Genomic DNA, 65,382 nt, shown 5'->3' with positions numbered 1-65,382 from the left:
TGTGATGAAATAGTTTATAAAGTTATTTATAGCCCTATATTATATGGTGAAAATATGAGTTTCTTTGTAATGCTCTATTTATATGTATTTTTATCATTTCATGTGACATTCTTCTTTTAATTCAATTTGATTTCAAACAAAATTCAAACTTATACAAAATTTAGCTGTTGAAAAATATAGCCATTGTAAATGTTTTTTATTTATAGGATGGAAATACTTTTTATTTACAGGATGGAAATAATTTTACAAAATTTCATATGTTAACATTTTCACCATATAATCTAGGGCTAGAAATAATTTTAAAAATTAGTACATCACATAATAAGAATATTAGTGAATTTTTTCAGATTTTTAGAAATTTATTTGAGACCCTAACAATGGTTAGAATTTATAAAAATAGCCTTTTTTTAGAATTTTAGTTTAGATTTTACGTAGGTTTTATGGGTGAATCCAATTAAAATGGATTGTACATAGATTATGAAACACGTAAATTTTTTTAAGAATTTTTGGAGCAATATAAGAAAACTATTTTGAATAGAGAATACGAAATTGAAAATTATAGCCATGAACACTACTATTCCATTCGGGGGTGGTAACGGCCATCGTGGCAGCTTACTGCCCTTTAAAGTGCGGTAAGAGCATGAAAGGATGGTAGATGTATATTTTTATAAATCTTTTCATTTGACGTCTATTTATTTAATTTTTTATGTTAGAAAATATAAAAATAAAAAAAACTCCTAATATTTCACTCTCTTCTCTCTCCAACTGAACAAGCAATCTTAAATCTGGCCCAACGTACTGCCCCGACACGATGGTCCCCAGGCTAGCGGGCCTGTCATCCAGGCCGCTTGCTTGAATAGACTAGGCCCTTTTTTTCTCTCTTCCTTCCCTTCGCTTCCCCTTTTCTTTTCTATTCTATTCTATTGGCCCATCTCCGGCATCGGGTGTGCCTGCCTCTACCCCCTCCAATTGTTGCCAGAATTAGGCCCATTCCAATCTCTAACCTTTTTTATAATCCAATCGTCTTTTATTATAAGATGACGCATGCAAGCGCACACGACACACCACCATACACACCATACTTAAATATTTGTGAATATAAATAACCTCCATCACAAGTCTATAAATAACACTGCTAAAATTACAAGCGAGTGTAAATTATAGACACCAGTAGAGTAATCCAATCTCTGACCTTTTTAAGTAATACAACTACTACTAGTAGTGTAGTACTATCCATTCATGCAAAGGGTGCAACTCCTTATAAAAAATGCGCACAAATCCTGTCTAAATTACTTGGCATTTTAGCCTTTTGGTCGACGCACAAAGAATAATGAAAATTACTATATTTGTTTTTTTACACGTTTTGGGCCTATTGGTTGTACATATGTACACACACTTCTCTCCAATATGCTACCAAGTAGGGCAGATGTGACAAATATGCGAGTGTCTAATTTTCATGTGACCTTTTCTTTTCAGACAATTTTCCAACCATTAGATCGACATCAAACAACTGGTATAATTTCACCATTTTAAACTATGTCGTTGTAGTTTTAGGAGGTTGATAGCAAAACTAGAAAAATATTGCTTCGAAATTCTAAAAACCCCTCTATTTGCAAACCAAAACCAAGCATCTAAAACGTTTCTTATTTTGGCTCAGAGTATTTTTGGTTCTCTGCTACACGGACTTTCTTCGCTGCATGTCTCACATGCATATGTTATATGCACAATTTCGTGCCAAATACTGCCATACTAATGGCGAACGATTTGTTTGCCAGAGAATTGGTAGCGATCAACGCTTTGTTGTAGAAAGTTTGATAACGGGTGTTTACAACCAAATAAGCCATTAGTGCCACTAATACCCAATGTAATCACCAAGGCACCGTTACCACCGCAAGGAGTATGCAACTAAGTTGAAATATGCCTTTATTTATTTGTGACGAGTAATTGATAAGATTATAATCTTGGTTTGATAAAATTTGGGTTGATTGAGCATGTCTATATATTACAAATATAATCATAGCTGACCTAAAGTGAAAAGGAAATGTAGTTTATATTTTTGTCTCTCAATCCAATGAAATTATACTCATCGGATGGTTCAGTGCGTAGAAAATTGTACACACCGGACAATCCGATGATCAGAGGCAGTGTACATCGGAGTATTCTTTTTTTGGTGGTAAAAAAAGAATGTTGCACCATATGGTCTGGTGTTAGGGGATGTGAACACCGAACAATTTTTCCAGAGAAGTTAATTTTTGGTGCCAGAGAGAATATGCACACCGGACAGTCCGATGATGAGTTATGTGAGCACCGGAGGCTTCACCGAACCATTTAACAGCGATGTTACAAAATGAGGCCTGATGTAGTTGTACTCACCGGATGATCTGATGATGAACCTTGTACTCATTGGAGGATTTTCTAAGAGCTTTTCAGAGAAGGAATCATTATACTAATCGGATGGTCCGGTATTCAGAGACTGTACACACCGGAACATCTGGTATTCATGTTTTTCTTTGGACTATCTTTTTCAATAGAGATTTGATTTGAACTAACTTGTGATAAGTTTACATGGTGTTTTAGAGATACATATTTGCTTGTCTCATGATGTGCAAGTGATGGATGCAACTTGGCGGACGACGACAGGATGATCGGGGGCAAACAAGATGCTTGGTGCCAGACGATCGAGGAGGTCAGGCAGAGTCGAGGGTGATCCTAGTTGTGCACATGGAGGTCAAGCAAAGCTTGAAAGGAAGGATGAAGATGATATATTGACAATGTCAAGCGAAAGGGATATCGGTGCAAGTGACAAGGTGGTTGGAGAGATCGGGAGCGGGAGAGACTTGCCGGTGGTCAAGATCGCAAAATAGAGTACACGCGTTGATATCGGGATGCTTGTTTGAGGTCAAAACAAGTAGCTATGAGTCATACTTTGAGAAGCGTGCGAGACGGTTTCACAGTTTGGCCTCAAAACTGTGGAGGGGTGAAGTGCATGTGGCATCATCGTGAAGCTAGCGTTGATGCAAAGCTAAGTCGTGAAGGTGTCATGGCCCGTTCGATGAACGGAGTGAAAAATAGACCAAAATACCTTGGTGATAGGTAGGAGGCCATTGTCAGCAAAGGATATTTTGGGAACAAGGAAGCTTGCGGGCTAAGCCACCCCCTAGGTCTATAAATAGAGGGGTAGGGCTGTAGGGAAGGTCTAAACCAGCCATTTAAGAGCCTTGTTATAGGTTTAAGAGGACAGTAGAAGATAGACTTAGCTTTTTGTAATATGTTAGAGCTTTTGTGAGAGGAAAATATTATGTAATCTGTCTAAAATAAGGCTAATCTCTGTGCTTAATGAAGTTTATTTTCTTGCATCTGCTCATGTTCATCTCCTTCTAGTCTTCTTCTTTTGCTTCTCTTACCTCAGGTGTACGTTTTTCTGGCTTTCAAGTTGATTTTAGTTTTTCTGTTTGAGCTGAATGTTTTCACCTTGTTGAGGCTATTCTCCTTGTTGTTAGAGGCATAAAATTCGCACACATATGTGTATAAGTGAGTATTAAATTCTTTTGCCTCTGTTCCATTAACTTGATGGCTTTTCTTTAGGTAGCTCGTGTTGATTCAAAGTTGCAAGCTTTTATACACAAAGACACATGAAATGTTCTTTAATAGAACCTATGGGTCATATAACATTTGTGGAGTCATGTTTTCTCGTAACTTCCCTTCTTAAATAGTCCCTCTAGTGTTTTTGCTTCCGCTAAGGTTTTGAGGTGCGTTGGGTGATAAAGTAGGAGAAGACCATCAATTTTGAAATAAATTTGTTGAGACGCATATTCACCCCCTCTAGTCACCAATCTCGTTCCTACAATGGTATCAAAGCCGGTTTGATCACTTGTTGACTCTAATAGGCTGTGTGATCTGTAGACAACAATGGAAAGAAGTGAGGAGATTTCGTTGCTTGATGGTCGAGAATTTTTGTACTGGAAGGTGTGTATGGAGGCTTATCTTCTAATATAAAGAAGTATAATTTGGGAGATAGTTGATTCCAACTATGAGATGTCTGCTGCTCGGACGACTCAGATTCAAATTGAACAGTGTGAGGCCAACAATAAGACCAAGAAATTTTGTTCACAAGTCTAAGTCAGACTGAGTTTTACAGGGTTTAATACCTCCGTACTGCCTAAGAGATCTGGTCTACTCTGAGTGTCTTTCATGAATGCACTAATCATATTAAGGCTAGACGCCAAAGCACATACAACTAAGAATATCAAATGTTTGTGCAAGGACCCAGTGAATATTTGGATGCTATGTTTGCTAGATTTGATGGAATTATTAGCAACCTTAGATCTACTGATATTTTTCCCTATTATGATCATGAGAGAGCAATCAAGCTTCTCTATGCTCTTGATCGTAGCATATGGAAAATGAAGATCTTAAGCATTGAAGAGTCACCAAGTTATGACACATTGACTTGTGATGAACTCTTCAGCAAGCTCAAGTCCACTGAGATAGCCAAGGTGGCTCGGATAGGTCTCCGAAACCCCCTGTCTCAGAACATGGTGTTAGTTTTCGGATCTAATGGTGCCAATCAGGTTGAAACTAGCTTCTCCTATGCTAACACTTTATCGAGTGGTTTTGCTTTGTCTTCATTGGTTTCTATCACAGAGGATCAGGTGGACGCACTAGATGATGAGGACCTTACGCTCATTGTGAAGAAGTTTACTCGCTTCTACAACACTAGAAAAAAATAGAGGAGATGGGGCTCTCATGCTTGTTTTGAGTGTGGTGATACCACTCACTTCAAGGAGGATTGCCCCAAGCTCAAGAAGAGAGAAGACCGCGACCACGACTACGGCAAGCATAAGCAGAAGAACAAAAATCCCTTCTTCAAGAAAAACCGCAACAAGATGGCCAAGAAGGCAGCCAAGATGGCTTCGAGGGCATTTGTAGCAGCTCTTAGCGACATCGACACCTCTTCAAGCAAGGAGGAGAGCTCGGAGGAGGAGGAGATGCCAGTGAAGGAAAAGAAGAAGAAGAAGAACAAGGACTTCACCGACCTCTGCTTCATGGTGGAAGACAACGACAACAACAGCGATCCCGAGCTTGATTCCTTTGAGGTATCGCCTTCCTATGACCAGCTTTCCATCCAAGTCGATACCTTGAACGATGCTCTCGTTAGCCAGGATAGGTTACTTAAGAAAGTTGTGCGTGAGTTGAAGGAACTTAGGCCTAAGTATGAGTTTGTGTCTACTAAACTTGCATTGCTTAAGTCTAGGCCTGATGTTGAGGAATGTGAGAGTTGTTTGATTATCATGGCTGAACTTGCCGAGCTTCAGAATGTGCATGCTCAAGTCGCCTGTCGGTTTGAGAGTGCTAAGAAAAAGCTCCTTGAGGAGGAGTCTATGTCGACCCTATTAGGTGCTTGCAACAATTGCCATTTTCTTGCAAAGGATATCGAATAGAAAGAAAAACACCTTAAGGAGCTAGAATCTAGATTGGAGAGTGCTGGGTATTCGAAGGACGTGCAACTGAACTGTTCCACCTACATGTACTGGGATGAGCGACATGAATGGGAGTGGAGTACTCTGGACATATACCCACCCCTCTTTTGGTGTACATGAATATTTTCCTTATTCTTACTCACGAGTCTCGAGTGCTCCTCAGCCTCCTTCTAGAGGTGGTGCCCGATGTGGAACTTACTATGATTTATATGGTTTTGGTTCACGTATAGGAGGCTTTGAGTTGCAATGCTTTGGCGGATCATGTTTTCCTATTCGTGGTTCTCGTCTCTAGCGTGTTAGTGTTGCTTTGCGTGCACCTGCTTTTACTGCTTCAGGACAGATGACCCAGTACTGAATTCTCAAGAAGTTTATGACTAACTCTAGTACTGAGCCATTCACCTACTATTCTTCTCTCATGTAGATGGCAGGTGGAGGCTTGGAGAACAAGTGGCTCATTGACTCTGGTTGTTCATGCCATGTGACTGAAGATGCATCATGGTTCTTCAGCCTCACCCTGACGAAGCGGCATGAGTACATCACTTTCGGGGATAATCGGAAAGGAATGGTGAAAGCTAAAGGTATGGTAAAGGTGAATGAGAGTTTTACTCTTAAAGATGTGACTTTGGTGGAGCATCTGAAATATAATCTGCTTTATGTATCTTAGTTGTTGTACGAGGACTTAGAAGTGCATTTCAAATGCGATACTTCTCGAGTTCTTGATTCTTCAAGCGCTTTGATTTGCCGGATTTCTAGAGTTGGGAGAGTTTTTAGAGCTATTTTTTCTAATTTTCTTGGTTTTTCTTGTTGTTTGATTGCTCAACCATCTTTTGAGCTTTGGATGTGTTATAGGAAGATAGGGTATATGAGTTTTGATTTGCTTACTCGTTTGAGTGCCCTAGGCTTGATCCGAGGATTGCCCAAGCTCAAGTTTGAGAAAAACCTTATTTGTGCTCCTTGTCGGTATGGTAAGATGGTTGTTGCCTCTCATCCACCAATAAATTTGGTGATGATTGAACGACTAGGAGACAAAATGGGTTTAACCATCACAAGGTTCTTCTTGTTATTAGGATTTTTCACATTTCGCAGGTCAATTAACACATGGAAATAGCTAAGTTTCTCCTGGACTTTCCTTAGGTTTTCTGAACTGGGTCCTGAATCCGCCCCTGCACAAAGCCGAGACTACCTAGAGATGCCACACCCCTTGCGCACCTACCGCCACTTCCTGCTTCTCATCGTGGCGGCCACCACGGTGGCAACGGCAGTCAAGTTCAACAGCTCGTCAAACTACACACTACTCCCGGACGTTGGCATCATCTATGCTGCGTTCTTGCTTGTCGAAAACTTCCCGTTATCACTACCTGGCTGCCGCGCATGCCGCCCAGCCCGACAGCTCCTGTTCTGGTCGCGCAACCTCACGGGGATCATGGACTGGGCTGCGCTGGCCAACCTGTCCAGCCTCCTAACTGTCGACCTCTCTAGTAACTCCCTCCATGGTGACATCAACGACGCGTTCTAGTGGGCGCTGTCGCCCCATGCCATTGATGTATCTAGCAACCGCCTCGGCGGCATGCTCCAGTTCGACCTGAGCGCACGCCTGGCCTCACTGAACGTGGTCGGCAACCACTTCACCTTTGTCGAGGCAGTGGCTGGGCTGGCCAACCTGGAAGATCTTGACGAGTCAAGAAACATGATCGACATAGGACTGGAGCAATTGCGGATGCTGACATGGGTGCGGCGACTTGACTTGTCCAGGAATGGGATGAGCAAGAGTTTCCCCAATGACCTGCCACCATTCGACGGCCTTGTTTTCTTGAACATATCGTACAACAATTTCTCGGGCGTGGGGCGCTGACACTGTCTGAAAGTTTGGCCGCTCTGCCTTTGTTCAAGCCGGCAATGCATCACTAGTGGTTGAGGACATCCCGTCGGTGCTGGCACTGGTGCCATCAACACCGTCCAAAGGTGGAAAGAAGTACAACAATGCGGTCATCATTGCCATAGTAGTGGCCTTTTTAAGTAATCAAATAATTTTTTATTATAGCAATGATGCACGTGCCCACATAATACACCACCACACACGCACATCACACTTACACACTTGCAAATGTAACCCCTATCACAAGCCTATGAATAACACTGATGTACACATGCACGTGTAAATGGTGGCCACCATTAGAGTATTTCAATCTCTAACCTTTTTATTATCCATTCACGAAAAGGGTGCAATCCCCTATAAAAAACCTAAAAAGGTCCTCAATAGTATTTCTATTTTCATAATATCTTTCTTTTAGATCCCACAGGAAGTTCTAAAAAAGTTGGATTACATGTGATCTAGGTTCTTCTGGCAAGGAGAAAACCATAAGAAAAAAAATATAGGCTAGCATGTTGGGATATTCTTTGCCAACCCTGGGACCAAGGGGGTTTGAGAATCACCAACCTTTTGGTCAAAAATATCTTTCTCCTAAGAAAATGGCTTTTCAAGCTGCTCATGAATAAGTACTTGGCTCCAAAGTGCTCACTCAAGTCCATGAACAGCCAGGAGATTCACACTTTTGGACTGAGCTTATGAATATTAAAAATAATTTCCTCAAATGGGGGTCTAGGAAGCAAACTCGTTTATGGAATTATATTTGTCGAGGAAAATATCCACTAAGCCAACAATTTCCCTTCCTGTACAATGTGGTAAGACATAAACAAGCCACAATCATGGATGTAATGTGAAGCATGCCTGTTAATTTATCCTTCTGCTGATCGATCATTGGGAACAAACTAATTGAATGGCAATAATTAATGTTGCAACTTGTTCATATCCAGCTCTCTAATGATAGGGATATTTACAAATGGGATCAGCATGGGAAAGGGCAATTTATTGTCCAATCTATGTATAAGCAAATGCTAAACCGCCCCATCAACATCCCAACAAGTGGCTTTGATAACTCAAGCTCCCGTTGAAGATTAAAATCTTCTTATGGTACATAGGACGTGGGGTGATTTTGACCAAAAGAAACTAGAAGACTAGCCTCAAGTGCTCTTTTTGTAATCATAATGAAAATATCCAGCATCTTTTCTTTGAATGTTCCTTGGCTAAGACAATATGTTATATAATCAGAATTGCTTTAGAGGTTAAGAAACTGAGGAACATTTCATATATGATGGGTACTTGGTTACGGGAGATAGGAGCTAAGAAAAAAAGAAGAATCTTTGTTGGGATAGCGGTGATATTTTGGGATATTTGTCTTTGTCGTAATGATGTAGTGTTTCACAAAAGAACAATTATGTCATTTATACAGGCACTATTCAAAGGTACTACCGACTAAAGTTCTGGAGACTACTACACAGGGAGGATCAAAGGAAAGAGTTTCTGAAAGTTTGCCATATGAGATGGTGGCAATGGAGCTCTTCGCCAAGTATGAGTGGCCATGTAGTTATAGATTACAAGATTCATGATGCTTTTTTTATCTGGTTTCTTCACCGTGTGATGTTGGCTACATAGGCCAGAATATTGTAAGAATCAACTGTTGACTGTATGCATCTCATGATGCAAAAAGCCGGATGTCTTAACCATTTTTCTAAAAATAAAAAAAACAAAGTGCACAACTCCTCATGTCTGAATTACTTGACATTTTAGCCTTTTAGTCGATGCGCAAAGAATAATGAAAGAGTTAGTATATTTGTTTTTATACGGTTGGGCCAATCGGTTGTACTTGTACATCTCTACACACCTCTGTCCAATATGCTACCAAGTAAGCAGGGATAAAAATGGACGAGAGAAATCCTGTCCTATTCCGCTTTCTATATTTATCTTGATTGTTTTCAGAATTTTATGACTTACCCGAAAACGGGATGAAAACAAGAAACTTAATGCGAAAATGGAGTCAAAACGGTTTTGTTGTTTTCCCGACCGTATTTTTAAAATCCCATTTTTATGCACACGTGGGTATAAGTTCCCGAATTATGACTTTTCTTAGTTTTTGAAGGTATTCATTCGAGGATAGCTAAAAAATGTATATGTATAATATGATAACGAATATTACAAAATTTATTATGAGTACTTACACATAGAACTTTCGAAACTGGTTGATATTCCAATTTTTTAAGAACTTTTCCATCCTCCATAGATAACCTATACAACCCTGGTTGGTTATATTCGACCACCCTATAAGGACCTTCCCACTTTGGAGATAGCTTTTTGCTATTCTTCTGGCTTCGTATGAGTTGCAGAATCAGATCTCTGGGTTTGAGGGATCTTTTGTGGTTGTTCTGGTCGTGGTAGCGTTGAAGAGTTTGCTGGTACCGTGCTCATCTTATGAACACTTTTGTTCTTTTTTTTCCTCAAGAACATTAAGTTTATCATGTCTTCTCTAGATTTCATCCTTGTCGGCGTATAGTTCAACTCGGTGAGATTTGATTTCTAGTTCACAGGGCAGCATTGCTTTGATCCCGTAGACTAGGAAGAAAGGTATTTCACTCGTCGCCCTATTGGACATAATTTGAAGTGCCCAAAGTATGTTAGTAAACTCAGGAGCCTAAGTTCTAGCATAGGCTAATAGGCCGTTCACCCGGTCAAACTTTCCATTGCTTTGTGGATGTGCCACAGACGCAAAGCAGGCTGTAGTGCCAAGTTCTTCATAGTAATTGATGAATATCACGTTGGAGAATTGAGTGCCATTGTCAGTGATGATCCTACTTGTCATGACGCTTTTCATGATGAACTTCTTGGTGGCCGCTGACGTAATTTTTTTGATTGGTTCAGCTTCAATCCACTTGGTGAAGGTATCAATTATGACGAATAGGAATTTGAAGCCTCCGGGCGCTAGTAGGAAATTCTCAGAATATCCAGCCCCCCAAGTCACAAATAGCCACGACAAGGGTATCGTCTGTAGGGATTGAGCGGGTTTATGTATTCTTCTACTGTGAAATTGACAGCTCATGCACTTTTTTACTAACTCGCTCACATCATGGAGAGTCGTAAACCAGTAGAAACCTTGTCCAAATGTCTTTTCGACCAGGGATCAGAAGGAAGTGTGAGCTCCACATACCCTTCCATGGATTTCTTTGAGTATTTCTCTACACTGCTTCTGAGATATGCATTTTATGAGTACTCTGTGAGCTCCTTTTTGATAAAGAATGCCATCCACCAAGGAATACATCTTGGATCGACGGGAATTTTTCTTTGTTAGTGCATCATCCTCAGACACAACTCGATCTTGAAGGTACTTGTGAATTGCGGTCATCCACAAAAATTCGCTTTTGAGCTGAGTCATGAGTTCTCCCTCAACTCTTTTTGGGGCGTCAATTCCTAGCGAGCCCCTGAGTTGGTTATAGGTCTCGTAGACCACCATTGCTTTTGCTGCATCCTCTGATGATTTCTCAGACGGCTTTTCTCTTCAAAAATCCTAGATTGTCCTGGAGATCATAAAGATTCCGTGTGGGTAAGACTATCGGCGATGCAGTTGTTATTCCTTGGGATATACTTGACCTCGAGTCTAGCGAATTTCTTCTCCAGCTTCTTCATCTCTGCAAGGTAGTCCATCATGATCTTATTCGAGGTTTCATACTCCTTGCTAACTTGCTTCACCATCAACTATGAATCCCCTTTCACAAGCAGGCGATGGATGCCAAGAGTAGAAGCTACTCGGAGTCCAGTGAGTAGACCCTCATATTCAGTTACGTTATTTGTGGCAAGAAAATCCATCTACAGAGCGTATTGCAGGCTTTCTCCTGTAGGAGAGATCAATATAATTCCGGTAACCACACCTTAAAGCGTGAGTGATCCGTCGAAGCGCGGTCATCCTGGGTTGTTTTGGTTCTGTCCATTCGGCCACGAAGTTAGCTACTTGTTACTTAATTGCTGTTCAAGGCATGAAACGAACATCGAATTCTTCGAGTTCAACTGACCACTTGGCGAATCAGCCGATTGCATATCTATTGTGCAAGATCTCGCCCAGTGAGAATATTGATGGTATGATGATCTTGTGAGCCTGAAAGTAATGGCATAACTTACGAGAGACTATCAGTACAGCATATAATAGCCTCTGCACTTACGAATAACATTCTTTAGGACCCTGTGTCACTTCATTGATATGGTACATTGGTCGTTAGCTTTTCTCTCATTTGTCTTGCGCTTCTCTTTCCACCACCAATACCCTACTTATAGCATGTGCTCTAGCCGTGATGTATAAAATCTTCATTAGGGTTGGGAGCGACTAGCACGAGGGGGGGGGGGGTGCGGGATATACCTCTTCAAATTGTTGAATGCCTCATTTGCTTCTTTTGACCATTCAAACTTGTCATGCTTGTTGAAGAAGTGAAGATCTCGGTCTCTGAGTCGGGAAATAAACCGATTAAGGGCTGCCATGCATCCAGTTAGTTTCTGAACCTCTCATACTGACTTACGGGGTTGCATCTCTTCAATAGCTTTCATCTTCTTGGGATTGACTTCTATTCCCTAGCAAGACACTAGATATCTGAGTAATTTCTTCTTGTTAACTCTAAATGCGTACTTCTCCAGGTTTAGCATGACTCGATTCTTGCGCAGGTTATTGAACATTTCTTGTAGGCCGGAGATGAGATCTTCCTTCTTTTTGTTTTGACGATGAGATCATCAATGTAGGCTTCTACGTTCCGTCTGATCTGATCACGGAGTGTTATTTGCATTCCTCATTGGTATGTGGCACCGGCATTCTTCAATTTGAAGGGCATTTTAACATAGCAATAGACCCCAAATAGAGTAATAAAGGAGGTCTTCTCCTAATCCTCTGGATGCATGTTAATCTAGTTATAGCCATAATAGGTATCGAGAAGGCTTAGATAGTCACAGGCAGAGGTGGAGCCAACTATCTAATCTATTCGTGGTAGAGAAAAAGCATCCTTAGGGTAGACTTTGTTAAGATCCGTGAAGTCAACACACATTTGTCATTTGCTATTTGACTTTTTGACCATAATAGGGTTTGTAAGCCACTCAGGTGATCCACCTCTCTAATAAAACCTACCTTGGTAAGGCTTTCAATTTCCTCTTTAATGTCTTCTTTCCGATCGGGTGCGAATCATCAGAGTTTATGTGTGATCAGCTTTGTGTCAGGCCAGATAGCTAGTTTATGCTCAATCACCTCCCAAGGGCTCCTGGGCATGTCTGACAGTTTCCAGGCAAACACGTCGACATTTGCCCGAAGGAAGGTGATGAGTGTGTGTTCCTATTTGGGATCTAGGTTGGAGCCAATCCAAAAGGTTTTGTATGGCTCCGTTGGATCTAGAGGAACTGCTTTGACTTTGCCATGAGACTTCATGATGGCCTCCTCAAGTTTTTCATCTCCTTGTCGGGCTGATGCCGTGTGGCCATGCCTAGACTCTGTTTGTCACAGCATAATCCTGCTTTCGTGCAGCCTCAGATGATAATTACTCCCTTGGGTCCTGAGACCTTCATGCATTGATAAAAGTAATGCATGGCTACCATGAACTTGGCAAGAGTCGGTCTTCCTAAGATGGCATTGTATGCCATCTTGAAATCGACCATGTCGAATATAATTTTCTCTGTTCAGAAGCTGTCATGCTTCTCGAAGGTAACGAGTAGCGATATTTGACCCTTGGGAGTGCTTAAAGATCTAGTTACTATGCCATGAAAGGCTTGAGTGTCTAGCTTGATAGCAGACCGAGAGATCTGCATTCCTTCGAGTGGATTAGTGAAGAGGAGGTTCAAGGAACTCCCTTCATCAATAAGGATTTGGGTAACTTTGCAATTGTTTATCGTGGGTTCGACCACTATCAGGAAGTGGTCTGGCCGTACGAAGTTGTCAGGACAGTCTTCTTGGCCAATAGAGATTTCAGTGTTCGACCATTTTACGGCCTGACAATCCTTGTGAATGGCAGTTAAGACTTCTTGGGCCACCGTCTTGTATTGCCTTTTGGACTCGTAGTTTGCGAAGCCATCGAACATGTGGTCGATTGTCCTCTTACCGGGTTGAAAAGAGATCAGGTCCATGTTTTCCTCATTGCAGTCGGAGTTGGAATCACTACATTGGGCTATGACTTGGGTCCTCTTTTCTTTGGCCGCCTTTTTTACCTCAGCCTTGACCAACTTTTTCTAGATGCAGCACTCCTAGATGTTGTTATTATCGGTTTGGTGGAAGTCGCACCAAGGCTTTATGTCTCGCTCATCGAAGCCTGGTGTAAAGATTCTGCCTCGAGAAGGATGAAAATGCTCGTTAGGACAGACATCGAGTAGATCTACAAAAAAAACTTTGTAATATTTATCTTTCTTGCCCTTACCTCCCTTGGTATTCTTATTGCGCTTGCTCTGGACCTTGTCACCGTCGAGCTCGAGTTGAGGACGCTTGATACCTTGAGGCTTCTCCTTGACATAGAGGAGTGCATCCTCGGCCCTACCAGACTTGTCAACAATCTGCATGAGTTCTTTAACCGTTTCGGGCTTGTTTCTAGTGATGTAACACTAGATAAGACCCCTTGAGTGAATGCCTGGATGATATTGTAGTCGAATCTTGCGGATGGTATTCCGGTCTGAAGTAGTGCACGAACTCGCACAAGGTTTCATTTCCCGTCTGCTCGAAATGATGGAGATTGTTTTCTTGCCAGGGTGAACGCACATACCTTGGAAGTTAGCTTAAAATACGTCGCAAAGCTGCTTCGATGAGTAGATTGTCCCTTACGATATGTTGGTCTGTAAGGAGGTAATTCACCATTACCTTCTCGTCCTCACCAGTCACCTGGATGGTTGTGGTATATATTTGGAGAAACTCAACAGGATTTGTACTTCCATTGTATTTCTTTATCGTCTAGGGGTGGAACCTTTTTGGCTAGCTTACATTTTGTTTGTCTAGAGAGAAGGTCAGGCATCCTTTTATGGTGCCTTGCTTAGTTCCAGCATCCCCGAGAGTCTTTCCCACGACGATCGGAGATTGGTCCTGATTTGATTGATGTCAAGATGTTCCCTGATTCGATCAATGAGGGGTAGATGAAGCCTCCTTAAAGGTCCCCTGGTGTCTTTGCCGGTTGTTGATGACCTCATGCAAGTCATTGATCAGATGACCTCTGACTGGAAAGGTTCAGTGGCAGTTGTTTGCGTGATTGTCATCCTGGGAAGCTTTGTTCCGGGGGTTACATCTCTCCGGGTCCGATGCGTGTTGTGACAGGAGATTTCTTGGCTTGCCCTGATTAGTACTATTTCTAGCTAGGGTTAGATGAGAGTTCTTGGCTTGGATGATGATCTCCCTTATTAAGTCAACCACGTAGTTCATCCAATCCTTACCGGCTAGGTAGCCAGATCTGTGGTCGGAGGGCGTATGAGGGTCTTTTGTAGAAGGAGGATCCTCTTAGCAGTTGCAAACTTAAAGCAGTCAACCCCCTGTTGATGTTTAGGAGACAGTAAGATTGGGCTCCTGTTAAGGACCAGGGGTGGTGTGCCTGCTTGAGGCTGACAATTGCTTACCATCGTGGCTGGAGGACCCTAGCCGTTTGCAGGGTTGTCGTCATGATGACCCAGATCATCACCCCCGTCTCCGATAGCAAAAACTTCTTGAGGGTAATCTCTGTTAGAGGAGATGTCCATATCCATCATGGATGCTTCATCGGATTGCTCTAAGTTGGTATCTTGACAATGTCAGAAATTGTGGAGATTGATCTCGACTTGCCATGAATTGGACATTCACAGTTGTCTTGGTAGCCGAGTGGTTTGAATTCAATGCTGTAATCTTTGGCGCATTGATCCATAAATCAACTTACCTTCTCGCTTGAATCATCGCCGAAATCCACCCGATCAATCACCGGTTCATCAGGAAGATAAGTAAATTTGTCATATAACCCCTCATTCAAAAAACCAGATTTTGGTGAATCTTTGAGCGATATCCACATCATCTCGTGTGTAGATTCTTCAACAAATATTTTTATGATCCCCATAGACGGCACCATCTATCAACGATTGGTGAACCGTTGATCTAACAAACTTGTTGAAGAATTGGAGTATTCTTTGAGTAGATGAATCACAAGGGGAACACACAGGGGTTTTTAGATAGGTTTGGACCTCCCGGAGGATAATAACCCTACGTCATATTTGTCTTGTATTGATCCCTATTACAAGGGGAGTGTAGCTGACCTAGATGGATCTAAACCTTGTCGGCAACTTCCTTCCTGACTTCTGTTGGCTTCGTGTCACTTGTCTTGACTTGTTTGGCTTGTCTGTCACGTCCCAATTCCGTGATCATGTTATTAAGCATAATCATGCATCATGAGCATCATGTTTATTTGTTAAGCATATGATGAGTCTTTGTTATGCTAAATGAAGATTTAACTTTTGTTTAGAGTTATGAAAATACCCGATCGTTGAGTTTTTTAGTTTAACCTCCGCTTGCGTGGTGGGTGAATCCATTTAAAATGGGTTCATCTCGTTTGTAATCACAACACAAAAATTCCTATAATTTTTAGAGCATTAGAGCACCTTATTTTGGGATATTAAAATAAGGAGAGAAAGAAAATGTTTTGCAGCTAAAATGAGCTTTCTCTCTTACATGTTTGAGCCACCTAACTGGCCCCACCACCTCACCTCGCTCTTTGGGCTGCAGCAGCACCTTTCTCCCTCCCCCTCACTTCCTCACGTGCTCCCTCTCTCCCAACCGAGCAGCCCAAAGAACAGCAGGGCTGCTGCTCTCCCTCCCTCCCTCAAGCTCTCTCCTTCTCCTAAAAAATCTACCTTCTAGAAGCAAAAGCAAGGTAAGCATGTGTTGCCATGGTGTTCCCCACCTCTCTAGCTTCCCATCCATCCAATTCGTTCTCGCATGCATGAAGGTTTGAGCGTTTTCCAAATTGATTTAGTCACTCATCTCCACTGAATTTTTTCAGCAAACCTTGATTCTCTTCCCCAAGCCATTTTCCCTCTTATTCTTCCCCAACCGATGTTCACCAACCTCCAACAAGACCCGGGGTAAGTCTCCTAGGTTTTCCATGTGAGAAGGCATAAATTTGTTGGCTTTTGGTTATGTTTTGGAGCTGTGTAGGCGTGATTGTGAAGTACCGTTGTTCTTGCTAAAACGGAGCTAGTATGAGAATGTTGGATGAGTAAGAGCTAGCGAATCGAGTTTGTGGAGTGGGTAAATTAGGTCTAGAACCAAAGCTATAGTGTATATACATACATATGTGGAATAGGTTCGGCATGAGAGTTGAATTAGCAAAAAAAAATCGTCGCAAACTCGCATTCTGCTACAGCCCAGAACTTCTAAGTTACAACCTGAAAGTTTCAGGTAATTCTAGCTAAAAATACCCGAGAACCCTACCCGGAAGTTTTAGGTATAGCTCAGAAATTCCGCATTAATTTGAGAAAATTTAATCAAGAACCCTTGCTCAGAACCTCACTCGGAAGTTCTGATGATCCAAAAGTTCCGACCTTAACCCGGAACTTCTGGATTTACTGTTTATCAACCTTTTTTTTTTTTACTTTGCTAATAGCATGTGTATTTCATAGTTAATTTATACGAACTTCAAAAGTCATGAAACAAGTTGCGTCAGCTTCGTGTAAGTGTGAAATACATGTTAGAAATATTTAATTAATTAAATGTGTTTCAGATTAATTAAATTACAGTTAATTAATACTATGTCCTAAAATATTGAAACCACTTGGAAACTTCATGTTATGATTAGTTCTTTCTAGGAAAAATATACTTTAGTATGAAAGTGTTGTTTAAATTGTCGAAGTTATTTTAATCTTGATAGCTAGCTTAATTAAGGTCTTTTTTTAACACACCTTAAATAAATCATTTATACCATAAGCTATGAACTGTAATTCAAGTGATTCTTGTTGCATCATGTTCTTTGCTCAGTACCTCATCTCTCATTATATCTTTATGGCATTTGGTGCATGTATCATAGCATTTCGTTACGTTAATTGTGATGCACCGTTCTTTATTTTAGCGATCGACGAACTACAGAGAAACGAGGGTATTCTTAAGGTGGAACCTGATTGTGATTTTATGTATGAAGCAACTGTGTGTCAAGACAAGCATCTAAGTATACTCTACCTATTATTTTGGATCACATAATGTCTAATTTGATAATTTATGCTTTACATATGTTATGTATGTTAGTTAGTCTTTGTTGGGTTGATGGGTAGATCCTAATTGTTGCATTGCCCTACCTTGATGTTGCTTATCTCTTGATCTATTTTAACCCGAGTTGTCGTTACGTATTTGTCAAACGTAAAATTAAAACGATGTGCTTAGAAGGCTTAGGTCATCAGTAGAAGACAAGCGGTGGCTCAACCATCGTTCGCGAGCTTAGGGAGTTTATTTGTTCACAAAAACAACGATGATGTTGGGATGTATGAGTTGTGAGGATGAGACGAGATGTGGGCGGTGCTAGAGGTAGGTCGGGAGGAAACCAGATGCCATAGACTGCTTGCATCGGTTAAGCACTGTCCATTGTTGTAGTTGGCATTGGCACTTTCTGTATTTACCACATGTCGATATAATGGTAAGATAAGCCGAATACATATTGTAGCTGTGACCTTTTGGCTTGTGGGCCTATAATGTTATGGACATAATAGGCTTGTAGAGGTAACATCATAAAGGTGTTGTGAGCATAATAGGTTTATAGAGGTATCTAGTTTGCTTGAGTAGTAGTTCTAGCTACCTCCACACCTTTAGACGTATCTATAGTGCTCCTGGAGTAGCCCTAGTGGACCTCCGCACATATAGGTGCATGTTCAAATGGTCGGGACTCAATTGGAAAAGGTTATCACAAGTACCCCTTGTGTGTACTTTAGCGGGTAGTTCAAGACAAATGGTCCTCGTGTTGTGTGGATAAAGATGTATCCCCTGCATGCTGTAAGATCAATTCGAATTGCCGTGCTCTCAGTTATGAGTATGTTTCTGTCCATTTGCATCAATCGTAGAGTTTCAATATTGGGATGTTGTAATGGTACATTGGGAATAGATGGTGATGTTGATGACGAGTTGAGATGGTTCCAATGACAGGGGCAAGAGTAGTGCTACATACTCGGGAGATGTCTTTTAGGGTGGTGCTTATGAGCACATAGTACTATCCATATTTTGTCATTCATGTGTTTTTCCGCTGCGTAGTGACTCTAACCCACTAGGAGATGAACATGTCTTTTATCCTCTTAGTGCTTGTTATGTAAATTATTGTAAAATATTAATCACTTAAAGATTTGTAATCTAATTTTATTACTCGCTCTTTATTATGTCTTGACATGGTGAATCATGTTGTAAAGGTATGTATTCCGATCTTAGACATAAAACATATATCAGGACTATCAGAATTGGATTCTTGTTAATCATTATGGTCATGATTGTGTAAATGATCGCTCTAAAGATTAATTAGAATACAATTTGGAGGGTTCCCCACATTGTCCTCTGTAGGACCCTTTGGCTCCGTGTGTATATATATGTGTGTGTATGTGTTGTACGTCCTCTGAACTCCTTCTTTCTAATTTTGGAGATAAATCTTCCCAGTTACAAGATTCCTTGAGTATCATAAGTGGTGTTTACAACTAAATAGGCTATAAGTACCACTAATACCTAATATAATCACCAATGCACCATTAGCACCACACAAGGGTTCTGTTTGGTAGAGTTACAGCTCCAAGAATTTTTGAACCTGGATATCTTTAGCTTCAAGGATTCGTGGAGCTAGAGTTGGAGATATACTGTGTGTGTTTAGTGAACCATCGTATTTATATTTCAAACTAAAAGTTTGCTTAGGAAAAGTGGAATTGAAAGCTACCATAGCATTGAAAAAGTCTTTTGATGACAATATATAATTATTTATTATATATTCTATAAGGGGTATCCACACCACAAGTGTCTTTTACTCGTTCTGGTATGGTTCACAACCTCCATGGAGTAACTAAGACATGCGGATAAATAATGGGTAGGTATCACATCGATCAAGGAAGTTATGTCCATATTTGGTAAGACTCTTCCAGATATCCGAGGGATCTACAATTCAGGAAACATATGCTCGAAGAAGTCTGAGTAGGTTACACTCACCTTACCCCAATTATAAAAGTAGGGGAGGAAGTAGTCCAAGACACGCACATCCAAGCCTAGAGAAGCAAACATCGCAAACCAAGTCACGCCTTCAGGAGATCTGGAGTCACAAAATTCCAGAGCAAACCCATTAAAAATCTACAACATAGATTAACCTCATCCAACTAAAATTTCCAGAAGCAAGAATATAGAGAAATCCACATAGAGCCTTTGAATACGTATCCCTGATTATACATTTATTTTTGAGAATAATTAAGATAAGATATGTCATAGGGCTATTACCTTAATATAGATCTGAACCTGTATAAAATCCATATCTCTCTTTCTGATACTCTCTTGTGACCAACATATATCACTACATTACTTATAAATATTGTATAGATCCGTCGACATCCTTCTTAGGCCTTATTCTATGCTCGAATGCGCAAGACATAAACTCAAGAAGGTAACGTAAGAAACGAAGCCAAGAGGTATTCCATTTATTGGATTCAAGCAAACTGCTCTTTTCTTTTCTTTTTTATAATTTGGAATGGAGGAAATGGGATTCGAAATGACCACACTAAAAACAGATGTTTAAACTACTTTATTCTACTCTACAAATTACGTACTGAAGTGAAACTTACAGCTAGAGCCCTTAAAACAACGCCTAGATCACCTTCTAGTTTCTGCTTCTGACACTCTTCAGTCAAATCACTTATGTAGTCTCTAGTCTCTACTATTCTTTTTCCTGTGTTCACTGCTCTATTCTTTCCATTCCACATTTCAACCAGAGAAGAGAAACACAGGCATCAACTGTTCCTTTGTCTTTTTGTCTCTTTTTCTTTTCCTTTAAATTCACTACTGCCTTCGAGGAAAGGGAAAATGAAAAAGGACAGCACCCTCCCGAAGCACAGCAAAACCACCAGAGAACACGAGCATCACGCGCAGGCACGCACAGAGACGATACTACCCGGAGATGCCACGCCCCTTGCACGCCTGCCGCCACTTCCTGCTTCTCGTCGTGGCCGCCACGGCGGCAGCGGCGGTCGAGTTCAAGGGCTCATCGAACTGCACACTGTTCCCGGACGCCGGCATCGTCCGCGCTGCTTTCTTGCACGTCGGCAACTTCCCCTTGCCGCTACCTGGCAGCCGCGCGTGCCGCCCTGTCCGGCGGCTCCCCTTCCGGTCTCGCAACCTCACGGGCGCCGTGGACTGGGCCGCGCTGGGCAACCTGTCCAGCCTCCTCACCGTCGACCTCTCCGGTAACTCCCTCCAGGGCGGCATCAACGACGCGTTCTGGCGGGCGCCGTCGCTCCGCGCCATCGATGTATCCGGCAACCGCCTCGGCGGCGCTCTCAGGTTCCGCCCGAGCACACGTCTGGCCGCACTGAACGTGTCCGGTAACCGCTTCACCTCCGTCGAGAGCGTGGCGGGGCTCGCCAGCCTGGAAGATCTCGACGTGTCGTGGAACGTGATCGGCGCAGCGCCGGAGGGACTGCCGATGCTGATACGGGTGCGGCGGCTCGATTTGTCCGGGAACGGGATGAGCGGGAGGTTCCCCTACGACCTGCCGCCGCTCGACGGTCTCGTTTTCTTGAACATATCGTACAACAATTTCTCGGGCGTGGTGCGCGCCGACACCGTCCGGAAGTTCGGCCGCTCCGCCTTCGTCCAAGCCGGCAACGCGTCACTAGTGGTTGAGGACATCCCGCCGGCGCCGGCGCCGGTGCCGGTGCCGTCAACGCCGTCCAGAGGCGGAAAGAATCACAGGCGTGTGGTCATCATCGCCATAATCGTGACGTGCGCGTTGGTGACTGCGGCCGCGCTGGTGTTCTTGGCCGGGTGCCTCGCGTGCGGCATGAAACTTCGTCGGAAGACGAGAGCGAATAAGAAGGATAAGGACGGGAAGGCGGCGGTGTGGGAGGACGAGGAGGTGGCCCTTGGGGCTGCGAAGGTGGCGGCCGCCGCGCCGGTGGTGGTGCTCGAGCGGCCGCTGATGGAGCTGACGCTGGCCGACCTGGCCGCGGCCACGTCAGGGTTCGGGCGCGAGTCGCAGCTCGTGGAGACCGGCGGCCGCAGCGGCGCCGCGTACCGGGCCGTGCTCCCTGGGGACCTGCACGTTGTCGTGCGCGTCGTGGAGGGCGCCGTGGCTGGGGTCGGGGAGGACGACGACTACGACGCCACGGCTGCCGGGTTCCGGGAGCTTGCACGGCTCAGGCACCCAAACATTCTTCCGCTCCTTGGCTACTGCATTGCAGGTCAGCTTACACTATGAAAATTTGGGTTTTCCTCTTAGCCACACTGTAACAACTAGCAACAAGGCAATAGTTAAAAACAACAGTGTCAAATTTTGGTCAGGCATGTATATCAATATTTTTTAGCCATCGGATTAAGTTCAAAATGTATGTGACTAATTACATTTTGATCGAATCATACAAAAAATATGATTTGTATTTAAGAAACAAGTAAATCACTTTAACAAATATATTTAGGTCTATTTAGTTGAGCTCTATCTCTAAAAATTCTTAGAGCTAGGTATTCTACTTCTAAGAATTCGGTGGTTGGGCCAACCATTTTATTTTAATTTTAGATTAAAAATAGAAACTTAAATTACTTTATTTTAACCTATAAACTTAAAATTTGATATGAAATTGAGAGCTACAGTCGTGCTAAACAGAATTTTATTGCCAAAAACTGGTTTTTAGTCTAATTGCATTTATTGCTTGCTTAATGTGTAAACTAGCTTCTGGAAACTTTAGAATGGTCTAGCAGTGCTCATTGTGACACTGACAAATATGACTAAAGAAGTACAGAGGCACTCTGGAAAGTGGAAACTAGAAAAACTAACACTAAAGATTAATTGAATAGTCTTTGGTGTCATGAATTTGATATTTGAATTTCTTGCCTATTACAGGAAAACAAAAACTCTTGCTTTTCGAGTACATGGAGAAGGGTGACCTCTATCGGTGGCTCCACGAGCTGCCAGTGGGTAGCATGGACACAGAGGACATGATCATCGACGCGTTGGATGCCACGGAGGCCGATAAGAAATCTCCGGGTGATTGGCCTACTCGGTATCGCATCATACTGGGAATAGCTCGAGGACTCGCATTCTTGCACCAGGGATGGGCAGGGTCGTCAGGTCGACCCTTGGTGCATGGCCATCTGGTCCCGACCAACATCCTCCTCGGCGATGACATGGAGCCTCGGATCTCCGACTTCCTGCACGCCAGCAACGAGACACCGGAGAGCGACATCTATAGCTTCGGCACATTGGTCTTCGAGCTCGTGACGGGCCAGGCGAGGTGGGACGACGCGTCTACAAGCTGGGCACGGGGCGTGGTCCGGAACCGCAAGGGCTTCAACATCGTGGACGCGATGCTGCGAGACGAGGCGGCCGGCACGGAGGCGGAGCGGGAGATGATGGAGTGCCTGCAGGTGGGGTTCCTCTGCACGGCGAGGTCGCCGGAGAAGAGGCCGGCCATGCAGCAGGTGGTGGGGCTGCTCAAGGACATCAGGTCGGCGCCCGCCGGTTAGCCGGTCGTTCGCCACATGATGGTGATGCATTGATGAGAGCACACGCGAGAGGATGTGGTAGCTGGAGAGTAGCAGCATCAGGAGCAGGCTAGCAGCTAGCTTTTTGCACGGCGACTCCCAAATCCAAATCCAAGAAGATTCGTGGCAGATGTGTGGTGATTTTTGGGCAGTAAAATACCGCTTTTGTGCTCTGCTTTTGGAGCTCCCTTTCGTTGGGTTGAGTTGTTTTTGTCTTGTTTTCGTTGAAGGTAGGAGTACACTTTATTGGTTGGTACAACAACTTTGTTGTGGTAGGAGGAATGTTGGAGTGCATGTACGTAATTGACACAAGCTGCGTGGAGTGAGAGTTCGTTTTGATTGCACTAGCATATGCTTCTGACACATTCACACGTCCTAAGCGTTTTAGTCTTGTTTAGCACAACAAAAACTGTTTATAGCTTATATAAAAAACTATTGGTTTTGATCAGGAATTTTTAAGTTGTCAGCACACTAGTTTTTCAGAAAAATATTATTAACTAGTTTATCAGCTTTTGGTTTATTTAATTAGAAACTAACTTTTTAATTTTTCAAAAACTAACAATAAACTAGTCTGTTTATTTCAACTTACAATTTTTGAGAAACAAAACCAGCAATAAGCTGTATTAAACAAAGCCTTTGTTCCGATCAGAATGGAGAGTGACATCTGACACTGTTTTATGTCCTATGGAAAGCAACATGGATCACGGAGTTGGCATTTTTACTGGCAGTTGTAAACCTTACGAAATAAGTAGGAGTTAATAATGCTAATCTGCCTTTAGGGATAAATAAATTAAATACAACCTCTCCAATATAGAGGCGGAGGGCCGAGCCTAGGTCAGTTGGTGATCGGTGTGCATGAACACTGTGTGGGTATCTACGCACTTAGAAATTAAATACAACCTCTGTAACTTATTTACGTAGCTTAGATTTTCTGAAAGAAAATTCACACACTTAGTCACCCTAAAAAACAAACATGTTTTAATTGATGCCGAACGCTTAAAATAGTTTACTGATATAGATTATATTCTAAGACATGGTTTGTGTGAATAGCTTCTAGGTATTCTATCTTTCTTTTTTAAAAAATTACACGCATAGTTTAATTAAAGTCAAACATTTTAAAATAGTTTAGGGCCCTTTGGACGATAGAATTTGTGAAGTAATTTTTGTAGGATTTGGATCGTATAGGAATTTTTCCTTTGTGACATTTTGGAACAAAAGAAAGTGTATATCTTAGAATCCTAGAAAATTCCTATGAAATACCTCAATCTATAGGAACTTTAGAGGAAAACTAACCTGAGCTCCAACCTCTTGGAAACTCTCTCCAAATTCTTGTGTTTTTTTTTCTATGTTGCATCCAAACGTTTTATTGGAAATCTACTATATTTTAAATTCATGTATGAAAGGAGCTATTTCAATCCTAGGTTTATTCTATTACCGCATTTTGAGAATTCTACGTTCTAAAGAGGCCTTTATTGGTGTAGATTCTAATGTATTGTCTATGTGTTACCCTTGCAGTTTAGTTCTCCTAATACTCACAACACACACGTCACGCGGTTGGAAATTGGAATCAGTCGGTCATGTCCAGCCAAATTGCAAGTCCCTTGGTCACACGCTACTTACTAAATGAAATACCGAACTGACCATAACAGCGTAGTGCCTTCAGGCTATTTGAGTGGAGATTAGCATTACCGGTCTAGCATGCACACTGACGTCGCGTTTTCCTGACCTCCTTACTCTTCACCTGTCGGTGTCATGTCGTCATCTGACGGATGGTGTGAATCTCGCAAGACAAAAGACCAAGGCGATCTTCAGTGGTGTAACGAACAATTAATCAACGATCTTTACGCGAGCGATAAGAGAGAATTATTGAACGATCTTTACGCGAGCGATAAGTGAGAATTATTGAACTAGCTAGATGGGACGGGACGGGCATGGCATCGACCCTTGCAGAACATGAACCTGCCAGCAAGGAGGGCGCGCATGCAGCGACACACGGATGAGGGGTCATGCATAACGACGCAGGGATCGATAGCTCTGCTGGTCAATGGATCCATGCGGCGCATTTCGCCATCAGATTCCACGGGCGGAAGGGCACAAACGCAAAGGGACGGGGTCCGACAGACCAAAAGCATTCGATGGCTGACGCGGCCGGCGACCGATCCGCGAAAATACCTGCGGCGAGTTGCGACGTTGCGTGGTTGACGCGGCACGGGCGCGAAGGGTCGATGCAGGCGGGTCTCCGATATGATTGAAATTGGATCTGTATTATTTGATACTTGTATGTAAGTAAATATAGATATAGTAAAAAAATTTGTATTTAATTGATAGATGAATATAAATATAGATATATCGAATTCGTTTCAGATATGAATATAGATATAATCGAATTGTTTCCTCCGAAAAATGGATATAGATATGGATAATATTCGTATTTGAATACGTAGAAATATTTATATGGAATTCGTAGATCTTAGCACAGTTTGCATGATATGGACGCTGGAGTGAGCGGCCCAGCTTGTAGATCTTAGCACTATGTCTAATTAAATACGAATATGGATATATCTGAATTCGTTTATCAGATTTGGATATGGATATATTTGAATATGTTTTTCTTGAAATAGATATAGATATGGATAATATTTGTATTTGAATATGTAGAAATATTTCTATGAAATATAAATGTGAGTAACATAAAATTTTATTCTTTTATCTTGTTCTCTTAATTTTTTCATTCCTATCTATTATTTTAATGTTTGATAATGTACCACGCATACTGTAATGAGAAATATGATCCTTTCATCTCCCATCTAATAGTCCAAATTATATAAAATTGTAATATTACATTAAAAGGTTCACTTTGACTTAAAATAATAGAGGAACAATCCCATAAAAAAGAAGTTCCTTATGTCCAATTATCATTATGCTCATGTCAAATAGATTTATTGTTTCATAATTTATTGTTAAAAGTTATAGGATATTCACATACCACTAAATCCAGTACATATTCGGAAGCGGATTCATATTCAAACGATCCAATTTATATTCGTATTAAAAAATAATCAAATTTATATTTATATTCATATTTGAATATCAATGGAAAAAGTGGACTATTAGTATATTTCCGGGCCAGTTACGTGCAGGCCGCATGTGACAAATGTGAGTGTGACAGGAACGGCAGGGGCTATGCATCTGTACGGTTGCGTTTTGTAGCCATGCGATGCTGGTCCCGTGGTCCAATGTTATTAGTACCGGATGATATATATCCCCACCGTGGATGGTATCCTTAGATTGCGGGCAAGAATAATGTAGGTTTTCTTCTAAGTTTACAATATCATTTTACAAGTCCATACGTGCACGTAGTGTTAAAATACGTGCACCTGTGAAAAGACCATACGTGTACGTAGTGTTAAAATACGCACACCTGTGAAAAAATTGTGAAATAATATGTTCACATGTAAGCTGTAAGAAAACCGAGAGATCCCAATCCAACTTGCTAAGCGTAGAATTGCATTTCCAGCAATGTGAACCTTGGCCTTCTGGCTAAATAAATCGTGTTTAGGTCTTGCTGCTTGGATCAGCGAACACATGCTGAATTTCAGAGGATTATTGGATGGATTGAACTGATTACTTCAAATATGGCTTTAGTTTGTAAGAAAATTTTAGCTAGAGAATATAAGAAGGAAAATGAAAAAATAGCTAGAGAATACAAGAAGGAAAATGATCATGGCATGGATTATTCTTCGAAGATCCATGGTTTATTTAGTCATCGCCAGTGGGTCATCCTTGATACTACTAATATCTCCATGCCCATGGTTTATTCAGCTAGTAATATTGTGTTGGAATCTTAACATATTATCACTGGATGGCAACAATCTGGGACCCAACATGTAGTCACTGTATTCAGTTCAAAGCAGGAACAGAAAGTAGGAAATTACTATATTTTCGAAATGGAGTATATATATTGATCTACAGTACCGATTAAAGGTTGACTCTGTAGAAATGTAAGAGGGCGCCATGCAAGAGAGAAGCAGTCCACCAGGTCGTGCTCCCCGTGCCATCGTTAAGAGGTAATTAAGACGCTCTCCTCATTATGTTTTTTTTTTCGAGTTTTTGTATGCAGGTCTTTAGACAAAGCGAGTGCATAGAAAGGTTACAAGCTAGTGCATAGAAGGTTACAAGAAGCTCTGGCTACAGAGCTGTCGCATTCCTAGCTTGTCCTCTACTCTCCGGCCGCCGGGACAGTCTAACAGCAGCGTCACTGTAACGTGACAACAGTCTTTTGACTCCTGTGTGCATTTTAGATACTGAATCTTGAAGCCTAAAGCAATCTTTGACTGGTTTTCCCTGAGCCGCTCTTGCGATGGTAGGCTTCCCGTCCGCCATCACTCAAGCCCCCTTCTTCTTCCCAGTTCGGCATCCTCGCCGACGATAAAAAGTAGCGGTGAGCCCTCTTACTTTAGATCTACTAGTAGCAGTAATATTTAGATCTAAATAAATTCTGAAGTTTACTCTAAGAGATGGTTTGTGAAGCTTGGGTCGGCGTCACTCCGCTGGCTATTGATTATAGTTCTCCTCATTATCGTTGCTAACCTCGTTGTCGTTGCCAACCCTAGTGGGTCCTCCAATCAACAACATCTCTACCAACGAGGATCTGTTCGCCCTCAGAATTCCTTGAGCCGTGATCTCTCTAATATGGGCTTGTTCGATCTTCTGAAGGTAATATGATAAGTTGATTTGGTGTAATTTTGATGTTGATGATCTATAGGATCCGACTAGGATAAATCAAGAACCTTCACAATCACTACACCGCTATCAACTGTGCCAAGACACAGTTGATCTTACTAAGAAAGTTTTTTCTGCAAGCGAATCGAGAACATAAGCAAATACAGGTAGATGCAATCTGAATATTACTGATTACCAATGAAGTGCTTGAGTTTGAGGTTTTACAAATCGATATACGATAAAACTGTCTAAAACAGAATAATCTAAGCAAAACCCGAGCCTAAACTAAGATGACTATTATATATTTACAGGGGGACGCGAGGAAGTCGACATAGGGTTGTGCAACTGTGGAAAGAGGTGTACATAATCTGGACTCCGACCCCGACACGATTATATGACCCGAGAACGTCCAAAACGGTGATACAATATCTTATTTCTTTGACTCTAACTAAACTATAAGGAATATTTGGTCGAATCCAGATCCATTGGAAATGGTTCGTCATAAGCTTTATAGCAACTCTAAGAACGTCTCAATTGGACTCTGTATACGAGAGTTATGCTCGTTTTTACTGACGTGTTGTCCTGAGACTCCGAACCAAATTTGGAGTCTGACTTGAGCTCGACTTGTTGTTCGAGTCTACTGACACCCGAGTGATTACGTCTATGTGAGCTTGTGATGTCTCTCCCATATTTCTTAGTAATAAAACATCATAATAATTTAGTAGTAATCCATCCAAGAAGGCATGGATCGTAAGGAATGAGTTCACCTAGTGGTTTAATTATCGCGCACGTGCTTTTGTATTTAGCCCTTGTATGATTTGAGGATTATTAGCAGTGTTGCTCGCATCTGAAGGAACTATGTCCTCATCATCCCCCTTCTTGACTTGGAGTAGTGCTCGACTCGAGCTCATCTTTTTCTTCCAAGTATTAGCTCAAATCTGAAATGTTAAATGTGAGACTAATTCCAAAATTGACAGGTAGGTTCAATTTGTATGCATTGTTATTTATTTTCTCAATTATCTTAAATAGACCATCAACTCCAATTATCAACTTTGATTTTCTTAATTCTATAAATCTATCCTTTCTTAGATACAACCAAACTAAATCACCTAGTTTAAATTTTATTTCTTTCCTACCATTACTTCCAGCAATCCTATATATTTCAGTCATGTGCTCCATATTATCTTTAGTTGTTTTATGCAACTTAAGAATAAATTCAGCACTCTTCTTAGTATCCAAATTAAGTCTTTCAGAAATAGACAAATGTAGTAAATCAATAGGAGCACGGGGATTAAGTCCATACATTACTTGAAACGAACTTATCTTGGTGGAGTGTACTAACCTGTTGTAAGATAATTCAATATGCGGTAAACAATCTTCCTATATCTCTAAATTCTTCTTTAAGGTAGCCCGCAGTATGGTCAATAATGTGTGGTTAGCCCGCAGTATGGTCAATAATGTGTGGTTGATGACCTCTATTTGTCTATCAGTTTGGGGATGACATGTAGTAGAGAACAGCAGCTTTGTCTCCAATTTGTCTCAAAGGGATCTTCAAAAGTGGCTTAAAAACTTTGCATCGCGATAAGAGACGATAGTATTAGGAAGTCATGTAGTCGAACGATTTCATAAAAAACAAATCAGCTATGTTTGTAGTATAATCGCTCTTGTGACAAGATATAAAATGTACATTTTAGAAAATCGATCCACAACTACAAATATACTATCCCTCTCTCTCTTTATCCTAGGCAAACCTAACATAAAATCCATAGAAATATCCTCCCATGATAGACTAGGAACAGGAAGAGACATGCAAAGACCATGTGGATTTAAATGAGACTTAGCTTTATTGCAAGTAGTATAGTGTTACACGTAGCGTTTGACATCGCGTCTCATCTTTGGCCAAAAAGAAGTGGGTGACTAGCACATCTTCAGTCTTCTTTGCTCCAAAACATGCCATCAATCCTCCTCCATGTGCCTCCTACAACAAGAAAAGATGAACGAAGCTAGCTCAATAAGGACTTGGCAAGATTAAAGGGCAAGAATCATGTCCAACCTCCTCAAGACAATCGTGCAACTATGGTGAACAAGCTTGCAGAGGGGTCTACTGTGACATGCTTCAAGTGCTATAAAGCATGCCACAAGTCCTTCCAATGCAAGCAAGTCAAGAAGGAGTCCAAGGAGAGGAAGAAAGTAACGAACCTCTGCAACAAGATCTCCAACTTCTACACCAAACCTAACTACAAGACCAAGACCAAGAGCAACCACTACAAACTCAAGAAGAAAAATAATAGCATAGTGGTTGCATAAATGGTTGGGAGAAAGGACCGGGGGTGGAACTAACCTATTTGGGTTTCCAAGAAAGTCATCACTAATATGAAGGGGCTCCAATCAATTTGTGTTCCAAAGAATACTTGAAGTCAACAAGTCGTCTCGGGGATTTGGAGACTTGGCTCATAAGATGAAGTGAAGATTTAAGCAAAGAAGTCAAGTATATAAGATTGAGCATATTAATAAAGATTATGATCATCATGTACCAAAATCTGCATCCAAAGGTAAAAAAAGGCAAATATAATGGAGTTATATGCAAAATCTTTTAATTGTTGTAGCTCATTTTTCTTGTCTAGGTTTGCATATGCATATTTCAATTTATTGCAATGCCTGGTGTAGGTTTTTATATGGAGGTTGCTTGTGTTTCTCTCTTTCTTATGAGCAACCTATATGGTTTATTAGTTGTAAGTTTCTTTTCATAGCATTAGCTTCACAATTGGTATCTTTTATGTGCCATGAACCAATCTATGTGGTATCCTCACCATTGTTATTAATAACAAGTGCATATGTCTCGTAAGTATTCAAAACTTTTATGCACACATTTAGGGGGAGTTTATCATATGAGTTGTGATTTTGAGACTAACATGTGTTATTAGATGTATATTTTGTAATCCCATGAAAAAATCAACTGGTCCCTGGAGGTATGCAATGCTTAAATGCTTTAATTGGTATTATTGTCAATTTAAGCTACCTCCGTGCATGATATGGATTAAACTTCTTTATCTCTACTTATTATCTAGATGTGCATATATTGCTATATTTCTACAAGTGATATTTACAAGTGGGTTTTATTATATGTATGCACACATAAAGGGGGAGTTTAGATTATATCATGTGAGTTTTATGAATTATGATACTTGTTTGTCTTTTTTAATTGATATCAATACCTCATATCCTTACAATTGGTATATCTTTTTAATTGGTATCATTTCACTGGAGCATGATTTATGAAGCTCTCTCCCATGTGCTCTAACGCTCTTTCTCGAGTTTAACATATGTTTGTAGCCCTTTTTGAGATTGTTGACAAAGGGGGAGGAGTTTGATGACCAAAGCAAGAAGCATAATACAAGATGTCTAAGAATACCGAAGTTGACAAAGGGGGAGAAGAAGAAGATACAAGAAGCAACATGAGACACTTAGGTTGATAAAGGGAGAGAAGCTCTTGCATGGGTCGATCAAGGGAGATAGTGGCAATGGAGAAAGGGGGAGTCATAACATAGGGGGACTAAATGGTAAGAACATGCATCCAAGCATTGTGGTATGGCTTTATACTCTTTACAATTAGTATCATTTATTATTTACCACTTGCTTTGGTTGTGTTGTCATCAATGATCAGAAAGGGGGAGATTGTAGTGAAAATGACTCTATTAGGCTATTATTGTGATTTTGGTGATTAATAACAATATAGTCATTGGAACTAACGTGTTTGTCAAGAATATAAGTTAGTAGGTCTCATGGATGCAATACATAAAGAAGCCACCGTAGCCGGGACAAAATTTGATTTAATTAGAGAAGTCTCAGGAAGATTTGCCTCACTGGATAGTCCGGTAAAGAGGAGTTTGTACTCACCGGAGTATTATGTTCAGAGGCAAAGTGAAGGCTGATGACTTCACCGGAAGGTCCGGTGCTCTGTGTGTTGAACTCATCGGAGTATTTCTGACAAAGGGGGAGAAGGCTGAGGACCTCACCAGATAGTCTAGTGATCTGCACTGGGTAACATTGAAGCATTTCTTGCAGAGAAGAATGCAAGTACAGAAGATTGAAGACCAACCCACCGGAAGGTCCGATGCTTGGTTTGTGCACACCAGAGTATAGCACCGGAGCATTTCTTGCAGAGGTGACTATAAGTGTTGAATAATGAAGATCAACTCACCGTATAGTCTTGTGATCACAGAGATAGTTGCACCGGGGCATTTTCAGGGAAAAGAAGAGAAGGTTTAACTCACTCTATGGTCCGTTGTGAATGGAATGAATACCGGATGAATGCACCAGAGCGTTTTACACAGAGAGGCTGCAAAGGCTTGGATGACTCGAGATAACTCACCGGAAGGTCTGATGAAGGATTTGAATGCACACCAGAGTGTATGGTATTCACAGAGGCAATGAGTGGAGTTTCAACGGCTAGTTTCTAAGTTTATACTCACCGGATGATCCGATGTTAACACTACTATTCTCATCTGATCATCTGGTGTTAACAACTTTTTTGAGCCATTGGGAAAATGGCTAGTTGGCAGGTTTGAGGCTATAAATACCCCTCCACTCAGTCATTTGAAGGTGTGGCATGTTGCTAGAGTCTAGAGGAAGCTTATATACACTTAAGAAGACACCCAAGCCACCAAAGTGTTTAATGTGCTTATCCATGACAATTAAGCATAAGATTAGAGAGTGTTTAGTGCTTATAGGCCTAGAGTGAGTTGTAGCTCGGTGCTGCAGCTTGAAGAAGGGATAAAGGAGTGATCCTAGCTTGTACCGAGTGTTACATCAATACCTTAGAGTCTTGGTGTCTCGCTAGCATCTTAGGCCTTGGTGGCTCAAGCTTGTTGACCCTCCGACTTGTTGTGGAGTGGTTGCAAGACACGTGTACAGGGACGTGGAGACCTTTTCCTTGGTGGCTCAAGCTCTGAAGTGATCATGACGGTAAGTGACCCGAAGAGAGGCTAGTGGTGAGACCTTGTCTTGGAGGCTTAGTGGCTCATCGTGCTTGAGACCTTATCTTGGTGCCTTGGTAGCTCAAGAACCATGACCGGAAGAGACTTAGAGATCGTGGACATATCTTTTGTGGAGCTTCAACGTGGATTAGGGATGACATTCATGCCATCTATACCACGGAATAAAAATCCCTTATGCCGAGTTTGTCTCTCTACTTCATTTAGGTTTTCGCATTTACATTCTTGCAATTTACATTACTAGAGTAGGTTGCAATCCTCTTGAGCTGTAGAGTAGACACACTAGATAAACCTCGAGCACATTTAGATAAAAATTGAGATGATTTTATCTTGTGAAGTTTTTGGAGCCAATCTGGTTAGGTTTCTAAGTGTCCTAATTTATACCCCTCTTAGGACGTCACCGTTCCTCATACTTGGTATCAGAGCCGGAGCTCACACCTTTCACAAGGACACGCCATTCAAGTAGCATTTGAGACTCCATCTCATTTTGCTCGGTTAAGCTTCACCGCTTAGTGAGTTGTGACGTCCGGGGTTGGGATGGATATCAATAGTGTTCTACTTTTCGATGGTACAAATTTCACGCGTTGAAAAATTCTAATGTCTTATTATTTGCAAACCAAGGGTCTAGATGTTTGGAGAGTCACTAAGGAAGGTATTAGGCGACGCATCACCAACAAGGAGAGGCAATTATATACAGTAACAAAGAGTATCTTTTTATCATCTTTAAATGTGGATCCATTTAATCATGTTTATTCTCTCACCAATGCACATGATATTTGGACTAATCTCATTGAAATTCATGAAGGCACAAAGAATATGCAATGAGAAATATCATGTGCTAGTTACTAAGCTCAATGGCATCAAACAACTACCCCATGAAAATACTAATGACATGTACTCACATTTGAATATTCTTGTCAATGAGATAAATAGGCTAGGTTTGATGCCAATTGACGATGATCAAGTGGTTAGAAGAATAGTTTAAACTCTTCTTCCAAAGTATAAGTTGATAGTCTCCATTATCTACGACAACAATGACATCAAGAAGATGACTCCAAGTGAAGTGCTCGATAAGATCACCACCCATGAGATGACCATGAACATAGGGGTGGAATCTTCTTCCTCATCCGACGCCAAGAACCTTGCTCTTACAAGCAAGCAAGCACCATACCCATATATGTGGGCGAAGATGAGGAGGCAAGAGCAAGAGTCAAGCTCAAGCGAAGATGATGAAGATGAAGATGAAGAAAGCGATGAAGATGAGCAAAGCACCCCAAGCGATGAAGATGAGCAAAGCACCCCAAGCGATGAAGAGATGGATCCTAAAATCGCCAAGCTCATTTCTCAAGTGGAGAAGAACATTATGAAGATCAATGCCAAGATTGATCACCGAATCTTTATGAAAGACTTGGTCAAAATAATTGATCACATCAAGAAGGAGAAGAACACCAAGAGTAGGAGGGAGACAAGGGGAAGAGCCAAAGCATTTACAAGCATGGGAAGATGCGTGAGTGAAGATGAAGATTCAAGCTCAAGTGATAAGAGCTTCGCCACCCACTCCTCCAAGAGAAGCTCTTCCTCAAGGTCGACATCACGCAACCCATCATCACACAAGTGCCTTATAGCCAAAGGTATGGAAAACAATGTAAGTGATAATGAATCTGATGAGGATTCTCCCTCTTATGATGAACTCCTTAATTTGATCAATGAGCAACAAAGGACCTTAAAGAAACAAGCTAAAGAACTTAAGAAATTCGATGCCCTTAATGATATTCATGCTACCTTTATTTCCAATTATGAAAAATTGTTCAGCAAATTTAATTTGCTAAACAAGGAGTTTGAAGATCTTAAGGCTAAATTTGAGTGCATTGAATTTCAAACTAAGGTCCTTTAGAAACAACCTACCTCACTTTTTAATTTTAATCATAAGGTAGATGCTTCTACTTCTTGTGATGATTTAATTGATTTATCTAGCTCACCTCTTTGCAATGAGATATGTGTAAAGAATGTTGTTGTAGAAACATGTGATGATCTCATTGCATAAGAAAATGACAAGCTCAAGCAAGAAGTGGAGAAGCTCAAGGAGTTGGCAAGATTAAAGAGCAAGAATCATGTCCAACCTCCTGAAGATAACCGTGCAACCATGGCGAACAAGCTTGCGGAGGGGTCCATCGTGACATGCTTCAAGTGCCATCAAGAAGGCCACAAATTCTTCCAATGCAAGCAAGTTAAGTAGGAGACCAAGGAGAAGAAGAAAGTAATGAACCTCTCCAACAAGAACTCCAACTTCTACACCAAGCCCAACTATAAGACCAAGACCAATAGCAACAACTACAAGCTCAAGAAGAAAACAATAGCAAAGTGGTTGCACAGGAGAAAAGACCGGGGGTGGAACCAACCCATTTGGTTGCCCAAGGAAGTCATCACCAATATGAAGGGGCCCCAATCGGTTGGGAAAATGGCTAGTTGGCGGGTTTGATGCTATAAATACCCCCTCCAATTAATCATTTGAAGGTGTGGCATGATGTTGGAGTCTAGAGAAAACTCATATACAATTGAGAAGATATCCAAACCACCAAAGTGCTTAAACTGATTATCGAAGGCAATAAAGCACAAGATTAGAGAGTGTTTAGTGTTCAGTGCTTATATGCCTAGAGTGAGTTGTAGTTGGGTGTTGCAGCTTAAAGAAGGGATCAAAGAGTGATCCTAGCTTATACTGAGTGGTACGTCGGCACCTTGGAGTCTTGGTGTCTCGCTAGCATCTTAGGCCTTGGTGGCTCAAGCTTGTTGACCCTCCGACTTGTTGTGGAGTGGCTGCAAGACATGTGTACAGGGACGTGAAGATCTTTAACTTGGTGGCTCAAGCTCTGAAGTGATCACGACGGCAAGTGATCGAAAGAGAAGCTAGTGGTGAGACCTTGCCTTGGTGGCTTGGTAGCTCATCGTGCTTGAGACCTTATCTTGGTGACTTGGTAGCTTAAGAGCCGTGACCGAAAGAGACTTGGCGACCATGAGCATATCCTTTGTAGTGCTCCAACGTGGATTAGAGGTGTCATTCATGCCATCGATACCATGGGATAACTATCCCTTGTGCCCAATTTGTCTCTCTACCTTATTTATATTTCTGTATTTACATACTTGCAATTTACATTGCTAGAGTAGGTTACAATCCTTTTGAATGGTAGAGTAGACACGCTAGATAAACCTAGAGCATATTTAGATAAAAATTAAGATAGGTTTATCTTGTGAAGTTTTTGTAGCCAATTTGGTTTAGGTTTCTAAGTGTCCTAATTCCTCCCTCTTAGGACGTCACCATTTCTCACTAGAAGTCAACACTAACATCAAGAAATAGGATCATTTCCTAAATGGGCTATCAAGCAAGATGCAAGATAAACTCTCGGCTTGTGAGTTCACCAATTTCAATAAAATGGTAAACACGGCCATCACGATGGAGCACAAAATGAAGAACCACCAAGAGGAGAAGAAGAGCAAGAGAGCTTCGCTTCCTCTGGAAGGCGATAACTAGCGACATTCACACACCAGGTTTCCTCCATCCCGTGCACCGTCTCAGTCCCCTCTGCAGCCTATGTGGATTGTTCGACGTCGTCCTCCTCCTCATCAAGGACAACCGCAAAGGCCTGTCGGAAACCAAGCCAACCCAGGCCATGGTCTAGGTGGCCCATGCTACAATTGTGGTTGTACCGGGCACTTCGCTTGGGAGTGTCACTTCCCCAAGCAAGATGGTATGGTGAATGCCCCGAGACAACCACCACATCAGGCCCCGAAGAACATTCAGATCCCGATGGGCATTCATGCAAATCACGTCACCACCGAAGAGGCTTGTGAGGATGACAACATTCTTTTTGGTATGTTGCTTGTGAACTCTCATGTCGCAACCATACTTTTCGGTTCCGTTGCATTCCAATCTTTTATCAAGAAAGATTACATCAAGCATCATGATCTTCCCACCCACACAACCAATGCCTTGGTTGAATCTTGTATTCCTAGTTTCCTAGGTATGCACGCAATCACCAAAGAGATCACCCTCACCTTTTTTTCTCTCATGAAAATGAGTAGAGTGATTACTTTGTCATGTCAGTGAATTAAGATGAGAAAAGATGATGACATCACTAGTACTCACACAACACCCACTGTTTATCTTGTAGAATCTATTTTGGAGGATTAACTTGTCTAGGTGAATATAACACTAAAAAAACCTGAGACTTTTTCCTAGGTTTGAGAGATGTGTCATTTGCAGTACCGCTATATCATCTAGTTGATACCGTTATCGTTCCAGTCTTGAAACTCCTCCTCGCCTCTTTACAAACCTCACCCGAACCTCGAGACGAGATTCTTTTTTTTTTGGGGGGGGGGGGAGTTTTGTGACAGCCCAAAATCCTTAAACCTTTCATTAAGCATTAATGAGAATCATTAGCATCATGTTTGTTTATTTTGAGCAATTTTTGGTATATAATTTAAATTGAACCTAAATTATTAAAGTTAATATTAAGTGGTACTTTGTAAAGAAACTCACAAATTTGTTATGAAACATAGGCCTGGATGTAATTTTAGAAACTAGTCCAAGCGTAAATAATATTAGTGATTTTCTCCAAATTTTTAGGAATTGTTTTGTAGCCTTAAAAATTGTAGCAAGTTAGAAAAGGTTGCATCTTTCAAGAATTTTAATTCAATTTGGCTCAGGCTTTTCATGTCAAACAAGTTGAAATGGGTTGCACATGATCTATAGTGTCACACAAAATTTGTGCCACAAATTATTGACCTTGGTAAGGCCTGGTTTGGATTAGAGTAAGAAGGGGATGTTTCCTTCATCCGGTCACTGTTCACCACAGCCCCACGGTCATCCTCTCCCTCTCTGTCATCGGTTTTGTTGACCGGCGAGGTCGGCCAACGCACCACGCCAGTGAGTCATGATGGCAAGGCACTTCCAGGGAGTTCAACCACCCTCCTTATCCCCCTCCCCTCCCTCTCTGCTTAGTCTCTCTTCTCTCCCTCACTCGGCTGCTTGAGCAGAGTAGCCACACACCACAGCACAGCACCACCACCACCCAAATCTGCCTCGCTTGCAGCCAGTCCAGCCAGGCCCGAGCCCCGTGGAGCACGGTGGAGTAAGCTAGGACCTTCTTGGTGCGGTTCCTCGCATAAATCCATCTCTTCCCCTCTGGATTTGAGCTCTCCGCGCCATCTTCCTCTTCTCCGGTGGTTTCCTCTACCACCTCACCGTTGAGCCACCTCCCCTACCTATTCACATCGACCGACTGCATGGTGAGCTTCGCTATGCCCTCATGAGTCTTTCACGTCTGTTCGTTTCCTGTGCCTTGATAAAATTGTTAATCTTGATCCTTGTAGCTCGAGTATAACATACCATGGTCCAACTTAAAAGTGATATGAGAATTGCTTAGCCTTTGCATAGGGCACTGGTAAAAGTCGAGCGTTGGATGTCACCGTTGTTCACGAGCTGCATGAATTTCAACTATAGTTACAAAGAAATGATATACTGGGGTGATGAGTTGGAAAAAATGGAGACAAGATGTGACGGGTGCTAGGGGCAGTTCGAGAGGGTAGATCCGGGTGTCATAGACCACTTGCATCATTTAAGTAGTGTCCGTTGGTGCCGTTAGCTTAAGCACTTTCCGTACTTTCACATGTCAATCTAATGATAAGATAAGCCGATTATCGTATGTCGTGCTGACACTTGCCTTGCGTCCCTATGACGCGTAGAAAAAGTATGAGGAGGTGCAGGGTGGTGGGGAGCCAGAGGTGTCTGGGACAAGCTCGCAGTAATCTCGGTGCCATAGGGGCAAGTGCAAGTGAGTAGTTCCGGGTATGAGAAAGGTTGTCTCGGGGGCCAAGAGGATGAACCCGAGTCATGTGGGTAATGATGTACCCCCTGCAGGGTGTAAGAACAATTCAAATTGTCGCGCTCTCAGTTATGAGCATGCTTAAGTTTCATCCGCATTAATTGTAGAGTTTTCAATTCAGTTTGGGAAAAAGGAATGGAAAGTATGTGGGCTTCTGGGAGAAGCACATGTTGATACGTATTTGAGATAAGCAAGTTTACTTTATTAAAGATGTTTATTGTCAGTCAATGCTAGTTGTTCATGTCAGATTACTGGTTAAAGTACTTTTTGCTGAGTCAACTTAACTTTGTGGCAATTCCTTGCTATTAAACTCAAAGCATTATCCTTGAAGTCGGGAATATATATACCCATATTATGTAAGTCTTGTGAGTACCTTAGTACTCAAGGTGCTGCCCTTAAGTTGATGCAGGTAATGAAGAACTAGTTTATGGTTACTTTTATCCCGCTGGTGCTGGAGATGGCCAGGAGTAGAGATCGAATATCTGAGTTAGTCCCGGTGGTGCCTTATGGGCAATGGTGCCACCAGTCTTTTCTTTTATTTATATCTTTCCGCTGTATTATGAAACCTCTGATCTAAGTAGAAACTGGAACTTGGAACAAGGTCTATAATAAAAGTTAAAACTTTTGTACTCTATTCATATCTTGTGATGAAACTATATTGTAAACGGTATATGTTGTTATCTTGGGCTTCGTTAAGCATATATCTAGACTGCCAGGATTACTTCCGTTTTAATCGACTTAATAGTCAATTAAGTCGGGTGTAATTTTGTCAGGTCTGACACATGTCCTCATCACTCTCCGGTTGTCTTGGCTTCCTGAGATACACTACTATAGAAAGGGTCATCCCTACCCCCTTTCACTATTGATTTAGAAATAACCGGCAGTGATAATGTATCATTGATGGTTCATAAGCTGAACCGACAAATCCAACCGTGAACCCTTAAGAACTAAGAGGGATATCAACTATCAGTACCGGTTCAAAAGCTCATCGACATAGCAATAATTGAGCCAATACGGCAGTGATAATCCTTATCTCTGTTAGCTCATATTCCAAACCAGCGATGATAAGGATTATCACTATCGGTTCATATGCTCACCGACAGAACAATTGTGTGAAGACAAACTGGTGGTGTTAATTATTATGACCATCGGTTCGTATTCCAAACTGGCAGTGATGATTCTTCTATAAATCGAGCTCATCTCCCTTAGGCGCATCCCATCTCACTTTACTCCCAGTCTCCAGAAGCCGCTCTCGAGGGGTAGTGGCAGTCGAAGTGGTGCGATGGTCATAGTTGCCACAATGGTTGCCTCTACCCCTTGTGTCCGGCTTCCATGTCCTCCAAGCTCATCACTGTCTCTTGAGCTCAAGCTACCTCGTTACCACCCTCATTTTCCTGAACCACCACACGACTGCCTAAGCCACCTCACGACCGCCGTCTACCGAGCCACCTCCCAACCGCCCGAAGCCACTCCCCAGTGGTAGTGACAGCCGAAGTGGTACGATGGTCATCATCACTACTGCGGCTACCTCTACCCCTTGGGCCCAGCTTCCACATCCTCCGTGCTCATCGCCGTCTTGCCAACTTCACTGTCTCCCATCTCCTATTTCCCAAGCCTATCTCCTCATCTCCTGAGCCTGCCGCCCCATATCCCAAGCCCGTCTCCCTGTCTCCCGAGGCCGTCTCCCCATCTCCCCAACTAAATGAGTGGCAAGTTGAGTAGCTAGATTGTGACAATAGGCAAATCTAAATGAGTGGCAGAAAATACATTTCCTTTAACATGACTCTGTTTAGCCATTCATTTAGATGTACTATTGTCAGTTGGATAGTGCAAGATATAAAATGTATGGCGCAAGGCGGCTGTACCAAGAGCTATTCAACGTTCCCAAATCGAAGATCTCCTGATACAATAGCTTTGAAATATTCGTTCCTATTTGTCTAAGTTTGAGATGTAAAATACTCTACCATGAATATTTTGGTATGGGGTCTCTATCTAAGTTTGAGATCAAACTTAGGCAGAACCCTATACTGAAGAGTTCACGGTAGAGTATTTTGGCACATGTGGATGGATTATCACTGCCAGTTCTCAACTTAAACCAGCAGTGATAGTTGGATTATCACTATCAGTTCTTAGCTTGAACCGACAGTGATACTTACTATCACTGCTTATTCATAAGCCGGCTATGATTACCCATGATTATCATTGCTTCTATTTCACTGCTAGTTCCATAACTGACAGTGATGGTAGTTTTGGATTGGCAGTGAAAGCCTATTCCATAGTAGTGATAGTGTTGCCATCTGATATTTTGGGCACTACTACACATAAACATAGGCTCATCTCACACGACTCAAAAATCTTCATCTCACACGGGTTTTCAGCCATCATAGTTATATCGTCGGAGATAATGGCTGATTATCTCAAAGGAGTAAAAAGCCATGTGAGATTAACGATTATCTTAGACGGTTCGTCACTAGAACCTTCAAAGACAACACGTCTAGGATACTTAGTTCCAGAGCATAAAAATGTTTATAAATTTTGTCCAAAAAAAAATGGCTCCACAGTCATCCACAATTTTTTTCTCCTCATTTGCTTGCCATTTTTGCCAGCGTGACTCAAACTCACAACCTCATGCCTGTGACTCTACCCCTCCTACCAACTAAGCTAGCTTTTATTTGATGCAAGGTTTCTAGAATATTTTCCTTTTAACATGTACGTAATACATTCACTTGGTGCCAAACTTTGAACACAACAAAGAAGTTAAACACAATCAAAATTAAACGCAAGATGAATTTGAATCATACATTCGCTTACAAATTTAAATACAACAATGAATTTAACACACATAAGAGACTTTAATTCAAAACATGATTTTTTTTATTATAGACAAAAGAAGATCTCTACGTGTTAACTACATTTTAGCATATCACCAACATACTCACTATCATACACTATCCTAACCTTCTCTATCATTGTCATTGTCGTTGCTAATGATCTTTTTCATTTTACACAAAAGAAAGTTCAGTACACAAAAACAAAAGATTTGGATTACACAAAATCCGCATCTAGATTGCAAAAGATGCTAAATCTGAATTACTAATTTTGGATTAGCAAACATGAACTGCACACTAATACTAATCTAGCCTACAATGTTTCACCAGCTAACCATTTAGGGCGACAAAGTGGCTGATGACGAAGAAGCCTGGGTTACCATCATCATCGTTGGAGTCAGAGTCATCCACGGTGTCGGCGTGGCCCATGAAGTCGGTGTGGCTCTCGACACTAACATATCCACTGCACCGCCATCCTCCTCCTCTTCATCCTCAGAACTAGCCTCCTCCAAGTCAGAGTTGCTCCTGACCTCCTCCTCTTCCTCGCCACTGTCACTCTCCCCTTCCTCTTCTTCCTTTCCACCGCCACCCTCCTGTAGATCTTCTTTGCCATCACCACCCTCTGTTGGCTCTTCCTCTACCTCCTCCTTGTCCGAGCCTCGCGAAGAAGGAGAGCTCTCCCACCACATGTTGAAGTTGTCACCACCATTTGCCTCCTATGGCTCAATGAAGAGCTTGCAGTTGGTCTCCTCTGATGAGACTTCCATGGCCTCCTCCTCCACTTCTGACACCGGCGAACAACTAAGTGGTGACCATGGTGGGCTTGCATGAGGAGGAGATGGCATAGCAGACACCGGCGATGGCGCCGGAAGAGTAGACATGCAAGGCATGGTGGAGGTACGACATCGATCAGAGCGGTGGATGAGGTCGTGACAATAGAGATTGTGAGAAGAGAGGAGAATGGGGATGAGATTTGGGTTTTTTTTTAGAGAGAGCCAGCGGTTAGTGGGAACATAATGTCTCCCAGCGCAAGAGACAAAGCACATTATATTATCTGGGGTGGTGGGGATGAACCTTGTGAGAGAATTTTTGCCCCTTGGTATCCCCCATGATTCTAGAGTATTCCTCATAGTTTTAGAGTAGGCCCCATCCTGAATATTATATAGGATAGATTCCCACTAGAACCGAGGGAGATACTTGCTATCTCTCACTGTTCCAATCATATAGCTTATCTCACATGGCGTCCAATTGGGACAATGGGAGATACTTTTTGTCACGCGGTTCCAAAGAAAATGTGAGACAAAAAATCTGATGACCCAGAAGAGGACATGATCGTTAGCCTCTTTTCACCCGGTAGTATTCCAAGTATCGAATCAACAGGGAGTTTGCTATTATGTGAATCATACTTAGAGTCGTAGCATAGGGATGGGATGCAATTCAAAAATGAGGTTTTGTTGTGAAAATAAATAAATTGCAGAAATTAGATAACTACAAACATGCAAACTAAATTAAATAGACAATGCAAATAAGGGAGAGGACTCTATGCAAACTAAGGTTCCTAGGTATTTCGCTAATCTAGACATTTCATAGGGCATTTAATTAAGCACTTTTCCTAATTGCTAACATAAGGGTGTAGTATAAATTTAATGTGCTATTTAGGGTTTGACACTCCTTATAGCCCCGTTAGTATGTCGTAGTACGATCAACTATGGATTAAGGAAAATCGAGATATAGCCTTAAGTGTCAGCTCTTTGTGATTCCCTCACATCAATGATCAAGGAAGTAGAAGCATAGTAGGTCACTCATCTATCTCTCATCTCAGCACATATATCGGTCATCCTCTCCTTGTTCTATACCCAAGATATGTGCGCCCCCTACCTGGCACTAAGAGGATATATCGGTACATGTAAACAACTAATATAAACACTAAACATATCAAAATCACCGTTAGCCTAAGAAAAACACACTACTCATACATGATCTCTACAACCATGATAAAAGAAATTAAATATGCAAAGGTATGACTTGTAGATTGCACAAAATCCACAAGACAATGAAAAGGCACAAGGAAATGAATGATTAAAGATGCAAATGTAATATACAAGGCATTGTCCAGTGACTCCATAGGTTACAAATGAAGACATGATGGTGGAGATGATGGAGATCAACGCCGAGGTGGAGACGTGGTGGAGCCGATGACCAGAGATGATGACAACGCCTAAGGTAAAGCCCTAGGGCATGGAAATGGTGTGTAGCAGTGGTGGTAGTGTGAAAATGGAGGTGGAGGTGCCCTACGGGCGGCCTCGCTCCTATAGTACAAGATAGGGCTGGCCACCCCACATGAGAGGCCTTGAATACATGTGAGACGGGCCTTCCAACCTTCTGATTTCATACCAATCCAATCTAACGGTCGATAGATGGTTTTCACATCTAAAATATCTTCTTAAGTGCCAAGCAAGCTCCCAAAACAAGTCTGAATTTAATTAGCCTTGAAACGGGTAAGTTAGGACTTCAACCAGGACCTTCTCAGGCCCCTAAGGGGTGGTACATTGATGGTGCGGTCACCTATGGCGACCTTATCGAATCCACTAGTGCAATTTATCTTCAAAAATCATAGAAATTGATATAGAGTCAGATGGAGATGATCTTTATACCAAAAATGTACCTCTTAAGAAGATATACAACTTTATATTATAATTTTTTCCATTTTAAATATTTAAGCTTCCCTTATAATTGAAATAAGATCCAGTTAGTGAGTTAGACACCCATAACTCCTCCGGATCGACTCCAACTTGACTCTTTTCATCGTGGCTCGCACATGGGAGTTCCATATCATTCTGCACAAAAAAAATCAAAACCTATTTCAAATATGATGGAATGGTAGAATATAGAATGCTCAAGTATAAAATATTAGTATCTTGATTTATGCAATATTAATACTATAAATCATATGTTGGAGAGGGTAAGTTGAAGCATTTTACATTGAAACCATATTAGAATGATGATGCTATTTTAGCATCATTAAAGTCTCATATGAGTTTTTTTTTATAGTGAGGCAATCTTCGATGAGTTCCAATAAATCCTCTCCTCTCTGTGGGAGGTTTGATGTGACCCTTCTATTTGCGAATGAAGGGGAGCTGCTTGTCATCATGTTTGGGTTTTGGTTCCAGGTTATCGTCCTCTTTGTTGGCAGTTGCACATGATGTTACGGGCCTCCTATACTGATCATTCCGAGGAAGCGGTGCTGGATTTGAGATTACTATGTTGCAGCCGGTGAAGCAACTGCCGATGTTCCACCATTGAGTTAGATGCGCTTAAGAGTCATTTCTGGGGCATTGGATCTTGCGGTGTATCCAAAGTTTAGGGTTGCTCAATGGTTCTGGTATAAGCATTGATGTATGTCTGTGGTGTTCTACGTTGCTCCATCCACTCGAGGTGATGTGAAGGGTGACAAAGGTAACCGGGGATAAGAGCAAAGCAAGAAGGGTCTGAAAGCTTTTTCTTTGTCATTTCTTTATTATCTAAGGTTCTTCGTGTAATCTGGCGATGCATTGTGCTTCAATTTTAATATAATCATTTTCCTTTGAAAAAATAAAATATTATTTCAGCCTCTGTATCTATGGATATATTTATCCATGAATCTTATGTGCAGGCACTGTGTTTTAACTAAAACAACAAAAGATTACAAATTAAAGCAGTGACTCGCACTACTAGAATCCTAAGAATGGTCGACTGTTTTTATACCGTCGGGTATTATGTTACATTGTCGGGAGATAAAATCAGCAAATGTATACCATCGGCAATCTCCCATTAGGGACTCTTGGTTGGGGATTACTCCAATTACTGACAGAAAGTTTAGATAACCGTCGGTCATAATAGTGTGCGGCAGTTTTATTGCCCATTGGCTATATTAATATGTGACTGTGTCTTTGTCAATTTTGTTTCATTAAACAGTCAGAGATTTAGTTATGCTATTTTATTTTATTATATATTCTATATACTGGTTGCGTATACAATAGTTTTAATTGCTAGCAAAACTAATGTATGGCCCAACTATATTTCACAACTTGCACTTAAAATATTAGATAGGTCTACCCAAATTCAACTACAAAAGAAAATATTTGATATTACAAAGCAGCAAAATAACATCATTCTACATAGGACCAATGTTCAAATAAAAGTACTTGACTAAGATACTATTGTTCATAAGGCATATCCAACTCCAACGTGCAATAATGTTGCATATAGCCTTTGGTGTGCAAAACAAAAAATTTCTCCTCTACTCTTCATGAAAGGTCATAATCATTGTCCCCTTCATGGCCATAGTCTTCACCCTGTTGTCATAATCCTCGTCTCCTTCGTTGCCACAATATTCTTCGCTACCATTTTCATAATCCTCGTTGCCTTCATGACCATAGTCTCTGATGCGTGTTTGCCCAATCTTTCAAAAGGTAATATGATAAGTCGATTGGTGGAGCTTCGACGTTGATGATCCAAAGGCTCCGAACAGAACCGATCGAGAACCCTCGTAACCACTACACCACTAGTCCGTGCTTATCAACCGTGCCAAGACACGGTTGAACTTGCCAAAAATGCTTTTGCTACAAGCGAATCGAGAACACAAGTAAGAACAGGTAGATGCAATCTGAATATTGCTAATTACCAATGAAGTACTCGAGTTGGAGTTCAACAAACCGATAAACAGCGAAACTGTCTAAAACAAAATAATCTAAGCTAAATCCGAGCCTAAACTACGACGTCTACTGTGTTTATATAGGAGGCACATGAGAAGGTCGACCTAGGGTTGTGCAACCATGGAAAGAGGCGTACACAACCTGGACTCCGACCCCAACACGATTACAAGACCTAACATGATCTGATACGATGGCGCAACACCTTATTTCTTTGACTCTGACTAAACTATAAGGAATATTTGGTTGAGCTCATATCCATTGGAAAGGGCTCATCATAAGTATTTCAGAATATCCAAGATTGCCTAAAACGGACTTAGTATGAGAGAGTTATGTCTGTTTCACTGATATGTTGTCCTGAGACTCAACCACGATCACGACTTCGACCACAACTAGAGCTCAGCCTCGAGTCCGAGTAGACTTGGTCTTCGAGGGGTGACGTCTGGGTAAGGTTGTGGTGCTTCTCCCACGTTTCTAAGCAATAAAATATTATAATAATTTAGTAATAATCCATCCAAGGAAGCATGAACAGCAAGGAATGAGTTCACCTGGTGGTCTAATTGTCGTGCACGTGCTCTTGTAATTGGACCTTGTATGGTTTGAGAATTATTGGTGGTATTGATCGTATCCAAAGGAGCCATGGCTCATCATCCTCCCCCTCTTGAATTGGAGTTATCCTCGACTCAAGCTCATCTTCTTCTCCTAAATATGGCTTCAATCTGAAATGTTAAACATAGGACTAATCCCAAAATCTGCTGGTAGGTCTAATTTGTATGCATTGTTATTAATTTTCTCAATTATCTTAAATGGTCCATTAGCTCTAGACATCAACTTTGACTTTCTTAGTTTTAGAAACCTATCCTTCCTCAAATGCAACCAAACTAAATCACCCAGTTCAAATTTTATTTCCTTCCAACCTTAACTTCCAGCAATCCTATACTTTTTAGTCATGCTCTCTATATTCTTTTTAGTGGTTTCATACAACTTAAGAATAAATTTAGCACGTTTCTTAGCATCTAAATTAAGTCTTTCAAAAATAGGCAAAGGAAGTAAATTAATATGAGCACGTGGATTAAGTCCATACACTACCTGGAACGGACTTACCTTAGTGGTGGAGTGTAGTATGAACAAGGGTTCCCGATCTTCCGAAAGGTTCTGGTAACTCTCGATTTGGTGGAAACGAGACACAAGTCGATCCGGCTTCCGAACAACACGATCCGAAACCCCGTAATCGCAGCACCACGTCTCCTCTGGTTATCAACCGGCGTTGCACGGTTGACCTCGCCAAGAAGGCTAAAGTCCTTGCCTGCGAATCGAAGAACACAAGCAAGAACAAGGAAGAATGCAACCAAATTGCAGATGAATGATTAATCTCACGAGTTGGGGTCTCACAAACCGACGAAACGGCGAAACTGTTCTTGACAGAATAATCTAAGCAAAAAACCCCCCCTAACGAGAGCGGCGGCGGCTGATAATAAGGGTCTAAGGGTCGTCACACCCCCTGGACACGCCCCCCTAATGGGCCCAACGACGATACACGGCCCAACGGACCAAAAACGGTGACGCAGCACCGGGACAGATTCTGGATGCTGACTTGTTTCGACGTTTCCCGTTGACTCAGAAGAAATTTGGACCTCAAACCAACGCCATTGGTTTCCTTATGAAATTATCTTTCCAACCATATGTGGATCGTCGAAAACGGAGTCCGGATACGTCCTGGGCGTCCGTTTTACTGCTCGCTGGTCCTGGAGGTCGAGGCTGATTCGGACTCGAGTTGGACTGGACCTCCTGCTGTTGTTGGACGTCCTAGCTGCTCCTCCACGCCTCCAAGCCTTCCTCTATGTGTCTCCTTGTCCTCTCCATGATTCCTAAGCAACACATAATCATTAGGTAGCAATCTATTCTCAAAATTATATAAAGAGTTGCTTAGGAACGAGCTCACCTCTAAATTTAATTGTCGTGCGCAAGCTCTTGTGATGGACCTTGAAAGTTCAATGGAGGATCATTGTATGTATCCGAAGGAGTGATGTCCTCATCATCCTCCCCCTCTTGAATTGGAGTCGTCCTCGACTCAAGCTCATCATCGGCTCCCAAGTAAGGATTCAAATCTGCAATGTTAAAAGAAGTACTAACCCCGAACTCGGGTGGCAACTCAAGTTTATATGCATTATCATTTATTTTCTCAATTATCTTATAAGGACCAGCAGCTCTTGGTATTAATTTAGACTTACGCAGCTCTGGAAACCTATCTTTTCTTAAATGTAACCACACTAAATCACCCGTTTCAAGTTTGACTTCTTTCCTACCTTCACTACCAGCAATTCTATACTTTTCATTCATCTTTTCGATATTTATTTTAGTTGTTTCATGCAACTTACGAATAAAATCAGCACGTGCACTAGCATCACTATGTGTTCTTTCAGTGGTAGGTAAAGGCAAAAGATCAATAGGAGCGCGAGGGTTAAAACCATACACTACCTGAAAAGGACTTACCTTGGTGGTAGAATGTGTTGCCCGATTATAAGCAAACTCCACGTGGGACAAACATTCTTCCCACATCTTCAAATTTTTCTTCAAAATAGCTCTTAACATGGTACCCAAAGTGCGGTTCACTACCTCCGTTTGGCCATCAGTTTGTAGGTGGCAAGTAGTAGAAAACAATAGTTTTGTACCCAACTTATTCCATAGAGTGCGCCAAAAGTGACTAAAAATTTTAGCGTCGCGATCTGAAACAATAGTAGAAGGCATACCATGCAAGCGAACAATCTCTTTGAAAAAGAGGTCAGCAATATAAACGGCATCATCACTTTTATGACAAGGTATAAAATGTGCCATCTTAGAAAAACGATCCACAACAACAAAAATGCTATCCCTCCCCCTCTTAGTCCTAGGCAATCCTAAAACAAAGTCCATCGAAATATCTGCCCAAGGAATAGAAGGAACAGGAAGAGGCATATACAAACCATGTGGATTCAAGCGAGACTTAGCCTTTTGACATGTGGTACAGCGTGCCACGAACCGCTCAACATCTCTCCTCATCTTTGGCCAAAAGAAGTGTGTGGCCAACATATCCTCCGTCTTCTTAGCACCAAAATGTCCCATCAATCCTCCTCCATGTGCTTCCTGCAACAACAAAAGACGAACGGAACCAACTGGAATGCATAGACGGTTAGCTCTAAACACAAATCCATCATTGATCACAAACTTGTTCCATGTACGTCCCTCTTTACAGTTCAGCAATACATCTTTAAAATCAGGATCAAGCACATATTGTTCTTTTATTGAGTCAAGTCCAAAAATTCTATAATCAAGTTGGGACAACAAACCATATCGTCTAGACAAAGCATCAGCAATTATATTATCCTTCCCTTTCTTGTGTTTGATAACATAAGGAAAAGATTCAATAAATTCAACCCACTTAGCATGTCTACGATTCAGATTATTTTGAGAATGAAGATACTTAAGCGATTCATGATCTGAATGTATAACAAATTCTTTAGGCCACAAATAATGACGCCACGTCTCTAAAGAACGTACAAGTGCATACAATTCCTTATCATACGTAGAGTAATTAAGAACAGGGCCATGTAATTTTTCGCTAAAGTATGCAACGGGCTTACCTTCTTGCATCAAAACACCTCCAATGCCAACTCCACTAGCATCACATTCTAGCTCAAAGGTCTTACCAAAATTTGGAAGTTGCAGCAATGGTGCGTGCGTAAGCTTGTCCTTCAAAGTGTCAAAGGACTCCTCTTGTGCCTTACCCCAATGGAACACCACACCTTTCTTTGTCAACTCGTGTAAGGGGGCAGCAATGGCACTGAAATCCTTCACGAAACGACGATAAAAACCTGCAAGTCCAAGAAAACTTCTCACCTGTGTGATGGTTTGGGGCACCGGCCAACTCTTTATGGCTTAAATTTTCATCTCATCCACCTCAATTCCCTGTGGAGTAATAACATAGCCAAGAAAAGAGACTCGATCCGTGCAAAAGATGCACTTCTCAAGGTTACCAAATAAACGTGCATCACGTAAAGCATTAAAAACAGCACGTAAGTGATCCATATGTTCATCCAAAGACTTGCTATAAATCAATATATCATCAAAGTAAACCACCACAAATCGTCCAATAAAAGCTCTTAAAACCTCATTCATCAAACGCATGAAAGTGCTAGGTGCATTAGTTAAACCAAAAGGCATTACTAACCACTCATATAATCCGAATTTAGTTTTGAAAGCTGTTTTCCATTCATCTCCAAGTTTCATTCTAATTTGGTGGTAACCACTACGCAAGTCGATCTTTATAAAAATTACAGAGCCACACAACTCATCAAGCATATCATCAAGTCTAGGAATAGGATGGCGATATCGAATAGTAATGTTATTGATGGCTCTACAATCAACACACATAGGCCAAGTACCATCTTTCTTAGGAACCAAAATCACAGGAACAGCACAAGGACTAAGGCTCTCACGTACATACCCGCGGTCCAAAAGCTCTTGGACTTGCCGCTGAATTTCCTTAGTCTCCTCGGGATTGGTTCGATACGCAGCACGATTTGGCAATGTTGCTCCCGGGATCAAATCGATTTGATGCTCTATCCCTCTCATAGGTGGCAGTCCCGGGGGTATCTCAGCTGGGAAAACATCCTCATACTCCTGCAAAAGGTTAGTGGCAGCAGGAGGTATCGAACTAATAACATCATCAAGCGAATACAAAACTCGTTTGCAAACCAAGGTGTAGCAAATATCATTATTAGAAATTTCAGCAAGGTCACTTTTTAGTGCAAGCATAACACCACCCTTCAATTTTATGCCCTCTACCTTAGAACTAGGTGCAGACTTATCCTTTTTAGGTGGGTAAAGAGAATTAGCAACTTGCTGATTTTCAGATTTAGTATCACGCAAATTAGCAGCTCGTTCTTTATCAGCTTGTACAATTTCAGCAGGGGTCATAGGAACCAAAGTAATTTTCTTTCCTTTATGCATAAAAGTATATGTATTACTTCTACCATGGTGTATAGCATCATTATCAAATTCCCAAGGTCGACCCAATAAAAGTGAGCAAGCTTCCATAGGTACCACATCACAGTCAACATAATCAGCATAGGAACCAATGGAAAAAGAAACTCTGCAAGTTTGTGTTACCTTAGCTTTTCCAGCATCATTAAACCACTGAAGGTTATATGGATGGGGGTGTTGGCGTGTGGTCAAGCCAAGCTTCTTGACCAAATCTGAACTCACCAAATTATTACAACTACCTCCATCGATGATGACACGTGCTCGCCGATTTTGGATGACGAAGAAAATCTGGAACAAGTTATGGCGTTGCAGCTTCTCTGGTTGTTGTACCTTTGTGCTGAGCGCCCGCTGCACAATGATGCTCCTATAGGTCACTGTGTCATCACTGCCCAAGATTTCGTTGCTCTCCTCAACAACTGTTTCTTCTTCTTCTTCTTCCTCAATGTCAGAGGCGCTGATGTACCCATCTTCCGTTGCAATGTATGCCCGCTGACTTGGGCAATCCTTCTGCACATGACCGAATCCATGGCAGCGACGGCACTGAATGCCAGAGGTGCGTCCCGTTGATGCAACAGAGGAAGCACTCTTGGAAGGTCCCTGCAAAACAGAATTTTTACCTGAGCCTGAAGGTCGTGTAGTGACCGGATTTGGTGCCGTAGCTGCTTGTTGCTTGCTCGCTGGTGAGGGAGCCCTGTAAGTGGATGGTTTGGACAGCCCCAAGGATGGTCCTGTGCGCGGCGTGTATGTGGTGCTGCCCTTGTACTTGCCCTGCTGCTCACGCCCCTGCAACTCCTTCTCTGCAAGCATAGCAAACTGAAACAACTGGTTGCCATTGTTAAATTCTTTATAATCAATAATATCCTGGATTTCACGTCTCAAACCCGAATAAAATCGACAAATAGAATCTTCGTTTCCCTCTACTATGCCACAACGCATCAAGCCCTTTTGAAGCTCACCATAATAATCCTGCACAGATTTATCTCCCTGTTCTAACCGCATCAATTTCTTACGCAGGTCTCTATGATAAGATGGGAGAACAAATCTATCACGTATAGCAACCTTAAGCTCTTCCCATGTACGAGGTGTGGCACCATCTGCAGCTAAACTAGTCCACCAAATAATAGCAAAATCTTTAAACTCACTAGTGGCTTGTCTAACTCTATGTTGTTCAGGTACTTGGTGGGCACTAAATTTTTGCTCTACTGTCATCTCCCAATCAAGATATCCCTCAGCATCATAATGTCCCGAAAAAGAAGGTATAGTAAATTTAACCTTAGCATAAGGATCTTCAGGAGCTCGATTATACATACCTCGATGGTGGTGGTGATGTGGAACGCCACCCATACCTGTGGTGTTAGTGCGAAGATGACGCCGTAATCTGTTTTGCAATGTCGCCGCTGGATCAACATTACCATCGTCATCATACAACTCATCACCGGTGTTGCTTCCATTCACATCTTCGTTGTGCACAGGACGGTTTTCCAAAGCATTTACCCTGTCGGTGAGCTCGGATAACCGTTTGTCCACCCGCTCAACCGCGTTTGCGAGTTTCATCTCAATTATCGCTTCAGTGATAGCCTTGATGACTGTCTCCTTCATCTCCTTCTGAGCATTGTCTACAACAGCTTGTAGCTGCTCTTGGCTGACACACTCCTTGAAGTCCTTTGGCGTTTTATCTCCATCAACTGACATTGTGGAAACAAACACAATAACAAACAGTGAAGGTTATCCCTAATAATCGTACTACAAAGGTGGAGTGGTGCCTCTCAATCAAGATCAGCAAAGGTAGACACCTTACCAAGCTCTTACCAGGGTTCTTACCAGCAAAGCAAAGGATACCTGGAAGGCGTGCGAGCGATTGCAGGGATGCAAACCAGTGCTGTCCAGAAGAATCTGTGGAGCTTGGAAGGCACACAAAGAGAACAAATATGTATATGTGGAACACAAATCAGAAACAGATAGTAATGCTGAATTATAGTCCCAAGTACTTGTTCTCGTTGCTGGCCTAAAGTGTTGCAAGTACCAAGTATGTGTGATAAATAAGGTGGAGAAACAAGTATGATGGATAGCAAGAGCAACAGAAATAAGGAACTAAACAGCACACGCTAACACAGCTCACTTTGCCCTTCTCTATGTGCTCCTCTAGATATTGTTCCTCTTTTGCCCCTCTCTTTTTTCTATTTTTTTGGGCTGTCGTTGTTTTTTTGGGAAAATTCGACTTTTTCTTTTTATTTTTTTGATATTGTTTTTTCACTTAGGAGCACACAAGAGGGAACCACAGAAAATTTGAGCTTAAACAAGTGAAAGACATGGCCTGTAGAATTTTCTGAAGTTCAGTCGGAAAATGAGAAAAATATTTGGAAATTGAAAACTCAAACTTCGGAGGCGAATTTGGGAATTCTGATTTCGCCAAACCCGACAAAGCAGGGACGAACGGTTCCGAAACGCCGTTTCGATGCGAAAAACTCTGTGACTTTTCTGAAAACGGAGTTCGTACGCGAAAGTTATGCCCGATTTGAGAAACGACTCCGAATTAGAGGACAAAACGGGAAGAAAGTGGGGAAAATATGCGACGGAGGCTAGGGTTTGATGGAAACGGTGGGGGAAAACACACGAACTGGACTCTAACACGACCTAACCAGCAACAAGACCTTGACCAGGACACAAACTCAACACGACGGACTCTGAAACTGAAATATGCAAAAGCTAAAGGCGCGGAAGGGTTGTAGGACAGGAAAAAAAAAACGATATGGCAGTGGACTATGGAACGAAGGCGAAAACACTCGAAACTAAGGGTATATATGAACCTGACGGTATACCTGAAGCTCTGATGCCACTTAGTATGAACAAGGGTTCCCGATCTTCCGAAAGGTTCTGTTAACTCTCGATTTGGTAGAAACGAGACACAAGTCGATCCGGCTTCCGAACAACACGATCCGAAACCCCGCAATCGCAGCACCACGTCTCCTCTGGTTATCAACCGGCGTTGCACGGTTGACCTCGCTAAGAAGGCTAAAGTCCTTGCCTGCGAATCGAAGAACACAAGCAAGAACAAGGAAGAATGCAACCAAATTGCAGATGAATGATTAATCTCACGAGTTGGGGTCTCACAAACCGACGAAACAGCGAAACTGTTCTTGACAGAATAATCTAAGCAAAAACCCCCCCTAACGAGAGCGGCGGTGGCTGATAATAAGGGTATAAGGGTCATCACACCCCCTGGACACGCCCCCCTAATGGGCCCAACGACGATACACGGCCCAACGGACCAAAAACGGTGACGCAGCACCGGGACAGATTCTGGACGCTGACTTGTTTCGACGTTTCCCGTTGACTCAGAAGGAATTTGGACCTCAAACCAACGCCATTGGTTTCCTTATGAAATTATCTTTCCAACCATATGTGGATCGTCGAAAACGGAGTCCGGATGCGTCCTGGGCGTCCGTTTTACTGCTCGCTGGTCCTGGAGGTCGAGGCTGATTCGGACTCGAGTTGGACTGGACCTCCTGCTGTTGTTGGACGTCCTAGCTGCTCCTCCACGCCTCCAAGCCTTCCTCTATGTGTCTCCTTGTCCTCTCCATGATTTCTAAGCAACACATAATCATTAGGTAGCAATCTATTCTCAAAATTATATAAAGAGTTGCTTGGGAACGAGCTCACCTCTAAATTTAATTGTCGTGCGCGAGCTCTTGTGATTGGACCTTGAAAGTTCAATGGAGGATCATTGTATGTATCCGAATGAGTGATGTCCTCATCAGAGTGTACCGACCTATTGTAAGTAAATTCAATATGTGGTAAACACTCTTCCCACATCCTCAAATTCATCTTTAGAATTACCCATAACATGGTTGATAATGTACGATTGATAATCTCTATTTGACCATCAGCTTGGGGATGACACGTAGTAGAAAATAGTAGCTTCGTCCCCAATTTATTCCAAAGTGATCTCCAAAAGTGACTCAAAAACTTTGTGTCACGATCCGAAACGATAGTTTTAGGTACTCCATATAGGCGAACGATTTCCCCGCGGTCCAAAAGATCTTATACTTGTTGCTAAATTTTCTTATACTCTTCCGGGTTGGTCCTATATGCAACGTGGATTGGTAAAGTTGCTCCCGGAATCAAATCAATTTGATGTTCAATCCCTCGAATAAGTGGTAATCCCAGGGGTACTTTAGCTGGAAATAGATCCACAAACTCCTGCAAAATGTTAGCAACAGCAGTAGGCAAAGAGCTATATATATTCTCGAGTGAAACTAAAGCATCTTTGCATATAAAAGCATAACATGGCAGCTCATTATCACAAATTTCAGCAAGATCAGATTTAGTAGTAAGCATAACACACCCTTTTAGACTAATTCCATCGGACTTAGAAGTTGTTGTTACTTTCTCCTTTTTGGGTGGAAAAACTTTTTCCACTACTTGCTGATTTTCAGATTCATTCTCAAACTCTTTTCTCTTATTTTCAGCTATCTCTTGTTCACATTTTACAATTTTAGCAGGAGTTAAAGGTAGAATTTTTTTTTTCTTTCCTTTATGCATAAGGGTATACTTAGTACTTCTACCATGATATGTTGCATCAGTATCAAACTCCCATGATTGTCCTAACAAAAGAGAGCATGCTTGCATGGGAACTATATCGAAATCAGTACAATCATGGTATGAACCAATAAAAAAAATGCACCATAGCTATTTACATTACTTTCAACTTACCACTGTTGTTGAACCATTGAATATGATACGGGTGAGAATGGTTTTTTGTCATCAAGGCAAGCTTCTTGATCATATATGAACTTACCAAATTGTTGCAGCTTCCTCCATCAATAATGACTCGAACATAATAATCCTTGACTATGAGGAACTTTTAAAACAAATTGTGGCATTGTAGCCGTTCCGATTGCTTCATTTGAGTACTTAACACTCGCTGCAGAATGAGTATCCTATAATTCTCCATAGCAGCTGCACTCAATTCTTCCTCATTGTCAATATCTGTCTCACGTCCATCCTCATCACCTGCATGGTTAGCTGCAAGAGCATATTCATCCTCAACATCACTAGCATTTACATATCCACCGTCTTCTGTTACAATGTACGCTCACTTATTTGGGTAATCCTTCATGACGTGGCCCATTCCCTTGCATCGGTGGCATACAATCCCGATCGATCAACTTGTAGAAGTAACGAAAGAAGAGCTCTTGGCTAGACCCTGCACACTTACGGATGTGCTTATCTCGGGAGCGTGTGACGATGTCGAAGGTACTGCTGAACGCGCCCTACTCGAGAAGCAGGCAGCAGACCGTGTAGCTGAATGTGGGGCTATTTAGACTTGTCCCGGTGTTGGTTTTAAAGTGGTCATGCCTCCAAAATTGCTCCTTGGCCTCTATTGTCGTCCCTACAATTCTTTTTCTGCCAGACATGCAAGTTGGAATAATCTAGAAACACTATTGTATTCTTTGTAATCAACTATGTCCTGAATTTCACCCCTTAACCCTCCATAAAAGCGTGCCATTGCAGCCTCTTCATTCTCAATAATATCACAACGCAACATACTAATTTGTAGCTCCTGGTATTATTCTTCTACGTATCTATCACCTTAGTTTAAGCACTGCAATTTCTTACACAAATCACATTTAAAAGAGGCTGGAACAAATCTGTTACGCATAGCATCCTTTAAAGCATCCCAAGTAATAGGAGCTAATCCGTCGATGCATACTCTATTCCACCAGATGACTGCAAAAGTTTTAAATTTACTAGTGGCTTACCTAACTCTATGCACTTCAGGAACTAAATGAGCATTAAACTTCTATTCTACCGTCATCTCCCAATCTAAATACGTTTCAGCATCATAAGCACCCTCAAAAGATGGTATAGTAAACTTAACCTTAGCAAATAGATCATCATTAATACGTGGGTTATGTTACTTAAAATTATTACCTCTCATACCTTGACGGTTCAAATTCAATCGGTCCCTTTGTCGTTCATGAAAGGCGTCATGTTCTTGTCTCAAAATTTCATCATCCACGATGGACTCCTCTTGGTCACAAGCTGCATCATGAGGATACACTCAACCATTGTTCGATGGCGGATTAACCAATCGATCAAAGTGTGTATTGAGCATTGCAATGTTTTCATTGAGTCGTTGCAATGCGATATTAGTTTCCACAAGCTTCTTGTCAATGTCGTCATTAAAAGTTTGTCGATGATCATCCAACAACATTGTGAGTTCTTCCCTCAAAACACACTCTTTCGCATCCGATGCTTCTCCTGCCATGGTTAGTCGAAGATAAAAAACAACGAAAGATAAATTATCCCTATCGACTACTAGGTGGTGGAGTTGGAGTCACACACTCTCAAGCGTCTTACCACGCTCTTACAAGTGTTCTTACCAATCACCGCAGTTGGCACAACCGGTGGCTGGTTCGTGATACCTTATCGGGTGCGAGTGAGGTAGTTGCAAGAGGAGAAACTGTTCTGATCGAGAAAAGGTGTAGCTTGGACAGGCAATATTTAGTAGCAAGGAATGGCAATAATTGAAATTAGATTAGCAAAGTTGAATAAAAGTCCACAGTACTCGTCACAGTTGCTGGCCCCAACACGTTCCTAGAACTAGCTCAAGCAAACCGAAAACCATAACAGACACAAGCACAATGGAACAAAATTCGCAAAGCAAACTGATTCTTTTTTTAAATTATCCCTTTCTCTTTTTTTTGCACTCTTTGCTTTCTTTCTTTTGTTTTTTTACACTCTTTGCTTCTTCTTTTTTTGGACTCTTTGCTTCTTGCTTGCTTTTTTTTTGCGAATGTGACAAACTCAAAAACTCTTCTACTGCATTTTCTAAGACAGTGAGGTATGTGGGTCACAAACTTTTTCTAGAGAGCAGGGGTATAAACGTAATAAAAAGATACTCTCTCTCTGAACTTTGACTACCTTTGTTTGGGCTATCAAGTGATACTCAAACTTTGTCGAACAATGCTCGATATGATGAGTATGTATGGTGTCCGAGAGCAGCCAAAACAGATAGACTCCGACTAGGTTGTGGAGGCGAAAACGAGTGGATAGTTGAATTTGTCTAGGTGGTCAAACCCAAAATGATGGTCGGACCCGAGAAGGTGGGCAATTTCGACTAGGTGGTCGGAGTGGTTGGTCGGGACCCCGAGTGGGTGGTCGGAGTGCCTGGTCAGACCCCGAGTTGGTGGTCGAAATGATTGGTCGGGACCCTGAGTGGGTGGTCGGAGCGACTAATGGTTGATCCCGAGTAGATGGTCGACTCGACTAGTGGTCGAACACGAGTTGATGGCTGACTCGACCAGTGGTCACGAGTAGATGGTCGGAGCGACTAGTGGTCGAACCGGAGTAGATGGTCGACTTAACTAGTGGTGAAACTCGAGTAGATGGTTGAAGCGACTAGTGGTAGAATACGACTTGATGATCGACTCAACTAGAGACACAAACTCGGCTATTGCAGATAAGGGTAGACCAAGATACGCGATGACTAAACAGCAAAACTTGACACTAGAAACTAGATCACGATGACTCGGCCAGCCATAAAGACACCGATGATGGACTCAAACTCAACAACGCAAATACTGAAATCGAAATTGCAAAGGCACAAAGTGGTTTGGACAGCGGAAAACTAAGATATAAATATTTTTGTGAGGCAATTTTCTGGACTCTAGGTAATGAAAAATGATGAAACAATGGGAATAACTGAGATTACCTAACGGGCAACTGAGGCTCTGATACCCCTTGATGCGTGTTTTCCCGATCTTCCGAAAGGTAATATGATAAGTTGATTGGTGGAGCTTCGACGTGGATGATCCAAAGGCTCCTAACAGAACCGATCGAGAACCCTCGCAACCACTACACCACTACTCTGTGGTTATCAACTGTGCCAAGACACGGTTTACCTCGCCAAAAAGGCTTTTCCTGCAAGCGAATCAAGAATACAAGCAAGAACAGGTAGATGCAATCTGAATACCAATGAAGTACTCGAGTTGGGGTTCAACAAACCGATAAACGGTAAAACTATCTAAACAGAATAATCTAAGCTAAACCCAAGCCTAAACTACGACGGCTACTGTGTTTATATAGGAGGGACATGAGGATGTTGACATAGGGTTGTGTAGCCGTGGAAAGAGGTGTACACAACCTGGACTCCGACCCCGACACGATTACAAGACCCAACAGGGATCGATACGGTGGCGCATCACCTTATTTCTTTGACTCTGACTAAACTATAATGAATACTTGGTTGAGCTCATATCCATTAGAAAGAGCTCCTCGTTAGCTTTCTAGAATATCCAAGATTTCCTAAAACGGACTTCGTATGAGAGAGTTATGTCTGTTTTACTGAAGTGCTATCCTAAGACTCGACCACGACCACGACTTCGACCACGACTAGAGCTCAGCCTCGAGCCTGAGTAGACTTGGTCTTCGAGGGGTGACGTCTAAGTAAGGTTGTGGTGCTTCTCCCACGTACCTAAGCAATAAAACATCATAAGAATTTAGTAGTAATCCATCCAAAAAAGCATGAACAACATAGAACGAGTTCACCTGGTGGTCTAATTATCGTGCACATGCTATTGTAATTGGACCTTGTATGATTTAAGGATTATTGACGGTATTGATCGTATCCGAATGAGCCATGGGCTCATCAGTCTCCTCCGCTATTGTTGTCCTATAAAAATGATAATATATATGCATGAGCAAGTTGAAAGTACCCATATCAATTTTTTCACATATGAATTGGACCGATATAGTATTTATGAAGAGCTCTTTCGAACCAGCAATTATTTGGGTTTCACATGAATATATGCTAGCAGCGGTTAATGCTAACCGGTTTAGTTCCATCATGGACACTATCATAGTTCCATCATGGACACTATCATACTTCCTTGAGATACCAACCTCATATTCAGAAGTAGCCTGCATGAGTACAAAGTGAGTGGATAATGACAAGTAATAGAATGCAACATTCATAAAATTGCTAAAAGGTATGTGCAGACTCTAGCTCCTGTAAAGGTCATTGTAATCGATAGTATTGGTTAATGATGGGCAATGAAACCATTGGACGAAAAGATGCGGGAAAAAATAGCATGGAAATTCAATTTCTAAGATAAAATGCTCTTGCTAGAGTCAGCAAGTTATATTCACTTTAGGCAAACCATGTCTATATCTCTGGTGAAGGTCCTCATGTAACACATATTCAAAATGTTGAGAAACAAACAACTTATATCTGTCCAGTTGTGCTCCTTTCCAAACCCTTCAAATTTATTCGGACCATTTCTATCAAGTGTTAGGCTTTCGAGCTGTTCATATACCTCAACTCCTGTTAGGAGCAAAAACTTTTGTTTTCTTATGAAAACATTGCACACTTCTACGGATTTCATGTTTAGCAGGAAGGAATCTCCTATTGCAATCAAACTAGCAAGGTTAATGCCCATGCTTCAACTGAATTGTGTTTACGGCACGCACACAAATTTGACAAGCTAGTTTTCCATGTGTGCTCCAGCATGCTACTAAGGGTATAGTCCATAGAACAATTGCCCTCATGGTGAAGTTTTCCTTTCGATAACAATCATAAGTAACAACACCATCTTCCCATAAATTCAAAGGCTCATCAATTAGAGGTTGCATGAAGATATTAAAGTTCTTCCCTGGGTATTCAGGACCAGGAAACAAGTGCAAGGATGATATTGCTCTATTTCGTGCACAATTCAGGCGGGAGGTTATACGAAACAACAAACATGGGCCAACATGAGTATGGGCAGCAGAAACACCAAATGGTGTAAAACCATCAGTTACCAAACATAGACGCACATTCCTAACCTCTTTGGCAAAATCTGGAAAAACTTTGTCAAATTCCTTCCAAGCTTCTCCATCAGAAAGGTGAATCATGACATTCTGGTTGCGTGCTTGTGCATGGTATCCCATGTTCTTTGATGTGTTCTGTGATATGTATAGCCGTTGTAGCCTTGAAGTAATTGGGAGGTAACACAAAACTTTTTGTGATATTTTCTGGCATTTGTTTCCTACGGTTGTCTCCTCTTACCAGGATTCACCACAGATAGTGCAACTGTCTTTATTTTGATTATCTTTGTAATATATCATGCAACTTTTTGGGTATGAATGAATCTTTACATATGGCATGCCCAAGCTATGCACAAGTTTCTTAGACCTGTAAAAGTTTTTAGGGAGATTCTTGGGAGTCTCATCTCCAACAACTTCATGGACAAGATTCATTATTCATTGAAATAAGCTTAAGACAAGTTGTATTGTGCTTTTATAGTCATAAGTTGTGCTCTGAAGGATAAATAGGATTGTGATGTCCTTTCATGTAATGGCTTGTCAGCTTCGTCTAGCAATTTATATAACTCTTTTGTGGCTTGGGGAGGTTCCTCACCAGGAAAAACCTGTTCTGCATTAATATTATCAAGTAGCATTTCATCCATCCTATCAAAGCCATGTACAGATCCACATTCTACTTGATCTGATACCTCAGGCTCTCCATGCCTAGTCCATCTCTCCCCTGAAGTGAAAGGTCACTATCAATTATGTCTTGTAAGAGTTGCAAACCAAACTGTAGCCCAGCTGGTGGAGGTGCTGGGGGGGGGGGGGGGGGATAGACTAGGGGGGGGGGGGGATAGACTAAATCCTGTTTTCTAATCAAGTTTGCAACCTTTTTATAAGCTTGATAATTCAATTTTTTACATTAATATTCAAATTGGATTCTTTGGTAACGTGTAACAATTTTCAGAATTTTTTAAATAATGCAAATGCTAGTGTGCATTAAATGTTTTCAAAAATATATACAAGTCAAATTATACGTACTTAATGTATTCAATCTAGAATTGGATTCTCTTGTACATATAAATATTATTAAAGAATTCACACCTCACTTCAAATAGTATATCACTTGAAAAATTAAATATTTTAAAAGCTTTAAATTTCAATTACTACTTAGATTCAATATTTTAATTCCCAACAATTTTGAAGGATACGGATTTGTACTCTGGAGTATGCGCCAAATGCTATGATATATTTTAAAGAGGAAAATTCTAAATATTGAAAAAGAAAAGCAAAAAAAAATTCACTGTGGTAGCGTGGGACAACAAAGTTTGAAATTCCTTGGTAGTGCCCCCAACATACGAGCCACTTTTTTTTGTTTTTATTTCGGGCATAGGGGTGATGTGAGATCAAATTCTAGTTATTTTCTATTTGTTAAAACTACATAGAAATCAATTGCCAACTAACGTACATATTTGATTTATTAAATAAATAAATAAAATTATTTTGATAAAGTTTCTTTAAAATTTACAGACATCCATCAGATACAACAAAATATCACTCTTCGGACATCATTATAGGCACCCATTTTTGACTTGGGTGTCATTAAACATCCATCTAAGAAAAGGAGTACTATAATAAACATGAACGCATTCATCTCGGCCAGCATTCCACCTTGATAAAATGGTCCACGTTGCTCCAAATTACTGATGGGCGTGGTTTTGGTCTAATTTGGAAACACAAATCAATTTACCACTTAATTAGGAGATGCATAATAAATTTAATTACCACTTAATTAGAAAGCCCTCAAATCAGTATGAAACACATAGGCTTCTTTGCCTATATTGTTCCAATAATATTGCACATCCTTCTATATTATTGTCCCTATTATTTTGGAAATCCTCAAAACAATTTAGTGACTAAAATAAAAATCCTCAAATCAATTATCATATACTAATTTATCCCAAAAGATTTAATTCTACAATATCCAATTCTACATCTTAGTTTGAGCTAGCAGTGATATCCTCCTCTTCCCCACCTTCTTCTACCTCAAGCTAACAGAGCCATTTCAGAACTCTCCCTTACAAAATCTCCTATGGCAACAACAACTTCATCCCTTCTCCAAAATTAATTCCCCCACCACTCAAGCTCAATTTTGGTTAAGAAGGAGGTCTAGATGAACTCTCTCTAGCTATCCAAATAAAATCCCTTCTTTCCTCTTAATTTGCCCTTTCTTCTTTCCTCTATGTATTAATGAAGGTGCATTTATTATTGATTTACATTATATATGTCTCATTGTATGAATGTATTGAGTGGGAGAGAGACGGAGAGATTGAGGAGAGAGAGGGAGGCCAGACAGGGAGGACAGGGCCCGAGTAGAAGGGGGGAGGCACAACACTGTTGGTTGAAACCACCAGTCGATAGTGATACCCAAAGTATCACTGCCAGTCGAATCCTTTAGCCGGTAGTGATAACCCCTTTCACTGCTGGTCCACAAAATCGACAGAGATAGTCCTCGACTATTACTGACTGTTACCCACTACTGGCTCCAAAACCGGTAGTGAAGGGGGTTTTGGCCGGTAGTGAAGGGGGTTTCTGTAGTAGTGACGATGGCCTCCCGCCCGGTGACAACGAGGATGTCCGCGCAGGAGATGGTGCAGGAACAGCTGGCCTCGACGGTTATCTTGATCCGGTCGATGACATCAAAGCCTCGCAGGGAGTTCCTGTTCGGGCCGACATCCTTCTCGTTGATGATGCTTGTCGTTGTCTAGAAGAACCAAGGTGTCACAGCCCTATAAAACAAATGTCATCGTGACACAGAATTTGAAGATAATTTGATCTATCATATCCAAGGAAGAAGCAAGGCCAATAAGAGATGGGGCATGGGAGAAAGGAGGAAAGAAGAGTTGGAGGAGGGAGGTGCCCATCTGGCGGTCGGTGAGGAGTAGGGAGTACACGACTCAATTCGTTGCGCACGACGCCCTTCAAATCCAATGACGGGCACTAGCACAGTACCAATAGCTCATGTTAGATACTGTCGGTAAGCGGGAGTAATTCTCGAAATGTGCACCGATATAGTTTGGAGATGGTAGTGGGGAGTTGGCTCATCAGAAGGTTTTCACTTTCCAATTGAGATAGTGGCCCTGTGTGCCTTAAGGCAAAACTCAACATCAACAATCTTTCTAAGATCTTCCTTATTAGAAAAAGCCAGAAGAAAGTAATCCGTCCTCTGTGGAACAACCTCCAAGTTCCAATCAGAGCCTGTCATTCATCATAGTTCTTTTTGGATCATTTCACCACGGCAGTAGGTGTCTCTTGAATTTCAACCCCTTTGTGGCTGGTTGTGTGAACTTGAAAAAATCCCAACTTATCACCACCAAAGCCAAAGAGTGTCACGTTAGGCGATGCTTGGTTGGCAGATGGTCATCGTGCTTATCGCAGATCACACAGTACAATATTGTGTCATAGTTCTCCATAGCATGACCCTTTATCTTCCATCAAAAGCAGTATAACTTCTTAGCCTTCGATTTACCATCCTTCCCTTCAGTTGACGGCTGCGAGGTCGAGGCTGAGGCCGTGCAAGGGGAGTTACCTACAGATGACATACTTAGTATGGCTACGGTCTACCCCGTCCGCACCCCAAGCTGGCCAGGCCAGAGACTAGCCCCGAAGCACCCCCACGATGTTGTCGCATAGGGGGGGCGACTCTAAACGTCTTGCCGACCAGCATGCTCCATGATGGCCTAGTCGCGAGCGACTAGTGGCGGAGGATCATTGTGGCCAAGGTGGGCCATGGCCCCCTTGCTTAAAAAAATATTGAAAAATTACTTAATTTTGCTACTTAATTTCTGGCAAATCTAGTATGGCCCGTCTTGAACAAGTTATCTAAGCATGTGGTATTTAAGCTAGCCTTTTCTCAATTTTCCTCCAAGCTCTCCCACTGCGAGCGACCATGGGATTGGCCCTTCCAGTGTAACCCCTGCCCGCAGCACCGGTTGGGCTGCCAACATGGCCGTCGCCTTTGCTGCCGACTGAGCCACCACTTGGTCCTCTCCCATGGTCGCCGGCAAGGTCTTAGCTGAAAAAACAGTTGTTGTTGGAGCCATTGCCTAAGCACTGCCCCACCAAAAGCACCTTAGCATACATGGGAGTCCAATGGGGATGAAGCTTCATGGATATAGGCTCTCTTGGAAAAACTCTACTATGGTGCCCAAAATGGGCCAAAGATATCGGCCAAATCACGGCTGTAGAAGCTTTCCTGATTTGCAGCAATTGCCAGATAACCAACAGTTTGTCTTTCCAAACATTGAACATAACCAACATTTTTTCTTTCCAAACATTGAATAGACCCCTGTGATGGATCCTTAGTGGTGGTTTTTGGAGTTTGGAGCTCGGGCTTTCCAATTTCTGAATCAATTTTGTCTCCTGGCATGAAAT

General features: G+C 41.7%; 1 protein-coding gene across 1 annotated transcript; it reads left to right on the top strand.

The window, feature by feature from the left end:
• Positions 1–20,282: 20,282 nt before the first annotated feature.
• LOC133918716 (calmodulin-binding receptor kinase CaMRLK-like) lies at positions 20,283–23,367 on the top strand. The gene is made up of 2 exons (XM_062362731.1): positions 20,283–21,726; positions 22,383–23,367. Exons 1-2 carry the CDS (start codon positions 20,445–20,447, stop codon positions 23,003–23,005), a joined length of 1,905 nt encoding a protein of 634 aa, XP_062218715.1. The 5' UTR covers positions 20,283–20,444; the 3' UTR covers positions 23,006–23,367.
• The last annotated feature ends 42,015 nt before the right edge of the window (positions 23,368–65,382 follow it).

The sequence above is a fragment of the Phragmites australis genome, chromosome 5 (genome assembly GCF_958298935.1).
Source record: "Phragmites australis chromosome 5, lpPhrAust1.1, whole genome shotgun sequence".
NCBI classification, from domain to species: domain Eukaryota; kingdom Viridiplantae; phylum Streptophyta; class Magnoliopsida; order Poales; family Poaceae; genus Phragmites; species Phragmites australis.
The sequence above is the reverse complement of the archived record's forward strand: the minus strand, read 5'-3'. Positions and strand labels throughout refer to the sequence as shown.

What these genes read in the sequence shown, in the direction of transcription:
- LOC133918716 (XM_062362731.1), top strand. Translation starts at nt 20,445, where the DNA reads ATGCCACGCCCCTTGCACGCCTGCCGCCACTTCCTGCTTCTCGTCGTG. An exon ending in CCTTGGCTACTGCATTGCAG is followed by an intron (nt 21,727 to 22,382) that starts GTCAGCTTACAC and finishes TGCCTATTACAG; the next exon opens with GAAAACAAAAACTCTTGCTT.